The sequence below is a fragment of the Girardinichthys multiradiatus genome, chromosome 20 (genome assembly GCF_021462225.1).
Source record: "Girardinichthys multiradiatus isolate DD_20200921_A chromosome 20, DD_fGirMul_XY1, whole genome shotgun sequence".
In the NCBI taxonomy this organism is placed as follows: Eukaryota; Metazoa; Chordata; class Actinopteri; order Cyprinodontiformes; family Goodeidae; genus Girardinichthys; species Girardinichthys multiradiatus.
In genome coordinates, this window is record NC_061812.1 from 21,567,987 (window position 1) to 21,628,934 (window position 60,948).

The 60,948-nt window shown below is 38.6% G+C and overlaps 1 protein-coding gene across 4 annotated transcripts; it reads right to left on the reverse strand.

The window, feature by feature from the left end:
• Positions 1–5,699: 5,699 nt before the first annotated feature.
• LOC124856848 (SLIT-ROBO Rho GTPase-activating protein 3-like) lies at positions 5,700–60,710 on the reverse strand. Of its 4 annotated transcripts, none has more exons than XM_047347752.1 (22): positions 60,217–60,710; positions 47,527–47,722; positions 40,980–41,142; positions 39,323–39,385; positions 33,340–33,531; positions 32,897–33,025; positions 32,571–32,792; positions 32,046–32,147; positions 29,869–30,066; positions 29,668–29,752; positions 28,397–28,424; positions 23,192–23,222; positions 22,778–22,838; positions 22,108–22,185; positions 21,649–21,783; positions 21,439–21,544; positions 21,140–21,367; positions 16,864–16,937; positions 15,266–15,446; positions 11,227–11,373; positions 10,390–10,708; positions 5,700–9,553 (listed from the first exon to the last, which is right to left on the reverse strand). In XM_047347752.1, exons 1-22 carry the CDS (start codon positions 60,281–60,283, stop codon positions 9,089–9,091), a joined length of 3,270 nt encoding a protein of 1,089 aa, XP_047203708.1. In that variant the 5' UTR covers positions 60,284–60,710; the 3' UTR covers positions 5,700–9,088. The 4 variants fall into 4 exon arrangements, with proteins under 4 accessions (XP_047203708.1, XP_047203707.1, XP_047203706.1 ...); XM_047347751.1 differs by having other exon boundaries at positions 10,360–10,708; XM_047347750.1 differs by lacking the exon at positions 23,192–23,222 and adding an exon at positions 24,744–24,846.
• Positions 60,711–60,948: the final 238 nt, after the last annotated feature.

Below are 60,948 nucleotides of genomic sequence, written 5' to 3' on the forward strand. Positions count from 1 at the left end.
ACATCATTAATCTCAACATTTATTGTGAATAGAAACATCTTTTTAATGGATATCAGATCTTAGTCTTTTGAGAATACATAATAAAATCTAAAGGAAGCAACACTTCTGTTTATTGTTTCACAAGCATTTAAAATAATATGTTTAATCTTTTCAACAGTTCAGTTGTAATCCTTTGTTTGCTTATGACTTTAGATGTCTAATTTCCTTTTCTGAGAAATGCTGAGTTTTTTTCATGCTGCTTGTCTGATTATGAATAAAATAAGCCAAATTCAGGAAGAAATATTTGGGTGATATGTAAAGTTATTGCATTCTCTTTAGTTAAATTATGCATAGTATGTGGATGGAAAGTTTAATTTAAATTTAGATTTTATTTAATTTTTTACATAATTGTGTTTACTTTTAATTACATACCAACTTACTGTAATTTGATTTGATTTGTATTTTTTTATTTGCAGGGCCATGAAAAAATATTTGCGTCTTTCGAGGTTTGTTCTGTTTTTGCTTGACTTTTACACCTAAATGAGCTTAAGGTCATAAAACAGTGAGCCAGATATTCTCCATTAGTATTTTCTGGTAGTGAGGAGAATTCACGGTTCGACTAGTTGCGGCAAGTTTTCCCCAAAGGTTTCTCTCCTCTTCATAACATGTACCCCAATATATCTTTATCAGTAATGTTTTAATTGTAAATAAGTTTGAGTCAATTTATCCCATAATTTACAGTTAGAGTATAAGTTGAAACTGTAGCAACGTAAGTACAATTATCAAAGTACTTTTTAGGAAGGTGGCCCTAAGCTTATTCATTCCTTACTCATCCCTCTCTGCTGTGTTTCGGGTCCCCTTCAATAACCTTTTCCTTCAGAGGCTGTTATTTATTTACAAACAGTGGTTAAAAGATTGAGACTCATCCTAACCTGGCATGTCTAGCTGGTGTCTTTCCATATGGCCACCTGGGAATTCTCAAGAAACATCAAACAGACGACTAAACAAGGCATCTGTCTGACAAACTTCAGCTTTATACAATGTTGTCACCACTAAAACCAGACAGGTTTTTTGGTCATAGCTCCTCTCTTAGGCAGAAATTTGTGATTTACGTTGGTTAACATATTCCTTATTTAATCAACTCCCTGGTGTTTACATTTTTTAAAGGTAAGGAAAAAAATGGAAAAATGTTTTACTCAAATAATACAGTTCTCGGTTTTAAGCAGCCTGAGCTTAAATCAAAACCTTTAACTTTACAAACCAAACATGACTGACCCAATTAGAGAGCACATTGTGGATAGTCAGATTGTAGAGAAACTGTTGGGGTAACTAAACATTCAGTAACTGTGGGAAAAAAAAGACTTGACAAAACTAAATAACATGAATAGTAAGTAAGTATGTTTATAAAACTAAACAAAACAATGCATAATGAAAACCATTTCTAAATTCTATCATAATTTTCAATCAAAATGTACTTCTAAATCCTGCCTTGTTTTATGTATGCAGGAAGCTGATTGGCCCTGCCTAAAAAATTTAGTTTTACTGTAATGTATTATGAAGCATGTAATTTCAAACTGCAAAGAGAAATGTTGCATTTTATATCGTCTGTGCTCTGGGGGTAGTATATGACCTTTTATAGTATATATATATATATATATATAAATATATATATACATATATTTTACAGTCAGATGATTAAATGGGTCACCAAAAATCAATAACCAGAAAAAAATCAAAGTCTAAAGAATGATTACTTTATTCAACAGACTCATGGTCCACAAGAAAACAACAACACGACATATAACTAAAAGAAGAGAGAAAAAAAAATGATAAAAGACTTGCATAGACTTCCACAGAGCCGACTGGTAGCGCACTAAGAGATGGATCTAATCTTAAATCACATAATCATATGTGTAATCCTTCCTTCTGAGAGATGAAAATGTTTATAAAGGGAGTGAAACCATCTCCGCTCACTGCCAAACACTAGTTCACTACAATTTAAATATTTTACATTGCTAAAACAAAACCTTTCAGGAAGTTTAACTTTCACTATCTGTTACTATCTTTTCATGCACATGAGAACTGCAAAGGAAATATTAGTAACTAATTTTTGTTTTTCAGATCTTCCACAGAAAAATAATATATTAATTATTTGTGAATACCTACAGAGTTAATAGGCGACTGAAAGCAAGGCAAAAGAACTCAGAAAATGCATACCTACCAAGAACCTGTCATCCACCTAAATTAACCAACCTGGCAGGGTGAATGTTAGTCAGAGATGAAGCCAAGAGGCCCGTGGTAACTCTGGAGGAGCATCAGAGATGTACAGTCCACCTTGAACAAACCATCCCCATGGGGAAACATGACCCAAATCCAACTGAAAATCTTTGGTGACACATGCAAATTGATCTTCCCAGATGTTATCCATCCTATCTAAGCTTGAGATTTTAGTTCCCAGGTGTGCATATCTAGCACTGACCAACCGCAAAAGTCTTGCCGGTGTAACTGCATGAAAGGTAGTTCTGCAAGGATCTCTGGGTCGCAAATGCATGTCACTCTTTCAAGATTTTTTATTTCTATAGAAAAAAGAAAACTAGTTATCTTTAACTTTTACTTCACATCTATGTACTACTTTGTGTTGGTCTGTCATAGAATAATCTTAATAAAACATTATGGTTTGTGGTTGTAACATGACAAAATGTGAAAAGACTTCATAGGTATGAATACTTCTGCAAAGCACTGTATATTGCATGTAAATTATAACATATTACCAAAATCACTGCTCCAATGCATATGCACTTACACAATTCTCTTCAGAACCAGGTTTTACACTGTTTTGTAATATTAAAGTCTTCACCTTATATTGGCTTCAAAACTGCTGACCTTACTAATTATATCACAGCACTAATGAAAAGGCCATTTGAACATAGAGGCCTTAGCTGGAGAGTTGGATGCTGATGTAAAAGTACTCTGTCCCCTCTTCCCTGAGCCTTTTGGGCCTGTTTCCAGGTACTAATTGTATTACATTCTCACTTAAATCCCAATAAATAACCCTAAATTAATTAAAAGCTAAACCTGGGGGCTGGCCATGAAAAAACATAAACAAAAAAGAACTATTAAAGTGATCTTGGTAAGGTAACACCAGCCAGTTTTTGTTTTTGAAGAGGAAATCAAACATAAAATGGTTCATTGTGTTATGTTTACATAGCCACGCTGTTTCAGAGCACAGACTGTGGTGCTGCTGAAAGGTTTTCTACAATGCATTTCCAAAACAGTGACCAGAAAGGGGAGGTAAACAGCTGTAGATCAGAAAAGATAGTGTATCTTTTGGTGTAAAATCTAATCAGAGTATACCACTTGTGCAATTAGACCTGAGATTTTTTTTACTTGATTTTTGTTCAACATATAAACTTGGAACTTTACCTTTCATGTATAGATTTGACATAACATACCATAGGAAAATTGTCCTGTGTCATGTTTTAAAAATCTGAAAGTTAACTGTACTTGCCCTCTAAGAGGGGAAAAATAATGGTGAAGCAAAATAGGTGAAATAACTTTCTTTCTGCCTTATTTTCATTTTTTCTAATTAATCATGAGACCTTCTGGGGCTTTACTGCCTTGTTTGAAGGAAGAAGAAACATAAAAAGCAGGTGCAGGTGTCTACACAATGCAGTCTGGTTTCCAAAGGCACCACGGTACAGAAACTGCACTTCTAATGGTTATAAGTAACACTAGGATGAACTCAGATGATGGCTGCTGTTCGGTCTTGGTTTTGTTGGACCTTTCAGCAGCATTTGACACAGTTGATAATGGCATTCTAGTTAATTGTCTTCAATATTCTATGGGAGTAAGACTGCTCTGAATTGGTTTAAATCTAATTTAAATTATACCTTTTTCTCTGTCATAATTGACTGTAATTTCTCTAGTTTTGTAAAGCTCACCTGTTCCTCAAGGATCTTTCCTTGGTCCACTGCTATTTTCCATTTATACCTTAACATTTGGTCAAGTTATTCACAACTATAATATCTCTTTTCATTTCTATGAAGATGATTCTCAAATTTATTTCTCTATGAACCCATAGAGAACCCTGTCTTTGTGATATTAAGCTCTGGATGTCTAATAACTTTTTTACTGTTAAACAAAACAGCAGTGTTAGTTTTGGTCCCAAGGCCTAGAGAGACCCCATTATTCGGATTCTTCATTCTTCAGGTTCTGCACCCATGAGGCCAGGAACCTCTGGGTGGTTTTAGATTCTGACTTAAGCTTTTCAAAATATTCCGCTAATATTACTAAAACTGCCTTATATCAGATTAGGAACATATAATTTTCTAACATTATGGACAAAATGTTGTAAAATGTTATTTTGAGTATAAGAATTTTAATCTGAAGTGCATGAATAGTACATTTACATGTACTCGGTCCCACACATAAACAACTCAGAACTTCATAATGCAGTTCCACTGTTCTGTGGGCATCTGGACCAACTTACACCAGCTTTATTTCAAAATTTGTAATTCTTGTAATTGCCAAATTATTGGAATATTATATAATAAATGCCAACTCTTTTAAACAGAATGTCTGAACGTTTTATTGGTAAAACTAAAAAAATTGCAGTTTTAGTTTGTTGCTTGGCTTTATAATCAGACCCAGTTAAACAGCCACAAGTCTGTGAAGTTGTCTAAAGTCCAAAAAGCTGTGAAATTTCATTTTCGTATTAGTGTGCATTCAATCAGTAAGTCAAAAACCGAAATACTGATGTGTAAAATGTAAAAAATCAAGGTATGATGCAGCAAACCAAAGATAAACTTGTGTAATTTAAATAAAAATCAATGTAAAAAAATTTTGCATTAATTATCATAACTTTTTGTCTCATGTCCTTGGAAAATGGTAAAAGAAAAATTTCTAACTTTTCCAGATTTTTCAAGACTGTGTAGGATCCCTGTAAAATACACTCGACACAATTAAAACTTTTAAGATTATTCAATCACTTAATCATTGACAATGCCTCTATCCAGCAGGCATCTAAGGGTAACTTAATGTACTAAAATAAACCTCAACTAATTATGAACCAGTTCAATAGTTTTCCTTCGTTATAGTTAAAAGATACAAAATTATAAATTCCAGAAAATCCATGTGAGTTTGGAATGGCATCATTCTTTTAACGTAATGCTTGTGAAATCTGTATTGGCCGGCGGCTGGCACTAAAAACCCATTTAAATTAAACACATATGAACTGTGCTGTACTATTAGGGGATAATAAATTTATTTTTTAAAACAATATTAACACACAGTCAGTCAGTCAGTCATTTTCTACCGCTTATTCCATAGTGGGTCACAGGGTAGCTGGTGCCTATCTCCAGCAGTCTATGGGCGAGAGGCAGGGTACACCCTGGACAGGTCACCAGTCCATCACAGGGCAACACACAAACAACCATGCACACACTCATTCATACACCTAAGGGCAATTTAGAGCTACCAATTAACCTAACAGGCATGTCTTTGGACTGTGGGAGGAAGCCGGAGTACCCGGTGAGAACCCACACATGCACAGGGAGAACATGCAAACTCCATGCAGAAAGACCCCCGGTCGGGAATCGAACCCAGGACCTTCTTGCTGCAAGGCAACAGTGCTACCAACTGCACCACCGTGCACACACATAGAAACTTAATATAATATAATATTACAAATACCAAAGCTACAAGACAGACAAGAGCCTTTATTGATGTTTCTGAGACTTTTTCCGTTTATTGTTCAGCTAATATTTGTGCAATGATTGGAATTACAAAAAAATCTACGCATTACACATATATATATATACATATATCCTGTTCCTATGATACAATGTTATATTTACAAGCATTCTTTAGCAGTACAGGTAAATTAATTCCAATGTGTGTACCTTTTACGCTTTAAAGATATGTCAATCGACCCCTGGAGGAGGGAGTAACAGATGACAGATGTTACAAAGAGCAACCAACACCCACACAGGGTGCAGTGACCATGTACAACCTAGACAAGTTTGTCTCTAGAACAGCTTCAGATTGAAGACACAGAACCAACGAATGCAGCTCAGCTCCATGTACTGTTTATTAGTGCTTTAGTCAACTGAATTGTGCAAGTGTCATACTTGCTTTCAGAAGAAATACAGCTAATGATGTTGTAAAAAGAGATAGCAATATAGTTTAATTTAATAAAACAAATCTTTGACTTCATATGTTTTGTTACAGATATGATAATGAAAGCTAGAAAATTATGCCAGCTGTCCATGTCTTGTGTTTTATTGTAGCTTGGTCTATATTGCCACCATCTGGAATGTTCTGAAACTGATGAGAATGAAGCGAATGGAATGAAGCAGAAGGATGAGATGATACTGTCTTTTGTCTTTTTTTTATAAGACCTAAGAAGAAGCAGCTTTACAAACACACTTTGATGTCCATTGCAAAAGTATTACCCCTTGAACCTTTTTACAACATGTCACATTGCAACCACAAATTAGAGTATTTAAATAAAATATTATGTAATTAACCAACACACTGAAATGTGTGTATTTTTCTATTCAGTTCATTTTACCCTGGTATCCCTTAATAAAATCCTGTGCTATCAACAGCCTTCAAAACCAACAACTTAGAAAATATAATTTGTGTGTCATTTAAACTCTGTGAAAGCCTAATAAACAAACAGCAACAAGAAGACCAAGGTAACAGCAGATGGGTCACATACAAGGTTGTAGAGAAGTAAGATTAGGTTATAAAGCAATATCCAAAGCTTTGACTTGTTCAAGAAGCACTATTCAATCCATCATCTAGATATGCTAAGCCAAACAAGTAAAGCGTTAAGCCGAGAAGCCAAGAGGCCCATGGTAACTCTGGAGAGGTCAAAGAGTTCCAATCAGTCAACATAACAATCTGTTAGCCTTGCCCTCGACAAATCTGGCCTCAATGGAGTACAAGAAAAAGCCATTGTTGAAAAAAAGCTAAAAGGAGAATGCTGACGTCATGCAGCAGCACACTTTTTACGGAAGGAAAATTGGATGTTGTTGTCTGTGTATCATTTTTTAAGTTGTTGAGCAATGGAAGCCGACAATATGATGGCCACGTCATAACAAGACGGAGAAAGGTAAGAAAAAATGTGCATAAATCCTAACAATGGCCTTTAGTGTAGCAGAGACTGCTACGTCTGTAGAGAAGTCTGTGTGGATGCATAGTCGGAGCCAACAATGACCAGACAACAACATAAAAGTCGAATGAAAGGCGAAATGATCGTTCAGACTGCAGATACTTTGAAAACTGTCGGATATGTATGTGATTTAGTACAAAGGTTTAGTACAATTAAGATTTTTTTGACGGGAAAAAAAATGGAATTGAGTCATTCAGACTGACATGAAAAAGTCGATATGGGTCACAAAAAAAAAAAAAATTGGATTTGGGCTGCATTTGACTGAAGTGTGAACATAGCTTTAAAGAAGTAGTTCTCAGCTCTGGTCCTCAGGATCCACTGTCCTGCGTGAAGGTGTTTTCCTGCTGCCGCACACCTGACCGGGTGATTAGCAAACTTCTGCAGGACCTTATGGCATGCTGAGGACATAATGAAATCAATTGCAATCGGGTGGGCTGGAACAGAGATACATGTAAAACATGAAAAATAGTAGGCTCTGCCAACCAGGTTTAAGAACCACCATCTTAGAGGGTGAAAAGGACTTTAGCCTGACACCGAGGTTCATATTACAGCAAGACAATAACCCTAAACATGAAGCAAGAGTCACAATACAATGGTTTAGATGGGACAGAATGCACCATTCATCTTCTACATCCAAGTTCAATTTAGAATCTGTTGAAAAACCTGAAAATGTCTGTTTAAAGACTATATCCTACCAATCTGATTAAGCTCAGGGCATTTTGCCAAGATGAATGTGCAAAGCAGGAAGAGACATATCACAAAAGACTTGCAGCTATAACTGCAGCAATAGGTGGTTTGACAAAGCACTGACTCTGAGAAACTAGCAAATGTATGCAACACTTTTCAGATTTTTATTTGTACAAAATTTTGAAAAACATGTATAATTGTCCCTCCACTTCACAATAAAGAAAAACTTTGTGTTGGTCTATTACAACAATTCCCAATTAAATACAATGAAGTATGCGGTTGTAACTACAAAAAATGTGAAAAAGTATAAGGGGAACACTTTTGCAAACCACTGTATTTATCAAATATCAGGAAATCAAGAAATGGCTCAATGAGATAGATCACTGGTACTGATTTTGCTGATGCTGCCTGTAAAGTAAAGCAGAACCACAAACTTGGATCACAATGGGGCTTGGATCAATTTTTTCACATTTGTGCTTTAGTTGGCAATTCAGTGCCAGTCAAATCCCTGTGCTTCCATGAGTTTCACTAGGACCTGCAGCATTTCCCAGACTTTTAAAAAACTTAACATATTGGAATGTGTATCATATCCAAATACCATATGGTTTGAGGCTATTGTCAAAGCAAATATAACACAGTTCTAATTTCCACGGAGCCAACATTTAATGTTCACCAGAAGAAATGCAGATAGAGGCAGTGGATATGGTCCTTCAGCCATGTTGTCTTATATTGTTCCAGAGTGGGTAACCTCTCTCCATCAACATAAATGGCTCTGAAGGAAACATTCAAACACAAGACGGATCCCCAGCACAGTCTGAATGTCTACGTGGTAAGTGGTGAGGTATTCCTGTAAGTGTTTCGTTGTAATGGAGTTGGAAACCAGACACAAAGCACAAGCTTACAGCATCTGTGTAATCTAATATTGTTTCAGTGAGATGTTTCATATCTTAGCAAACAGAAATATTCTCCAGTGCGTTTCTTTATTCCAGTTTTGTATAAGTCTATTAAATAATTTCTATAGTTTTAATTCCTATCTCTGTGTAATACAATAACTGTTAAACAGAACAGTAACTTGCTCCCAGTAGGTGCGGGCAGAAACAGGAAGCACCCATCGTACCTTATACAATATTAGTGGTAAATATACAGACATACTGGGTGTCATTATTATTGAAGTAAAGACCTGTAGGGGTGTACTGATAAGATCAATTAGCATCCACATTGTTCCCGACAGCTGGCAGACTGGAGCTACATGTTACCCTGTTTGTCTGAGGATGAAGAGGATGTGGATGGGGATGGGGAGGGCGCTTTAGGAAAGACCCTTTCAGTGGGGGTAATGCCCGGGCTGCCCAGACCAGAAGAGCTGGAGCTGCTGGAGCGGTGTGGTCCCTGGCCAGGTCCGATCACTGGAGCCGGTCGCACTGGCCTGACAGGCGGGGGCCTTAAAGGTGCGCTTGGTCTGCGTGCAGACAGGGACGGTTTGAAAGTTATCATGGTCTCGGAGGAGGAGCTGCTGCTGCTACGTCGCTGGGCTGCGTCTGGATCCCTTATCAGCATGGTGTGCAGGGGACTGGCAGATATTTCCTGGGTGACACCAGGGTGTTTGAGGGGCTCCAGGGTGTCGAGGACAACATCGGGGGCATGTTTGGCTACATTCTGCCTCTCTAGCTCTCGCAATTCATGCAGGGCTGTATTCATGGTTTTTTCTATGTCCTAACAAAAAGAGAAACAATGTTTAGTTTCAGAAAATCAATAAATCACACTTGAAGTTACTATTTTCCTATCTTGTTTTGTTGTGAACTGCTAAAGGCAAAAGGCTAAGATGAAATTTAGAAAAATAACAGTGTATTATTTACTGAATTAAATGCAAACGAACATTTCAAAAAATTCTACTATTCAACATACAAAAATGTACAACAGCTCATTTTTGATCATGAATAATGTGAAATATTCTGATGCTCCAGCACACAACCTTCTCCATTGTACAACTGAACTAAATAATTTAATGTAGTATCTTGTACACAGTCAGATTTTTCAACTTATCCATCCACCTATTCATCCACATATACATCAATCAATCCATCCATCCACCCACCTACCCACCACCCAAGCCAAAGTCACGTTTTTAATGACTGAAATAAATGGTTTGTCATCATAAGCATGCCAGGCACATAACACTAACAGGTTAGGAGTTAAAAACCTGAACTGTTTGCCCTTGGGCCTAATTTATCACATGAATATTTCATAATTACCCTTAACCTTTCAACTTTCAGACGTTTTCCAGTCATTTCCACATCCCAAAAAAGTGTTTTTGAGCAACTTGATTGAAAATTACCTAAACAAATAAATAATGAGGCTTCTATTGACCAGAACAATTACACGTTCAATTAAACCTTTCTCAGTGGCTTTTAAGTATTACATGATCATACAGGACTACTAAACTTGTCTATTTTGTTCAGAGTGGTCCACTCCTCCCAAAACCAACAAAAAGGACAACAGAAGGCGTGAGTTGACTCAACTGCAATTCGATAACTTGTTGCAGCCCTCACCTCCGCGAGCGCCTCAGCCTCCAGAGCTTTGTGGTCCCCTAAACTTGCGTGTCGGGTCGTGCTCGGCGATGATTGCTGAGAGTGACTATCAACAAATGCTTTCCTGTTGGGGTGGTTGATGGAGCCAGAGCTGCCGAACGTGGTGAGGCGTCGCTTCTCTGGGCTGTCGGCGTGGGCCCTGCTGACGGCCATCTTGTGTGGGCTGCAGGGGCGAGGCATTACCCTGGGCAGGTGATTGGCAGCTCTGGTGGGGCTGAGGCTGCCTGCGCCGTTGTTCTTGTGGCGGGGAACTGCGGCTCCGTCTGATCGCACTCTTACCCTAATGGAATTGAATTTCAAGGGAAGAAATTAACGTAATTGCTTTAGATGGAACTTAATTTTCCTTGTATTATGATTCATTATAACGGGGGTTCCTATACATTTTTCATGTACAAATTCCAGTCTTTAACAAAGACCCAGCTTTGCAGCGTTCAGTCCTTTTTGTTTCTTTTAGCATATAAAATAGTTAAGTTCACTATGAAGTAATGGCAGAGACTTATAAAGAGCGGGCTAGAATTAAGTATGTTACCTAATTTATAAAAACTGCAAGGAAGGACGAATGCAAAGAAGGAAGGAAGGACATGGATGGAAGACCAAACCAAAGGACCCAAGGAGAGAAATAAGTAAAGGCACAAGGATGAGAAGAAGGAAAGAAAGGACTTGAGGGAGAGAGGATAGAAAAACAACATTTTCCAAACTCTTAGTTTGTCTTTTCCATACTTACCAAGTCACAGAAAATACTGAAAATAAATTCCAGACATTACAGAGAGTGGAGAAACCTTGTTTAAACAACCTCACCTTCCTAATGCAGGTCCAAAACGGCTCTCAGCAGCCTGTTCGCAAGGAGACTGACGTTCATTTCTTGATGAATTCCTGTCATCATAGTGAGGTCCACTGCTGGTCTCACTTTCTGTCCTCTGAACGTTGTCTGAGAATGCATCATCCCTGTTACAGACATAAAAATAGTACTTTCTGTTTCAGTGAAGTTTTCACAAGTCTTATTTAATTTTGAAAGACTTCTTCATCTTGGAACCCCTAAAGAACTCATAATAAACCCACATGAGCATTTAATTTCCAGCGTAAGTCTTTATTCCTAAAATACAAATGAACGGATGAGACTCAAAGCTTCATGTACACAACATAATTGAATTTGTGTTGTAATGTAGGTTTGATTAGGTTACATGCTGTGAGATAAAATTTGGTTTCTAGAAAAAAAAAAGAAAAGACAAATTGTGGAAGAAAAGATCCCTTTGAACACAGGCTTGTATAGTTAAACATTTTTCCTGGTGATTTCTTTTATGCGGCAAACAAAATTTGAAGAGAAATTAGAACTGCATGCCAGAGATGGGGTTTATGCAGGATTTGTTTTTTTCACAAAACAAAATATGCTATAGATGCTTGTCTGTACAAGTCCATCTCAATAAATTACAATAATCCCACAAAAAAGTTCATTTATTTCATTAATGGAGTTCAAAAGGTTAGACTCCAGAATTACACAAATTACCTAATTATATTTGATAAACAATTTGATAATTGTGGTTTAAAGCCAAAGGAAACCCCAAATTATGTTTTTCAGAAAATAAAAATATTAAACAAAACCAATAAAAAGATAATTTTAATACGGTAATGTTATGGCCTAAGCAAACAGTAAAGACTGCTAATCTGTCAGTTGCCCAGCCAACAGTCAGTGACACTCTCCACAAATAAGGTAAGCCACTAAAGATCATTGCTAACAGATCAGGCTGTTCACAGAGAGCTGTGCCTGAGGGTATAAATGGAAAGTTCAGTGGAGGGAAGAAGTAGTTTACTAAAGATGCATATGCACCTGGCATATCCATAGCCTAGAGAAGATCGTGAAGCAAAGCCCAATCAATAGTATCATGAAGATTTACAAGGTATGGACTGTGGCTAGAGTAAGTGCTTCAAAAACCACCACACAAAGACAGGGGCTACAACTGATGCATGTATTTTCTTAAGTCACTCCTTCTCCACAGACAACATCAATAGTATAAAATAAAAACAGACAGCATAGTCTCTGATGTGCTTTTTAATAACAGTATCTAAGTTCACATACCATTTAAGGTCTTCACTGATATTAATCCCTAGGAACTTAAAACTAAACAGAGATCAGAGAGAGGTTGCTAAGACTGCACCAATCAGAGAGTCCATTCATTTAATCTCTGTAGGCAATCTGATTCCCATTTGAGATAAGTGCCACCACAGCTGTGTTGTCAGCTAACTTGATGGTCAGATTTGCGAGGTGGACAGGCAAGCAGTTATGAGTGTAAAGGGCATAGAGGTGCGGACCGAGAACACAACCCTGTTGTGTCCCCGTGCTGAGCTTAGGGTTGTTGAGGAGTGGGACCCAAGTCTCAAAATCTGTGCGCGTTTACTGAGAAGTCCAGAATCCACCAACACAAATGACTGCTGAGGCCAAGGTCCTGCATTTTGTGACTAGCTTGCTCAGAATGATGGTAATAACAGCTGAGTTGCAATTCACAAAAAGTATCTTGACATATGTCCCATTTGTCCCCAGATATGTTAGTGTTTTACCTGGACTAAGGAGAAAAAGGAGTGGAGTGTTTCACAGTGTTCCAAAGTCCTCTTTACATATGAAAGTAAAGTTTGCATTTCATTTATAAATCAAGGTACCAGAAAAGTGGCAAAAGACAGAATCCAAGCTGCTTGAGGTTCCCAGCAGGACATGTTACATCTCTGCACTGCCAAACGTACCAATACCTGCTGTAATGACCATGTCCAATGTGCTTGACTGAATTAAACCTCTGTGGGGTATTGTCAACAGGAAGATAAAAGACATCAGAGCCAACAATGCAGAGGAACTAAAGGCTATTAAACCAACCTGGGCATCCTTAACACCTCAGCAAAGCTGCAGAATGTTCTTTTTTTGTTTTTTTTTACCGTGTCCTGTCCGGCAGAGTATCGCTCAGAATTGTTGTCTGAGTGCCAAGAAACTGCCCAACAGATTTACTTTCACAAGCAGAGCATCACAGCTAATGCTTTAAAGCTCTGCTTGATTTTTATAAAATAAACTTTATTATAAACTTCTTTGGGAATATTTCAATTGTTACGGATACGGAGACTGAAATGAAAAGGAAAAAAGAAGCTCAAAAAAGAGGGATGGGGCAAAAGGGAAAAAGGGGAGAAAAGGAGGAAAGAGTGGAGGAGAGAAAGAAGGATGAAGAGAATACATTATTACACCCTGCTTGCTTATACACCTGCAGCTGTTTTTTTTTTTTCTTAACAAAATAGGACACGGTAATTATGAATGTAAAATGTACTTAGTGAGAGGTGCAGCCCAATATAGAACATCTGTGTATCTGTCAACACCTGAAGCTTAACACCTGTGAGTATGGGTGTGGATTCGCTTTTGTATACAAGGTTTCTCCACATAAATATGCAATAGCGAGTGTGAGGACCCACAGACCTGCCTCATGGTCCCTGGACGGACACTGAGGAGATCCGAGCCACAGACATCCAAAGGTTCCCCAAGGCACAGTAACCCCAGGAGAACCACCGCCGGGATTACTGCAACCCCCCAGAGAAGAGCAGTGGAGAGTCCCAGGGGAACCACCCAGCAGCGACAGTGCAGAAGCCCCAGGAAGCCGCAGCAATGAGCCCTCAGGCCCCGCCGGCAGCCGTCCACGCCCGAGCAGATCCAGCCATGGACACAGCACCCCCCAAGCAGAGGCCCAACAGAGCCCAGGAGGCAAGCAGCCACCGGGAGTGAGCCAGCACACACCAAGCACCCGCCCCGGACACCGAGAAACACAAGTACACCAGCGGGCAGAGACTCCAACCACCGGCAGGTAGTGTGGCGGGGAGGAAATAGGCCTCCCATAATATGCGGGGCCTAAGCTGATCCAGGAAAGGGAGCTGTCCAAGACCCAATCTGTCACAAAAAAAAACAAGAAAAAAAGGCACACAGTCACAGTCACAATCACCCACTCCCACCCTCTTGCATACACATAAAATCACTCGCACCCAACGTAAAGACAAACAACAATGGACGTCATACACTCACTCACACTCCCCATGCATAGTCTATACTCCCAGGTCCAGATGTCGGTACACCTTAGGGGCAACCAGCCCCCGGACCCAGAAGGTGGTCCCCTTCCCAACAACCCCCATCCACCTCCAGAGACGGGGCTATGTACAAAAGAGGGGTCCACATGGCCCAAACCAGCCCGCCAACCGGAGCCGCCCCAGGATGGGTCCCAGAAAAGTGGCAAAACACAGAATCCAAGCTGCTTGAGGTTCCCAGCAGGACTTGTTACATCTCTGCACTGTCAAACGTACCAATACCTGCTGTAATGACCATGTCCAATGTGCTTGACTGAATTAAACCTCTGTGGGGTATTGTCAACAGGAAGATAAGAGACATCAGAGCCAACAATGCAGATGAACTAAAGGCTATTAAACCAACCTGGGCATCCTTAACACCTCAGCAAAGCAGCAGAATGTTCACCTCCATGCCATGTTGCACTGATGCAGTAATTCATGCAACAAGAGTAGATAATGTACAATAGACAATGTATAAATTCAATACATACATTGTATTGAACATTAATATACTTAACGTAGGCCAAAATATTAATATTAAATTATTGGTATAATACAAAATTAAAATTTTCTGAGAAACAGAATTTTGGATTTTTTTAAGCTCTAGGCCATAATCACCAAAATTTACAGAAATAAATGCTCAAATAATAATAACTATGTTTAATGTATCTATAAAATACAAGTTACGGTTTTTAAATTAATTTACTGAAACAAATTTTTAAAATCATTCCAATTAGAATTAATTAATCAAACTTACATGTCTTGCACTACAATGTACTGATGTGGGATCAGCCCGTCCACACCACTGTGCCGGCCCTCCCACCAGTCCTCAGATGCTCTCATGTACAGCAGCAGAGATGCTCCCTTCTTAAAGGAGAGCTCCCTGGCAGTTCGGCCCACATAGTCATACTTCGCGATGGCCTCAATCGGCTCAAACTCTGCAACAGCCACAACAAGAAGAAGTTCGATATATATACAGTGCCTTGCGAAAGTATTCGGCCCCCTTGAACTTTTCAACCTCTTGCCACATTTCAGGCTTCAAACATAAAGATATAAAATTCTAAATTTTTGTGAAGAATCAACAACAAGTGGGACACAATCGTTAAGTGGAATGAAATTTATTGTATGTGTCAAACGTTTTTAACAAATAAAAAACTGAAAAGTGGGGCGTGCAATATTATTCGGCCCCCTTGCGTTAATACTTTGTAGCGCCACCCTTGACTTGGCCATTCCAACACCTGGATACGTTTATTTGTGAACCATTCCATTGTAGATTTGGCTTTATGTTTGGATCATTGTCTTGTTGGAAGATAAGTCTCAGTCTCAGGTCTCTTGCAGACTCCAACAGGTTTTCTTCCAGAATGGTCCTGTATTTGGCCCCATCCATCTTCCCATTAATTTTTGACCATCTTCCCTGTCCCTGCTGACGAAAAGCAGGCCCTAACCATGATGCTGCCACCACCATGTTTGACAGTGGGGATGGTGTGTTCAGGGTGATGAGCTGTGCTGCTTTTACGCCAAACATATCGTTTTGCATTGTGGCCAAACAGTTGGATTTTGGTTTCATCTGACCAGAGCACCTTCTTCCACATGTTTGGTGTGTCTCCCAGGTGGCTTGTGGCAAACTTTAAACGAGACTTTTTATGGATATCTTCTTGCCACTCTTCCTTAAAGACCAGATTTGTGCAGTGTACGACTGATTGTTGTTCTATGGACAGACTCTCCCACTTCAGCTGTAGATCTCTGCAGTTCATCCAGAGTGATCATGGGTCTCTTGGCTGCATCTCTGATCAGTCTTCTCCTTGTTCAAGATGAGAGTTTAGAGGGACGGCCGGATCTTGGTAGATTTGCATGGGTCTGATACTCCTTCCATTTCAATATGATTGCTTGCACAGTGGAAATCTTTTTGTATCCAAATCCAGCGTTAAACTTCTCCACAACAGTATCTCGGACCTGCCTGGTGTGTTCCTTGGTCTTCATGATGCTCTCTGCACTTTGAACAGAACCCTGAGACTATCACAGAGCAGGTGCATTTATACGGAGACTTGATTACACACAGGTGGATTCTATTTATCATCATCAGTCATTTGGGACAACATTGGATCATTCAGAGATCCTCACTGAACTTCTGGAGTGAGTTTGTTGCACTGAAAGTAAAGGGGCTGAATAATATTGCACGCCCCACTTTTTTCTTTATGTTTGAAGCCTGAAATGTGGAAAAAGGTTGAAAAGTTCAAGGGGGCCAAATACTTTCGCAAGGCACTGTAAATATGAGACATATCTCATCATTTTCTCTGTAAGCTCGAAATGCCACAGCTGTGATCTTAAAAGTGCATCGATTGCGTTGTATCTGACCTTCATCACTTGTGTTCGGTCCAGTCCCGTTGTCTATCTCATCAAGAGCTCCAGGCTCACTGTGAGGACTTTCACTGCACAAACAAACAAACAAAAAAAGAAATGCAATGAATCAAAAAACAACAACAAAAAACTACACAAGTAGCACAAAAGTAAATAATAATAATCTTTGTACATTTTAAAAGAAGTTAAATGTCAGACTGTTCTAAACTTTTGAGGCATTAACAGTAACATCACAACCCAATTTGCTAATATGGTCTGAACTACAGTGAAATCTGATTTGCAGCTACAAACTACACTTGCAGGTGGACTGAAACGTGATTTGAACAAATGAGTCCAAGACTCGACGCTGTGTTCAATAACAATCCAGTTTCACTTTTCACAAAGTGCAACACATAAAGACATCATAAACAGAGCGACTATAGCACTAAATTAAATCAGAATACAACAGACTCTTCATTACTTCAGAGTCCTTACATCTTAGGTCCTTCAACATTTCATGTGTCATGAATGATTCAGTCTAACAGGTATTTTCATTCGGACCCGACATTAATTAAATAGTAATTTGCTGTAAAAGCCCAACAATAAATCCAGAGAAGCAACTGAATACACAGGTTAAATGATTACTTAACAGACAGCTGGTCATTGAAGGCCTATGATGTTTTCTTTAGAAAACGTTGGCAAACATGATGCAGGGTTTAGGTCACACAAAACAGACACCAGAGAAATTATGGCACAAATGTGAAACAACTACGGTTAACCTAAACTGAGCAAAGACAGAATTAATCAGAGAAGCCAAGAGGCCAGTGGTAACTCTGAGAGAGATGCAGCAAACGTTTGGAAGAGGACTAAGCAGATGTGACCAAGAATAAACGTTTATCCCTACAGACAAAACACTATGTATCAGGATGTGACATTTTGGACTTATTTTGTGGTTTTGTGTTTGTTTTTGCTAGATGTTTCTTGTTTGAGGTTTTGTATTTATGTTTATTGCTTTGTGTTTTCTGACAGTTCTGGTTTTCTTTTGCCTCCCAGTGTGTTCTCATCTCGTCATTAGTTTTCCTCTTTTAGTTATTAACTACTCAGTTTAGTCCCCTTTACATTCATTGTCCCTCTTAGCTTTGTTTCCTCTAGTTTATCTTTATTCTCCAGTCCCTCCTTTATAGGTTAGCTTTAGTTACTGTTTACTTTTATTCCTGTCCTCGTTTCCTCCGCTCCATTCTCAGTTTGTTCCTTTAGCGTTGGTTTAGGTTTGTTTACTTTGTAATCAGGGTTTCCTCCAGTTTCCCAGTTACCTTTTAGTTTTTGGCTATTCTAGATTTCTTATGCTTCTTTGGTGTTATTTTATCTTTGTCCTTAGTTTTGCGTAGGTATGTATCTCTTTATTGTTATTAGTCCTTTCCCTCTTGTTTTTGTCTTCATATTAGTTTCACCTGCTCCCTCTGTCTCCCTGCGTCCAGGTCACACCTGTTCTCTGTTTCTTTGATTATCTGCCCTTTGTTCCCCTCTCATATCTCTCTGTATATTAGTTGGTCTGTGTTCTTTGTTCCCTGCTGGTTCCTCTTCATTTACTACCCTCGTCCATGCTTTGAGTTCCGCATGTTCCTGCAGTGTGTTTTGTAAATTTTGGATCGCCACTCTAGTCAGTACCTGCGGTATTTGTACGCATAAAGCTCTGGATCTATCCGAAATGCTGCTGCCTAGCTCTTGTCTGCGCTTCGGTCCACCCCAAAACCATAATGTGACACTATGTGGTTTGGAAAAGTAGCCCTGCACATCGTCCTGAACACATCTCCATGGAGAAACATGGTGATGCCAGCGTCATACTGTGAGAATGCTTTTCTTTACCATGGAGCGGTATCTGAACAGTACAAGCTGGAGGACGTGTGACGGTAAGCTAATGCTACTAATGCTAGCTTGCTATAGTTTTCATATACACAATAAGCCCAGTGTACAACAATTTAACAATTGAAGATATTACTTATTAAAATATAATGTGACTAGTGACACCGCCCCCTACCCAATCATTTATTGACAGTCTTCTGACGTCGCGTTTTCAGCAGGGGTCGGTTCGGAACTGCAAGCAAGCAGGTACTAAAAATAGTAATGGTTCCACATAACCGTTCCTAATGGGAAAGCCTAAAAGGGGAGTAGAGCAGTGCAAAACTGCGCTGAGTAGTTACTAGTGTAAAAGAGGCATAAATGTGCAAAGTTGGTAGAGACATATTCCAAAAAATCTGCAGTTGTAGTTGAAGAGAAAGGTGGTTCTACAAAGTATCGATTCAGGAGACCTAATCGCATTTGAACATCAAACTTATCCATTTATCCTTTTCCCTCCACCTCACATTTATGTACTACTTTGTGTTGGCTATCACATGAAATCTCAACAAAATACATAGAACTTTGTGGTCCATAGTAATAAACTTTGAAAAAAATCAACAGCAGGAATACTTTTCTAAAGCACATGGTACAGAATGTCCGCTCACAAGAACAGTGATATGGTTATGGAGACCTATGTTACAATCTCCGCTTTCTCTGTTGACAGGAAGAACAACTAAAACAACTGAGCTGATCAGCTAGAAATAACAGAGCATAAGGTCTGTCTTTAAAATAACAGCAGATTTGAAATACAAATAAATTAAAATCAACCAGTCTGAGTCAGAAGTTAGAAATAAATATTGATGTTAAATCCCTAAATTGCAACAGTAGTGTGCATCAAGCTAAGAACGAAAATAAGCAACTACAAATGTGTAGCATTTTTTAAGACACTGGTTTGAGTGTGAGCTACAGGGGTTGGACGATGAAACTGAAACACCTGGTTTTAGACCACAATAATTTATTAGTATGGTGTAGGGCCTCCATTTGCGGCCAATACAGTGTCAATTTGTCTTGGGAATGACATATACAAGTCCTGCACATTGGTCAGAGGGATTTTAAGCCATTCTTCTTGCAGGATAGTGGCCAGATCACTACGTGATACTGGTGGAGGAAAACATTTCCTGACTCGCTCCTCCAAAACACCCCAAAGTGGCCCAATAATATTTAGATCTGGTGACTGTGCAGGCCATGGGAGATGTTCAACTTCACTTTCATGTTCATCAAACCCATCTTTCACCAGTCTTGCTGTGTGTATTGGTGCATTGTCATCCTGATACACGGCACCGCCTTCAGGATACAGTGTTTGAACCATTGGATGCAAAAGGTCCTCAAGAATGGTTCGGTAGTCCTTGGCAGTGACGCGCCCATCTAGCACAAGTATTGGGCCAAGGGAATGCCATGATATGGCAGCCCAAACCACCATCACTGATCCACCCCCATGCTTCACTCTGGGCATGCAACAGTCTGGGTGGTACGTTTCTTTGGGGCTTCTCCACACCGTAACTCTCCTGGATGTGGGGAAAACCGTAAAGGTGGACTCATCAGAGAACAATACATGTTTCACATTGTCCACAGCCCAAGATTTGCGCTCCTTGCACCATTGAAACCGACGTTTGGCATTGGCATGAGTGACCAAAGGTTTGGCTATAGCAGCCCGGCCGTGTATATTGACCCTGTGGAGCTCCCGACGGACAGTTCTGGTGGAAACAGGAGAGTTGAGGTGCACATTTAATTCTGCCGTGATTTGGGCAGCCGTGGTTTTATGTTTTTTGGATACAATCCGGGTTAGCACCCGAACTTCCCTTTCAGACAGCTTCCTCTTGCGTCCACAGTTAATCCTGTTGGATGTGGTTCGTCCTTCTTGGTGGTATGCTGACATTACCCTGGATACCGTGGCTCTTGATACATCACAAAGACTTGCTGTCTTGGTCACAGATGCACCAGCAAGACGTGCACCAACAATTTGTCCTCTTTTGAACTCTGGTATGTCACCCATAATGTTGTGTGCATTTCAATATTTTGAGCAAAACTGTGCTCTTACCCTGCTAATTGAACCGTCACACTCTGCTCTTACTGGTTCAATGTGCAATCAATGAAGACTGGCTACCAGGCTGGTCCAATTTAGCCATGAAACCTCCCACACTAAAATGACAGGTGTTTCAGTTTCATTGCCCAACCCCTGTATATAGTATATTTATAAGTAACTATAATCATGCGGTACTCTATCAGAGATCACCAGACAACAAAATCCAATATAAATTCAGGTTCTTTGAAAAAAAACATAAACATTATTGGTTCTTCTGTTTCTTTTTGGCAACTGTTTTGTTTATCTGGCTGCACTTTCTAAATAAAGTCTTGCATTGTTGAGAATCTAAAGTTTAAAGTTTGGGCTTCCTACCAGTACTCTTCCCCTCCCGCCATGCATTTTTCATAGATCGGTCCTTCCAACTCCCTCTGGCTCGGAAAGATGGCCTCGTGGTGGATGATGATCGTCTTAATAACCTCATTAACATGTGCTTGGCAGGCCACAGGGTCCTGGTCGTCTGGTATGGGCATCAGCGTGGGGCCGAAGCAGATAGCCAAGTTGTAGGGATCCATCATGTTCTCGTCACTGTACTGGGACAGACTTGAAGAGATCACAGCATTAAGTAATACAGTAACTCTACTGCACCTTTTAGCTGTTGTGAAAGGACTTACTGGTTAAGAAAAGCAAAAAGGTATCTCATGACAATGATCACAGGCCGCTGCAGAGTCACAATTATCTGCTGGAGATGATGAGCTCTTTCTGCACCAGAATCAAGTTCTGAAAAAAGATAAACAGATAAACCACATGCATATGGAACAATAATAATGACTACCTAAATATTTCAGCATTTCGCAGACAGTTTTTCCTGTAATGTGACTAACTGGTGGTGGAGATGAAGTCGAGGAAATGTTCTTTTGGGAACAGTGGGTTTTCCAGCCCTCGGAAGTAGAGCTTGAGGACACCTGCTACAGAGTTGATGTCATGATCCGTCTGATCGTCCACCAGTGGATCTTCTCCTGCAGATGCACCAAACTCTTAACTCTCTAATAACCCATTCATTGCAGCCACTTTCATCTGACAGGGCTCAGAGGCAATATTTTATGGACTTTGAATTAGAGCACCATAATGCAGCTATACTTGCTCATTTATTATTACTTCAGGATGGTAATCCTATGTTTTATGCATTACGTGGTTTACATGTCCATTACAGCGCTACAAGCGACATACAGCATATTTAATTGCACTTTAGAGTCCTGTGAGAATTACAGTGGCTTTTCAGGTGGTCAAAATGTAATTTAAAATCAATCAAGAGAAGGTAGAGAGGCAACCCAGGGACTAACCTCTTTCAAATGCATTCTTAATGTCATTGACTTCGACCTGAGATCCAGGAACCCGGAATATACCTTGTTGCTGAAGACCTGCAGATGGATAAAACCGTTAAGGTGAAATGAGGAAAAAAATCAATAGCAACGGCCTGTTAAAAATATCACATGTATTCTTAACCAACATAGCAACATGGCCAAATATACCTACTATAAAATGTGCAACATACTAAACATCACAATATAACAAAATCTGATATTTTCAAAGAGACATTGAAAGAGATCATTTTTTCATAATTCTTATCTGGAACAGACTTAGTACCTTGAACAAGAAGCAGGATTTTGGTCCCACAAATTAATTTATGAGGTCATTAAATTCCTCTTATGATAAAATAAAATGTAAATCATTACTGTGAAGCATAGTCTAAGAACATACTCAGGTTTACTACAGTGGAGGAGCTGCAGTTTAAATGGCTCTCTGACCTTTCTTATCTGAAGAAGGTCCACTTTTAAATTATGTGGTTTCTTTTCCACAACATGGTGAACACACTACAAGTGAATGCATGTTCCATTTCATAAAACGCCAAAAAAAAGGCTGAAAAACTGAATGATAGCATTTGCAAAAAGTTCACTATAACATACTCTTTATGACAGAGAGAACTGGAAAGGTTTGTGAATATAAACCTACCATACAGATTGATGTATCGAATGCAGCTCTCAACCACCACTGGTATAGGCTGCCCTGAATCCTGCACAAGGAAACACATCAGAATGACTGGAAATATGTAAACAGAAAGTAACAGGTGATAAATTAGTATGGAGAAATTCTAAAAAGGCATATTAATTCATGAAATTTAGGGGATATTGTAAATTATTAACAACTAAATAAAATATAGCAATATAAAATATAAAAAATAACTTCTGGATAATTCTATCAAACATACATATAATAGAATAAATTCCAACAAGCACATGTATCATCATACAGAATAATACTATTAAACAGCATTTTTAAGGGAACAGAAACAGAACAGAGGCTGAGAAATGTCAGTTAGCAATGAAACCCACAATGACGATCCCACCCTGTTCAAAGATGAAGTACCTGACTCCTGGCACGGACATTCCTCCTTCCCCTGGGTAGAGAGCCGTAAGGCATGGAGAGACAGAACAGGAGAAGGAACAACAACCACAAAAGATTAGAGAGAGAAAGAGAGATAGACTGTAACAGAGGCCTGGCCTGAGAGAGCAGCTGAAGCTTCAGCGCCTTGTGGGGTGAGAGACAGGAGGATAGGGCCTGAGGGAGGAGGGCTAGGTTGCAATCAAAGAGCATTGGCAGGATTCCTTCAAATTTTTCATTTCAAATTTTCATACTTTTTCCAGAAAAAATTTTGTAGAATTAAGTTATTGAGATGGACATCTGAGTACAAAGTAGTCTGCTTTTTTATTTCAACAAATCAAGAAACACAGTGATGAAACTGACCTCCAATTCAGCAGCGTGGTAAAGGGCTTATGTTGTTTATTTTGTTCACATTTAGGCAAACATAGTGCATGTAAAAAGTACAGTAATTACATAAATGTGGACTAGATTATCCCAGATTAAATACAGATAATCTTTATATCACAATTTATGAGTTGTCATTTCTCAAAAATAACAAAGTAGGAATTTCAGTGCTTTGTTTGGCATCTTAGCCGAACCCAAATGAAGAACCTTGGGCCCAGTTTAAAACCAAGAAGTTAGAGGACTTCAGAGGTAAAAACAGCAAATTGGCCCATTTATTTATATTTGAATGAGTATGTGTTGTTAGTGACGATTGAGACACAAGCTCAAGTTATGTTGTGGCAAGTCAAAGATAAATATTACCAAATATAAATCAATGAAACAATACCCTTTATTTTCTAGAAATTCAGATTTTTATTTTTATATAAAGAAATATGATGTAAAGTCTGAAAACGTAAGCTTTCTCTAGTTTTTGTTTTCTTTAATGTCCAGATTTTAAAAACTATACAATTACTTCCATATTTTTCCAGACTGAGCAGAATCCCTCCATTGGTTTGGAAAACATAAATCCTGTCAAAACAAAATGCTGAATTTAATTTAATTTAATTCTATTTTATGGGATCCAATCAGTTCTTTTTTTACCCTATTAAAATTGTTAATCTAAATATCAGCATTCTTTGTAAATATTTGCTATTATGCTTGAACTTTGAATACAATTTTTTTTTTTTTTGCTAAGAAAGAACCCAACAAAGTGGTCAAAAATGTGTGTTTTTTAATAAATTATGCAGCTGATTATGCAGTGACTTCAGCCTGATGCCACTGTTGTGGGCTGATGTAGGTGCCAAGAAAATGCGGCCATGTGTTTATTAGCATAGCCAACTGGTTCACATTAATTCAGTGTCAGCTTTTTAAGCCCAAAGCTAGCAAAGTATGTAAAATAACCTGTCTTCACATCACATTTTACCAGCTTTAACCATCCTGTCCAACTGGAAGATTGAAGACAAGGCGTTGAGCAAGAGGAAAGCGCATGAGCGAAACATTTGAATAAGAGTTTGAATAACAAGCAAGACCCCCTCTTCCCTGCATTCACCACCAAAGGGCAGCCAGTGAGACAGCTGAGCTCATGGAGAAACAAAAGGCACAGATGGGCTGATACCTGAATGAAGGCCTCCATATTGCCGTTAAACAGCTTACGATTATAAATGGAGCGAGGTCTACACTTCCGCATTCTCTGGGGTTTAGGGGGAAGAGTGGGGGGCCTGGAGAGATGGTGGGGATTATAATGTTGAATAATAATAATGATAATAATCTATATCATCATCATAAGAATAATAATCCTAATGATGATGTTGATGATGATGATGCATCAGAAAAAAGTACCAACATTTTTTCTAAAACATTTTTCATGTCAGATTTTTACCCCATCAAAATGCATCCAACCAAAACAGAGTTTTATTTATATTAACTGCGGTTTTACAATTAAAGGGATATAATCATTTATGATTCAGTTATGAAAATAAAATTACTCATTTAGCCCTTATACTAAACTGAATAGCATGGGAACTGGAGAGAATGTAGTTCAGTTAATAACGTTACAAATACTTATGTGAAGATAAAAATTATGACAACATTGTTGTTTCAGTGATTGCGTTTAATGGTTATTTTTGGAGTAGAATGCTTGCTTATAATGCCATTTCTATAAAAACTCTAACCAATATAGTGCTAAAGAATGTTAAATTACTGTAGATTTGGTTATATTAATAGACATGGTTTAATTAACATCTACAGTGGTTGAACAATTCAAGCCTTATAGTTAATAATATTGTGATGCAGAAAGTAAAAAGCAAATCTTAGCTGTTGCTAGTATTCATTGCTGAGAAGTATTTTCTCTGAAGTATGTTTGGAAGAACACTACACTAGCTGTCTAACATGGTGGTGGTAGCGTCATCCTCTAGGTTGTTTTGCTGGCAGTGCAACAATTAATAATGTACAAAGTTTATGAAATAATGGAAAAGTGGACTAATTCAAAATTAGTCAACATATTCTCATATCGCCACATTTTGCCCTGCTATGAAGCAAAGCAACCATTTGGTTCTTTGTTTTCTAACAAATCAATGTCTGGCAAAGTTTATCCAAATGTTTTCATATTTATGTTTGATCATGTGCTCAACAGCAGCAAATACTAAACAATTTCAGAAAACAAGTTATATATATATATATATATATCATCTATCAACAATGCTAGCTGCAATCAGTTTTCTTTCCTTGCATTTCTTTGGTGCAAACTGATATAAACATTACAGCCGCCTAATAGCGAGGCATGAGTATTTCCCCATTTGTTGGAATTTCAGCTATTCATTCTGTTTAAGCCGGTTTTAATAAAGGAGGAAATAAATATCAGCTTTAAAAAATGCCCTGTAGTTGGCCATTCATACAACCAGGAGATTTTTAACGGACACAAGAGGTTTGTGGTTAGTGTGAAACCTCATTTAATACATACCTTGTTGTTTTTTCAGAAAACCTACAGTAAATAAAAATCCTGTAACATTAATATTGCTTATTTGCTATTTATTCTTTTACATTTTATTTTTAATATGGAGTATAAAAGTGTTTACTTATTTTAATCATTCAAATCCGAAGAGAAAAACGTTTCAAAGAAATCAGAGCTTAACATTGCCATTATTTTTGTACAAATGATGAGTGCCTGCCAGCCTTTATCTTTAGTAAATGTGCCACCCTCTAAAAGCTTAAGTGTTCTGTTTGCTAAGGAACCAAAGTAAAAAAAACATGAGACTATGGTTTTACTAGTTGCTTGAGGTTTTCCTGTGTCTTCTTGTTTTTGTGTCATGCACAGATAAGATAAACTAACAGGATGTTTACAGTGGCCTAAAAATGTAGCACACACTCACAACAGTGACATTGTTATTTTTTATTTTAACATTTAATGAATATCAACATAAAGAAGCACATTCCCCAAAATGTGAAATAAATTTTATTTAAAGATAAAAATCTGAAACGTGTGCCCTGCATTTAACACCCCCAAGTAAAGACTCTGTATGACCAGCTTTGACTGTACTTATAGCTGCAAGTCTTTTGGGAGTATGTCTCTACTAGTTTAAACGTTTAGACACTTGACATTTTTACCCATTCTTCACATGAATTTTCAACTCCTGTCACATTCTAATTTCAGTTTAGGTCTGGACTTTGACTGGGCCATTCTCACACATAAATATGCTTTGATCTAAACTATTCTATTATAGCCTGGCTGGATGTTTGAGGTTGTTGTCCTGCTGGAAGCCGAACCTTGACTAAGTCTCAAGTGTTTTGCAGAGTCTAACAGATTTTCCTCCTGGATATCCCTCTTACTTAGCGCCATCCATTTCCCCTTCAACTGACCAGCCACCCTGGCACCTGGTGAACAAAACTATTCTCACAGCATGATGCGTTCACCCCCATATTTTACCATAGGGATGGTCTATTCTGGTTGACTTGCGGTGTTTTGTTCTACCCAAACATTTTACACGCAGTTCAGTTTAGTTTTTGAGCTCACCTGACCAGAACACCTTCTCCCACATGTTCGCTGTGTCCTCTATAGCTTATGGCTTTTGTCAGCAAAGGATTTTATTTATAAAATACACACTTGTGAAGACTGAAACTAATAGTTGCCTTCCAGCAGAGCTGTGGATCTCTGAAGCTCCCCCAGAATTAACATTTTCCTCTTGGCTGCTCCTTTGATTAACACTCTCCTTGACCTGCATCAGTTTTGATAGACAGTGCTCTGCAAGATGTTCAACAGATGTTCAAAGCATGGGATATTGTTTTTATGACCTACCCTGCTTTAAACATCTCTACAACTTTCTACAACAATTGGCAAAACTCAATTTTACTTAGGGGTATCAGAGTAAAGTGGGCTGAATGTAAATGCACAACAAACTTAACACATTTTTATTTGTGCAAAAATGTTGAAGAACATGTATCATTTTCTGTCATCTTTACAATTATGCACTAATTTGTGTTGGTCTATCACATAGAGTCACGATGAAACACGTTTGTTTTGTTTCAACATAAAGTGTAAGATAGTTTAAAAGGTAAGAATACCTTTGCATTGCACTGTATATGGATGCAAGGAATTAGCTCAGAAAAAGATGAATGAAGTGTGAAGTGCATTTGGACCACGAGTCTACAACCTTTCCCATCCATAGAGCCCTTTAGTCCAGCAACAAAAAACCTGTTTAGAGCCATAAAACAACTTATACATTTTTAATAAATATCTGCTTTAGGAAATAAATTGTCATTTTTAAACAACCCCAATTTAGTTTTTAATTTTAAGTTTTAAGTCAAAATGGAATCTAAAACAATGGATCTAAAAGCATATTACTGATACTTCTTTTGCCATTTTGTTGTGGAAATTCAAAGCAATTATTTCAACTAAAAGGTGAAAAAGTGAAAAAACCTTCATTTGTTAGTTTTAGCAAAATTTATTAGGAGCCATTGTGAATGGTTCAAAGAGCCGCTAACAGCTCCAGAGCCGCAGGCTGCAGAGTCCTGATTTAAACAATTATCTGCCATTTGAATATTTCTTAATTTTTCCCACACTAAACGTATTCATTCAAATGTTGTCCCTTTGCTTAGTCCAATAAGTGTTTTTTTAATTTAAACAAATAGCAGGTTGCTTAACAAATATATAAAAATGTCATGAAATCTTTTATTCCCACTGTGTGGTCTCAGTTCAGCCACACCTAGAGACACAGGAAGGATTTTACACATCAGCACCTACTTTATTCATCTTCTTGTCACTGAACATCTTACCTTGTTGTTCCATATTCAGCCCTCTCCCCTAAAAGCAGAGGAAGCAGAGGAAAAGAGGCCAAATTAGAATCAGCTAGTTCACAATCACAGCAGTTAGTGGTATGGTTGAGTGCAGGCTGATTATACAAGGCTGGCAGATGGAGAAGGAAAGGGGGTGTTATAAAGAAAAAAGGGGCATCTATTCAGCCAAACTGAATGGGGTGAGCGCCATAGCTGCATTTGACTTGCTGCCAGACAGCGGTCATTCAGCGGTTCCCCCCAGAAGGGGACGGCCTGTCTACTCTCTCCATCCGCAAAGTGGGAAATGTAACCAGGGGCAACTGGAGAGGGAGGCTAAGCGAGCTGATTTGCACAGTTGGGTGATTTCATGAATCTGTAGCACAGTGGCTTTAAGAACTCACAAAACATACAAATGTATTAGAATCTAATACATTTAGCATGACTTTATACTAAGTAGAAACATGATTACAATGAGTATTATTAATAAATGCACTGGTTTTGACAGGGAAACAGATGTAGCCACACACTCGCCTAAGGTCACCGAAGGGGGGCAGTGTAGCGAGAGGTATGCCGCCCAGCTGTAAACATGGCAGCATAATGGCTTTCTGCTGAAGATAGTTATGAGGACTACTACAGTGAGGATACCCCAAGGAGACAGACCAGAGGCAATTAAGAGAACATTAATTTTGTCTGGATACATGAGGGGGAGCAGCGTAAGCCTGGACAATTTAGACTGGTATTTTGAGTCATTTCTAGTAATTTCTGTTAATAGGTGAGAGGAAATCAGCATTTTTTATGTGTTTAGCATACAAAATGCTCAAAATGCTCTTTTCTGTGATGCGTCGATGATTTGAGAATTTATTTTAGTTTTATTTGAGTATTTATGGGTGCTTACATTAGCATGCGTCTATAAAAATGCTCAAACAGCATGTGGTCTCCTGGAGCAGTGGTGGCATTTACGGAATGCTCCTAATTTCTGTCCTTCTTGACTAGTAATCTAACAGAAATGGGCTGAGGATAATTATTGTGCTTTGTCGTTTATTATAATAAATAGAAGTGATTGTAAGCAAATTTATTGGATAACATAGTTGTTAGCCAGTGCATTATAGAGCGCAGCACTGCTTTTCTTCACTGCTTGTGTGTGTGTGTGTGTGTGTGTGTGTGTGTGTGAGAGAGAGATAATAAGGAAATGCAGAGCAGATGTTTACTGTATTTAAAAAAAAAAAAAAAACATCCATAACTCCAGTCCAAATTATTTTTACATTTCTCACCTTCTCCCAGTGTCTGCTTCAGTAGGTCGTGTTTAGCTTGCAGTTTTACAATAAGATTGCTGCCATTCAAGTACTCTTTGTATTTCTGCAATTCAAAAGGGGAACAAATATTATATAGTACCACAGATATATTTTTGACATTTTCTAAATAAACATTTCCCTGCGTATTTGTGTATTTTTTGCTTTTGTCTGCTAACTTACTGTGAAGTAGAAGCCCTCCGTCTCTTGCTGATTGGCTCGTCTTTTAGCTGTGTTTGCCTTGCTCATGTAGGAGTCAGATGAGGCCGATTTGACGGACTCTGTGGACTGGCTATGCTGGAAGGCTTCCGATACATCAAAGTCCTCCACACTGAGCATATCTTGAAGGGTTGTCATGGTGGCATCAAGAGTCTTCTTCACCTGTCACAAGACATCCAAGCATGTCATAATATACACAATTCCACATATTCTTTTATATGCATTTTTATGTGATAATAATCAGATTTTGGTGTACACCGAGTTCCGGGAGGCACTTTAACTTCAACATTGTAAAGCTGAGTAAACTGCAATATTTAGCCTGACCCATTGTGACGTTAAAGGATAACAATGGTCCCCCATGTGAGGTAGGAAGATACAAGATGTGCATTTCCATATTCGTGATACATTTAAACAGCATAGTGACCTTTAATTTTGTATTTTTGAGACACTTTAACATTGGTAATTGAATTAACAAAGTCAAAGGTGTTTCAGAGAGGTGGTTCCCAGTGGAAGAAGTGAAGAGAACAAAAATAAAAATAAATACATAAAACACCTATCTCTGTGCCCTGTGTCTAATTCTCATTGTCTCTCTCAGGGACAGAGTAATTGAAAGAGCTATGGCTGGGAATAACAGTGTGTACTATTTTTATTCTTTAAATGTCACAACTGGGTCAGTGCTCATCTGTTTAAATGTGTTTCGCTCCCAGATGAAACCAATAAAAAAGCTGCGGTTATCATTAACTCTTAATTTTCTTTGTGAATTGGTGCTATATGAACAACTAAACTGAATAGAACTGAATATATTTTGGACCAGACTACAGATAGTAGCTTAATATACAATTTAAAGCCGCCAGCAGCTATTTAGCCTAGGTTTACCTGTTTAATAAGTTAAGAAAAATCTGAAAATCTAAAGCGTCTTTCACGTGACTTTGTGAGCATGTTGTAATTTATAAACTCAGACTTTCATGTTACTTTTTCGCTAAACAGAACTTATTCTATGATCACTGTACAGAAAAAAAAAATCTCATAGTTTACCTAAACAGTCACGTACTTCTTTAACGATAAAATAAAATATTAATATAGAAAAGACCTGTGCTATTGTAACATTTAGTCTGAGTACATTTATGCAGTAGGGAAATAAATCTAGTTACGAAATATTTTTGTTCTACAAAATCACCGCTACCAGAATTGGCTGCACTCTAAAAAAATTCCTATTGCATAATTAAATCTGAAGATGCTTTTATTCAACTTTAACTTGCCTAAGAAAGGCCCATATCTCTTAGAAAGACAAAAGAACATGCAGTTCATGTTATTCAAGAAATGGCTACAAGAAAATATCTACTTGCCTAAACTTGCACATACCTACAGTTAGAGCAATTATTAAAAGCATTATGACCCCCGTTTATCTCCCAGCCCCCCACAACGGGAAGAATGGAAAGAAAGTTAAAAGATAACCTTTACAGCTTATTGTTAAAAGAAATGCAGACATTTTCTTAGTATGAGGTTATGCTGCTGCAACACTAGATTCATTTGTTTTGAAAAATGTTCGGAGATTTTCAACACGGGTGCCAATAAACACTGCAGGTGTTTTACTCATAGAATGTTTTGCTATCGTTCAGAGTGGATTGCAGGTTAATACATTTCAAGCATTTGCATTATAAGAGTCCTCTGTGACAAAGACTCCAAAGCAAAGAGCTAATGTAAAATACAAACAATAAATTATAAACAGGTAAAAAAAAAAAGAAAAATACCAAAAACATATATCTAGAGTTCAAGAGTTATTCTAAGTATCTGTCTGTTCACCTGAAAAATAAACCACAAGAAAGCTATCCTAAAGGGAGTGGTCTCTTTTGGTATTACAATGCACTCATCACTGGCCCTGGGGGAATCACTGAGGATTTGATGAGAATAAAAAAGCATGAGTCAAATGCTATGGCTTTTGAGGACTAAAGGATATGTTTTCATACAAACTCCTTTCGTAGTCTCATAAAATGTGATGGTGAAAAACTGTTTCTTTTTTGGCATAATACAATGGCTTAAAGCATTTGTTGCCCCTGTGCAAAACTCGGTAAAATTGGCTTTCTAATCCAGTCCTCCAGATGCAATCTTCAGTTGAGATTTGTGTGTACAGAAGCTCTCACCTCTTCATTTTCTATCTTCAGCGTGGCGAGGCGAGACTGCAGCTGGTGGTAACGCATCAAAAGCTCTGTCTGGACAGGCTGCTGTGCACTAACCTGACACACCTAGCAAAGAAAAAAAGGAATCTTTTATTTAACTTAGAGGGAGGGCTAAATGAAAACATGAACATCTATCTCTGACAACTCACCAGCCGCAGGCCAATTAGCCCCTTCACCAATTCTCACGTTAGTATTTTGTCCATTCGTACTGACATTTTAGCTTACTATTCTCTGTAGTCGTGGATTCAATTTAATTATGCCGATAAATGGAAATAGGAATTTTTAAAGGTCATGTATTTCCTTCAAATTATTTAGTAAAAAAGATTAATGGAGTCACTTTTTCTCAAAACTCCTAGGAGTAAAAAATTTGAATTTACTTTAAATCAGCAGTTCTCAAAGTGAATATGAAAAGTGCTTATAATGGGTATGAATCGAAAACTAGAAAGGTACAAAGTAGCGAAGGGGTCAAATGACCAGCACCAGACTCACCTCATCCCCCATATGTGGCTGATAGTCAAAGCGTGTTGGAGGACAGAAGATCTGACTGTGTGTGTCCATAAACCTTAGCTTGTCCCCTCTAATGTCCATGGCATCTACGGCTCCTTCGAGTAGATCCAAACCCTCATGGCGAGAGGTTTCCAGGCTGTATTCAGCAGACAGATAGGTCCTCATGGTGCGTGCCAAGCTTGCATGGTAGCCTAGGTCACAACACTGACCAAAAGGAAACCATTTAGTAAGTTTAAACAACTTAAAGGCCTAAGCAACAAACCAAAATCAAATTTAAGCATTTTTGGATCTGTCTGGTTTTCACTTACATCTAACATGTCTGACACATCGTGGATGTAATATTTGGCAACCAGGGCGTTGGTAGCTGCCAGATTGAGGAGATAGTCATTCCGGGCCTTTGTGCATTTCAGCTTATTTTCAAAGTACTTGGCCTGTCTCTGGGGAGGGAAAAGGAAGGAAGAGTCCCATCAATGCAGGATGTTAACTGTCATCTTAATGTGCTCAAAGAAAGCATTACCACATTACATTGATTTTATCTCAGTAATGCGTCAATATATGTGTTGAGTGCATGGCACAATGCAAAGACAGGAGTTTTTCTGGCAGCGTTATATTATTTCTGCATAAACACAATGATAACATGCAGGAATCTCATTTAAAATGCATTTGTGGAATTTGTTTGCATAATCTTTTCTGCCTATAATGTACAATATATGCATCCTTATCACATGTGTTCATGTCAGCAGAAACGAACCTTCTCCTTCATTTTCTCCATCTTCCTGACTGAACTTCTTCGCTGGGGACGTTCATCGTGACCGTGACGCAACAGGCCAGCACTGATGTCGTTCACCTTACCAATATGCTTCTCCTCCTGTTTCTCTGCCTCCTTCAACTTGTTCTCAGCACTCAGACTTTCACTGTGGTACATGTGGTACGTCTTCATAACCTAAGGAAATAAAAAAGGATGGTAATGAACAGTAAGAACAACTGTGAATTTTGAATTACGGAACGGATTCTACATTTTAAAAGCAGCCTTCAACACATCTATCACCATCTTTCTTATTTGGAGTCAGACAACTGTAGATCCTTTAATTATTTCAAGTTCAGTAACATGTTTTCTAAATGACAAAAAAATGGTTCCAAGTAAAATCATAAAACCTTGTGAACCAGAGGAAGTAATTGCTTGATGGTAGTCTTTTAAAAATCAGCACTGTTTAAACAGAAAGAGTCAAAATCACTCTGGGTTAAACTAAAGACTGCACAAACTGCTTCATTATAATGAGAAAAAAAATTTACGAATGTTTTGACAAAAAGTCAGAAACATTTAGAAACAATACTTTTGTAAACTATTAGAGGAAAAACTTAACAAAATCCCTATTTAATAAAAGAATATAAAGGTATATCTATTCACGGTTTAACACAGTCAAATGTCTTTATCTGATATTACCACTCTAGATTTGTCATAACAGGGACAGCTATATTTTGGAGATTTGTGTGCCAGCTCTTGTAGTAGCCTGTCAACATGGTAGATATGGACTCTTTTTAGCTTTCTGTGTGATTTACCAGGGCGGTCTAATATTTGAAGTCAACACACAGCTATTATGCCACCAAGTCACCTGGTGAGCGTTTTTTTCTAACCAATGTTTAAATAGACGTCCAGGCTAAATTTGCTATATATTGGGTCTAAACGTAAGAGCTGATTCAGTTTATTTTTAGACATTTAGAAGTCTAAATATAGACATGTTTTAGCCAAGACTGACAAGCATAAAAAAAGACCAGAGCAAGCTGAGCTTAAACTCAGGACCTACTGATTACAAACACATTGTATTTACAAGATGAGCTACACATTTACACCTTTATTTTGTGCAAAAACATGCAACTCCATGAATGTTCATGTGTATTGTCGTGGCTAACAACAATAACAAATGGAATTAAAATTTTATCCCCATCTGCCTTGGGGACACTCTAAAAGAGAGAAAGATTTTTGATAGAATAAGAAGAGCTGTCGACTAATCTGAAGTGATTCAACAACAGGTAGGAATGTATAATATACTGTAAATAGAAATAAATTTTTTTTAAACGCACCATTTTCATTTTTCTTCTGCTCATAAAATGGCTTTTCATTGATTTATCTACTGTGTATTTGCCCACACCCTTTGAGTTACTGTTAATGTCAACACACACTTTTAGAGTGGTCACAAAAATCTGTTCTGCAAGTGAACAGCCGCATAGATTTACGTTGCAGGTTTCATGTTTGAAGGGACTGGAGAGAAGACTGGAAGGTATGAGTTAGGTCTTTGTAATCAAAAGTTGCCTGACACTTTGATTAACTTAAAATAGTCATGTATGAATAAAAAAAAAATGCTTCACTTACATCTATCTTATGAGAATTGTTGGTTTTGTTAAAAACAATCATTTCTAAAGGATTTTTCCCCCACGGCATAAATGTACTCAAATTAAAAGTTGGAATTTTTTTTTATGCTGGTGAAACAAATTATGAATTTATTTCTCATATTTTCATACATTTTGCTTCCAGGAGTGCTTGTACACTGCACTGCATAATTTTCCAAATGTATTGATATATCTGTGAGTAAGTAGACAAGTAGAAAAGCAATAAAGAATTAAGCAAGTAAAGAAATGAATTACATAGGACATAAATCTGTATTATTTTAAATGTTAAAACTATTTCAAGTTCATGATATTCTGTTTTATTTAAAATATTAGATGGTTTTGGAAAAGGTTCCAAATTTCAAGCATTACATGTGCATTTTTACTATCTAATATCAAATAACTAGCTTCTATGTAAGTGACTAGCTTTAATTAAGCTCACTGGAACATCTGCTCAGGAAATTCTTTGGTGAGTTTACAACTTTAGACTTAATGCTTTTCTTTCTGGTTAGTATATGCAGATGTATCATTTCATGGTACTCCGCAGGTTACTCATTTTACAGACACATGATCATGACATGGTGAAGTACATGCGATACTGGTATCACTGTGGAGTATTTTCAGGTGACTCAGATGAAAGCAATGGGAATTGTATCATTTTCACCATCCTCATGAGTGTCACATTCTTATTGATATTTTGAAGCTGATCTGGGTGTGTTTGTCTAAGATCTTGTCTTGGTTAGATTGTAGTAATGCACACAATAAATATTCCAGTGATTTAAAGCAAGAACTAGATGTTAGGAATAGTGCTGCAACCAATCATTATTTTGCTAAATGATTTTTCTGCTGACTATTGTTTTTAATTAACTGATTAATAATCAGACAGCAAAGACGCTTAACAGAATTTGAACCAAGCCAAGCTAAAGCTATGCCACTTGAGGAGTTCTGAATAAAGCATATTTATAGACAAAGAAGATTTTTCATCTTAATTGTCAAAATGTATGTGTTTTGTACAGTTTTGGCTTAATTACTGCTGTGAATGGGTTATACTTTAAACAAATGGCATGGTTTAGAGTCTGTGTACTCCAGTTAATCAATTAATCACATTTAATCCAATTAACTGTTTTACCCTAGTTATGAACAAAATTGTTACAACTGTCAACCTATGTAACTGTTTAAGTATTAAGATTCAACAGTCCAATTAAGCAACATTTGCTTCCCTGTCACTGGCTCTCAGGTTCTGGTTACCTAGCAACCCTGACTGAAATGGACGAGGAGAGGACATGAGATCGATCAGGAGGAGAGAAGGGAGGTAACAAAGTGACACAGAGCAACCGTCTGTGCTGCAAATGAAACAAGTAACAATTCGACTGCAGAAAATAATTGGTGGACGATAGTCATCCTGATCCATCAGCCTCTAAAATGTCTTAACACAGCAGATTAAATGACTTAGACATGCACATTTAGCTCTGTTACTTTTATTGCTGCAAAGTTGAAAAGACTTTTGCTATTCACTGTGCTGTGTGTCGGAGTTGCAGACGGGCTTTTAATAATGCATGATAGAGAAAAGGGGAAGAGAGAAAAATCAATATTAGTTGAGAAGTAATGTTATTTGTGCAGTATAAAGTTACATGTGAGAAAATTTCCTATGCTGTTCATATCATGCGGCTTTTTTGCTCTTTGAAATTTTTTTTCCACATTTATGTATTTTAAACCACTTTTCACAAAAAGTACAGGTGTAGAAACCCCATTAATTTCTAATGCAACTACTATTATTTTTATACTCATTTTGCATATAAGAGTAAATATGTATGCAAATAATGAATGCTTTGAAAAATTCAAACATTCAATGAGACATTTTCTCTTTTTTTCTCCACTTCAGTCAAGGATATTATGTCATTAGCCATTTTACATGTTCCTGATAAACAAGCTTTGCCTAAAAAATTTTTTTATTACTTGATCACACATTGAATTTAACAAATAATATCAAAGGCTCGGGACAAAGGTTTTTCATCTTTAAATTAATTTTTTATTTTTTAGACATTCCTTTTGACAGCAACACAAAATAGCGTGTTACTGACTGGAGTTTTCCTTGTGAACTGGAAGAAAAATTAAACAAGAATTTACATAATACTTTACAAAACATTATAAATAATGTGCCGTGCAAATATATTCAGCCCCTTTTAATCAGATACCCCTCAATCCAATCTAATGCCGCTAACTGCCTGCAGAAGTCACCTAATTAGCAAGCTGAACCCACATGTGAGTAATTCAATCTTTGCATAAATGCAGCTGATGTGTGAAGGCCTCAGAGGTTTGCTAGAGAATGTTAGTAAACCAGCATCGTCATGAATACCAAGAAACACAGTAGACGGATTAGAGATAAAGTTGTGAAGATGTTTGAAGCAGTATTGCATCATAAAGGTATATCAACATCTTACAGAATACTGTGGTTGTGCGCACAATCCAACACAAATATGTGTGATGCATAGAGCACGTCCACGTTGGCAGAAATGACATAGTGTGACAATAAGAACAATAACATGATCATTTTGTTTGTTTCATAAAATGACAATATATAGACCTGTTTGGTATAAGAAAGGTAATCTTAAATGATTTCTGCTGTGATCTATTCTATTTATAAAATAAATTCGATATAATTATTAACTTGATCATGTATAGGGTTTGTTGAAGGGGCAGGGACCCCCTTTCAATATAACGACATGGGAAACACTACTATGGCACAACTGGAAACGTACCAGTTGTTGCCATGTGGAAATGTGGCCATCCAAATAACGTGGCAGGTGGAGCAAAAGGCACAGTTATCAAAGAAGCATAAGACGTATTGCAATTTGCCACCATACATGAGGGGGCAAAGCAAACATCTCGAAGAAGATGGTCTGATCAAAGACCAATTTCACTTTTGACCAAATGCTATTGTGGTGGAAAACTAACACTGCACATCACAATGAAAACATCATCCCCACTACAAAAGATGGTGGTGGCAGCATCATGCTTTAGATATGTTTGTTTTTTTTACATTTATAGTAATCCTGAAAGAAAACCTGTTAGAGGTTGCTGAAGGCTTGAGATCAGGGTGGAAGTTCAGTTGTCATTGGGACAATGACCCTCAACATACAGCCAAAGCTACAATAGAACTACTCAAATAAAAGCATGTTCATGTTTTAGAATGGCTTAGTCAAAGTCTAAGCTCAAAATCAATTTAAAATGTGTGGCCAAATATTAAAATCACTTCAGTCCATCCATCCATTTTTTTTTTGACATCCGCTTCTGCCATACAGGGTCGCAGAGAAGCTGGTCGCCGGTCCATCGCAAGGCAACAAAGAGACAAACCACCATGCACACACCCATTCACACATAAGTACAATTGAGAGAGACCAATCAACCTAACAGTCATGTTTTTGGACTGTGGGAGGAAGCTGGAGTACCTGGAGAGAACCTGCGCATGCACGGGAGAACGTGCAAACTCAATGCCTGGCTGCAAGGCAACTGTGCTACCAACTGCACCACTGTGCAGCCTCACTTTCAGTCCAATCTGACCGATTTTAAACAATCAAATTAAATGAATCCCACCAAAATGCACGGAGGCTTATGGTTGGAGCAAAGTGTGTAATCGTTCAAAATCTATGAATACTTTTGCAGGGCTCTGATGCATTTAAATTTTTTTTTTAATTGATCAAGGTTTTAAATTAACTTGCAGTTAAACCAGGATATCAATAAATGAACAGACCTCTGCACTCTGATGTTTGTTGGTCCAACATATTAGACAGCATGACTGCAAAACATCATTTTCTTCATCGCAAAAAAGGAGCAGTCTGACTGAGCCAATGTTTTCTGTCTGCACCACACCATCACATAAATATTGTGGTATAACAGAAATGTTTTTTGTATTTTTTAAACCGGATTACATGATATAGCAATTATTAACCAGTTTTCCAAAAACAGAGGTTTCACACACAATTCAACAGTAGTGATACTTTAAAAACTATTTGCTTTAAGCATTTCTGAGGCAGAGTGCTGACTGGTTGAACACAGTTCAAGGCAACACATTTTTTTCCTTGAAATCATGCAAGAATTGAATAGAGAACTAAAATGTTCTTTTTTCTTTTTCACAATGTCAGCAAAAGGAAGAAGATGCAGATAAAAGTCTGCTCTGTCGATAAGGCCTATCTGCAGAGTGCAGCGTCCAGACAGCTGCTTCACAGGTAATGAGCTGGGGTTTAAAAGAAGAAGCCTGGAGGCAGGACCAACGCAGCTGCAGGCTGCCAAGGCTAAGCACAGACACAGAAATGTCTGGCTAGGAAGAGGAGGGATGTAGTGTAACTTACCGTATAGAGTTCATTGGTGACTTTCACCAACTCTTCATGCATCTGGATCCCAGTGTCTTTACTCTGGAAAGGAGAGAAACAACAACAGAAACTTTAACACAGAAATAAAATAAAGTATGTATGCATAAGAATATTAAAATCAATGTTGTAATCATTGCATGAAACCCTTGAAAGCTGTGTGGCAGTTTTATTTCTATGTGAAGGATGTCAGTAAGTGCTGAAAAGCTGCCACTACTCTGCAGCTGAGAGGATCTAATACAGCGCCGAGGGAGAAAAGGCAGACAAAAATAGAACATTGCAGTCACTGCAGAACATTTCTTTTGACTGAGAGTCACTGCTTCAGCTCAGTTACAGGGAATAGGAGCGTATGATGAATTGGATATTTCCCACAATAGGGCGTTTAGCTAAAGAGGGGGAGAATGGTACCAGCTCTAGTGGAGTGTGACTCTGGAAATCCTGTTGAAAGGATAAAGAATGGCGCTTTGGCCAATCTATCCTGTTTTGTTGTCACCTCTAAGGGACAACTGCTCAAAACCACAACCTTGCATTTTTACATGGTTAAAGAATAAGACTTCTGCATATTTGGCCCATTTAGAGTTTGCTTAACAAATGCCAGAGTTAATTCATTTCTGCCACCACATGTGTAATTAATTACCATGAAGTCTGCACTGCAGCTGAACCAGGACACTCGAGTATAACAGGATTATTGTCTAAAAGAACTCTTAGCAAACTTTCTGTGAAAGATTTCCAGCAGACCGTCATTGGAAATCTCCTTTAAACTGACTTTACACTAACAATCTTCACCTAATCATTAGAGAAACCCTCTTTAGAGAACAAAATAATGCTTAAACATTGTTTAAAAGGTGTTACTAGGCATGGACACATTCAGGTTTTTAACAGTTCCAGCTTCAGCAGTTTGACAGAAACAAGCACCGATAACAAGAAAGAAAGAAAACATCTTGACCAAGCATTTGAAACAAAACATTCAGTAATAAACCATTTTATCAAGGCTCTATTTATTAAAAGCCTACATTTATCTTTGTAGTACAAAATAAAGAGCCATGCAGAAGCCTTGTTGTGTAGGCTGTATATGGGATGGGAAAAGCGTCAGTAGTGAGTACAGAGAACATTCAAATGTCTACAATTGGTACACCTCTGATTAGAACCTCTTTTGCCTTCAGAACTGCCTTATTCTTAACAGCACAGACACACTTTTACCTCAGTTACAAGAAAGACAAATTTGTCTGCTTGGAAGTATTTCGAAAACATTTGGTCATTCAAGGTGCTAAAACTAAAGGAGTGCGAACTATCAAAACGAGTAAATTAAGCTAATGTTCATTCTCTATTTTTGCACATGCCTATGTAGTAAAATCAAACTGTTTATTTTATAGATTATAACTGTAAAAATCAATGTCATAATATTTTATCAGATGTTTTAATTTTATATTTTTCTGTAAGAATTGTAAAACTGTAAAATTTACTAAATATTATTAAGTAAGAATGTCACCCAGTCATAAGTGTTACACAAACAGACTTTATAATTGTTATTATGTATGACTGTGCTTAAACCAAGCTACAAACAAGGTGCATTAGAAATGTAATTTGAGTCTCTTGAGTGACTGTGCATGTCCTGCAAGGGTCAGGGTTACATTCTGACCTTTTTGAAGAGTCTGGTGACATCCTCGCCCACGTGTGCCAAGCGGATAATGACGTTGTTGTTATAGATGTCGCTGAGAGTGGCGTGGTCTCGGCTCTCTCGCCGGGTCTGGTCCAACACCAAATACCAGCAGTTCACAGTGGAGATTAGATTTTGGTCTTTTCTGAAACATTGAGGGAAAAACACCTTGTTGGTACAGATATGTGGCTTCAAATAGTACCTATAACTACAAACAGCAATAAAAAGCCCAATATGTACCAAATGTTTCATATTTTATTGATCAAAGAGTTTGGGTTCTGAGAAACTGGCACATCTAACGCCTGTGCACTTAAAAACGTGAGACTTAATGAAGTTCTTTCCTCCTGAATAAACAATCCAGACCATCATTAGATACAAGCAGATTTAACCAGTTTTTACTGCTGAAGATGTCAGATGACATGCAGAGAGGAAACAGTGAAACAGGAAGCTCCACATACACACACAAACACAAACATGTGAGACATGCTGGTTTTCTGGATGCTCAATGAAGCATGTGAGTTCAATTATTTTCACACCCAGTAGTTAAAGGTAATAAATAGTTCATGTTTTTTATCTTCCCTGTGAGGATGTCCGAGTGATTTTCTACCCTCCAATGATTGGGATTAGGCTTAGGAATGCAGAATAATATCACTATTTCTTGCTCCGAATACATACTGTATTCTATGATTCAAATTAAATCTAAATTGTCCTGTAGGGATTAAAAAAGGAGAGATAAAGTTTAAGTGAATGACTTCCAGGCCTTTGTTCATCAGAAAAAAGTACTTTCAAGAAACTTTGTTGATGCTATGAAGGATGAGGTTGGTACTGAATAAGTGTTTTGTACAGCGCAATAGCCATCTGTTTTTTTTACAAATCTTTTTGTAAATTATGAATCTATGATAGCATCCCATTTACATAGTAGTTCCTCACATTAATCATTGCCTATTAGAGCAAATACAAATTCAATCCAATACAAAACATACAAAAACTGCACCACAATACAGAGATAGATATCATTAGAAGAAACAACAGATCATTTTACTGCATAGCAAGTAATGGAAAGACAGGACGGGTGCATAAAAAACCATAATGTGATGAAGTTATCTTGACTATTAATAAATGCCAACAAGTATCAAAAACTGAGAAGAATAATTTTTAATAATTTCTTTGTGTGAATATAAGCAACATACCAATATAATATCAGTATTAAACACTTTTATAGCAATTGAAAAAGTGATTACCAAAGAGCTATGAGCTCTTTGGTAATCACTTTTTCAATTACCAAAGAGCTATGAGCTGATTGACTATTAGATACACTAAAGTATGATACATCTCTCAGGTCTTGTGTTATGATCCATTGTTTCTCTTGGCATGACATTGGAGGAGCCCCCTGGCCTTTCAACCACCCTCTCAGCCACCCCTTGACGGTTGAGATAATAAATATATTAAATTTACTTTCTGAGTCACAACAGAAGACATTTAAAGTTACCTTTTCTATGTAAAACGGGTCTATACATTGTCCCTTTTTGAGACAAACATTGGTATGTTATTTTCACAACACTGTGTAATTTCTGTTCTGTTTTTTTTAAACCCCACACAAAGTTGAAAGGATAGCAGCATTCACTCTCCTGCAAGTAACAGCCATAACGCTCCAACTCCATATTCACATATAGCAAATAATAAAAAGTATGTCTCCTCTATTTGTTTGAGTTGGTTAGCAAACCCCAACCCTACCAGCTGTGTGCCGGAGTCACTTCTTTGATTATCTGAGGCTATACACAAAGAAACGACACCAACACACAGCTACTAATCTGTAAAAACTTTTAAATAAATAGAAAAACTACCAAGTCACTACCAATACAATTAAAATAAAACACTAAAAAGGAGGATGCATCAGCTAAAATAAAGAAAGGAAAGTAAGACCACACAGAGTAGACTACCTAGACATTTTAGATCTGGCAATCACCCTCTAACCTACCATGGGAATAAACCCACTACAAAGAGAAAGAACTTTCCAGCTAAGATCCTCAGCTAGATCCTGGACGAGCCCCCAAATTCTTACATCCCTAATGATGTCAACAGGGCATAACATAAAAAATAATGTCCTATAATAATCAACAAAGACAGAAAAAAGATATAATATCAATATTAAATGAAGCGATAAATCTAAATCTGAAAATCAATAGTTCAATCAACCAAAAAACAAAGCGCAGGAGAAAATGAGTTCAAAAAACTAACCCAAAACATAAGTACACCCTTTCTTCTAAAAGAAGTAACACAGAAGGTACCTTCCTTCTGACTGCACAATACTGTCACCAACAACAGTAAGTACCAGACCAGTTGTCACTAAGAAAGCAGTTCCTCCCCCAGCTTTATGATGATGAGCAAAATGGAGTGAGATCGGCCTATTTACCTGCAGACAATGCAGAATGCCTGTTACCAAGAAAATTTAGAGGAAAAAGCCAAAACCAAACCAAAAACACACCTCTGCATGTAATATCTCTACACACGATCTTTGAATCAAATTACTGGCTGAGCTAATCAAAATAGACTTACTGTCATTGAAGCAAATCAAAGCATTCAGGTAAGGCAAGATAAGGGAATCTTCATCAGTAAACACAAAGCATCTGCATAGCATGAAATTAAGTAACTTTTTACTGGGTCTCTGCTGTGAGATATGCATAACACTAGCATTTGCCCCATGTACAAAAACAAATCTGAGACAGCCTGGTACATATGCTACAGTATCCAATGCCTAGACCTATGATGCTGGGGCGGCTTTATTTTCTGTTTGAAGTTGCATATCTTCAAACACTATTAAATAAGACTTCAGTTTTCAGCTGATTCTGCCAACAATCTCAAATAATCATTGATAAATTTATTTGACTGTCATGTACCTCACTTTAACCTCAAATGTTCAGCTATCTTAAATGAGACTGATATCAGTTTTCTTGCTTATTATAGTTTATGTGCTATAATAAGGAAGAAACCTCATTGTAATTCTCACAGGGTACCCAGATGATGTTGGCTAGTCTCCAGTGTCTAAATCTGATCTGCTTTAGAAAACTTAAAAGTTTCTTTGACATGACAAATGGTTTACCACACACTGTGAGTCAGTGCATCCGTTTTTTTTGTTTTGTTTTTTTTTAACATTTCCTGCCACGGCATTCAGGCATACCATATAGAGCAGATAGTAGACTACATGTGCCAGGGCAGTTTTGCGCTACGAGAAGGGATATCAAGGGACTTCATTAATTCCAGACTCAATCCAGCATCAAAGTAGGCAGGCCACAGTAATGTTAAAGTAACCTGTCTTTGTATGACCTTCAACCATTTTGTCTAATTGGGTATTGGTGCGCGTGTGGGTGTGCGTGTGTGTGTGTGTGGGTGTGGGTGTGCGTGTATGTGTTGGGGTGGGGTGGGTGGGAATTTGAGGATAAGTGTAGAAAAAAGTGTGTTTGTGTTGAGTGGGTGTGTGCGAAAATTAGTTTGTCACCTTGAAGTGTACATTTGTAGGTGTGGTGGAAATGGTAGAAGGCCCGCAAACCACAGCACGAAGCAAAGGGCAGGTAGACCTGGCTCTGGAAGGCTGCAGCAGACCCAGGCAGCCCGACATAAAGCATCACCCCAGGGCAGCTATACACCCCGCACAGAAAAAGAGAAAAAGGTCACCAGCAAGGCACCGGAGCAGCAGCCCCCAGACCAAAGAGGCACAGAGCGAGTCGTAGGGCACTGAGCCACCCCCCGACCCAGCCACACCCCCATCCACAGCTGCACATGCCAAGCCCGGGAACCAGTTCCCCCAGTAGCCCAGGGGCCACACCAACCCTAGCAGCAAGGCCACCTGGCACCAAACAGGGGGGACCCCCTAGAGCCCCTAACACGCTGGGCAGGCTCACCGCAGCAGACGGACTCCAGAGGGTTCAAGATATGAGGGGCACATTGTATTTCATGTTGGGGGGTCAATCCTTGAGAGGTCTAGAGGGAGGGATGCCCACCAGAGCCCAGTGCAGCCCCCGCAGCCTTCAACCAGCTCTGTATTCTATATTATATTCTATATTATATTAATATTCTCTGTATTTTAGAATTGCGCCGCTCAAGGTGGCAGCAGGTTGGAGTAGCTCTGTTACTTTTGATTCTGATTTATTATTTTTTGGGAACTATTCCTCTTGTGGTGGATCCAGTTGATTTTTTTTGGATGACTGTCCACTCCAGTGTCGGATGCTGTGCAGCTTGGAGGATTTTTCTTAATAGTTTCTATTTTTGGACATTTGTTATTATGCATTGCCATGGCAACGGGGTTGTTTCTAACAACCGGGAGCAGCTGATTAATATCTCAAAAGCTCAAATAATACTTCAGCTACAACCCCAAATCCCTGATGAGTTGAAAAGGAGACGCGTGGATGCAGAGCAGGAGCTAAGAGAAGAGAGAGAAGGAAGAAGTTCAAACCATCTCTTCCGTCAATTATGATGGGCAATGTGAGATCGTTGGGAAACAAGTTGGATGAACTTCAAGCCCTACAAAGGACCCAGCCAGAGTACCGGGTATGCAGTATCATGTGTTTTACTGAGACATGGCTGCAGGATCCTATCCCCGATTCCAGCGTCTCTCTGCCGGGCTTTTTAACCATACGAGCAGACAGAGATTTAAAGAGGAGTGGCAAATGTAAAGGAGGTGGACTGGCAGTACTTGTGAACAACAGATGGTGTAATCCAGGACATGTAACTGTGAAGTGTCATCTCTGCAGTCCAGATATTGAACTGTTGGCAGTAAGTTTTTGTCCATATTATTTACCCAGAGAGTTCACCAGTGTTATTTTGGCAACAGTTTACGTTCCGCCTGCTACACTTCCAACGTTTCAACAGTTTGTCAGCTGCTCTACCAGAGAAAAGGTAGGACCCACAGCTGTCCAGTAACACCTCACATTTTTTATCTTCCAACTCAGTCCTAGACCCTTCTGCTTCTACATGTTTGCCTTCAACCATATCAGAAGATGCTGATACTTCCTTTGCTTCCCCCTTTCCACCTGTGTGTCTCAAGAAGTCAGGTGAAGAGACAACTGGAGAGACTGAATAGGAATAAGGCTGCAGGTCCAGATCATGTCAGCCCTAGAATCCTGGAGGCCTGTGCAGAGCAGCTCTGTGGGATTCAGCAGCAACTCTTCAACCTTAGCCTGGCCCAGAAGAAGGTTCCGGTGTTGTGGAAGACCTCCTGTCTTGTTCCGGTACCAAAGAAAACTCACCCATCAGTCCTCAATGACTATAGACCTGTTGCCCTAACATCTCACATCATGAAGGTCCTAGAGAGACTCCTGTTGGCCCACCTGAGTAAGCAAACAGTAAACCATCAGGACCCCCTTCAGTTTTCCTATCGCTGTGGAGTTGGAGTTGAAGATGCCATCATACACCTGCTTCAACAAACCCACTGTCATCTGGACAAATCCAGTAGCACTGTGAGGATCATGTTCTTTGATTTCTCCAGTGCATTTAATACAATCCAACCTGATTTGCTTTGTCAGAAACTCCAGAAGACTCAGGTGGAGGCCTCAACAATCTCCTGGATCAAAGACTACCTGACAAACAGACCAGTTTGTGAGACTGAAGGGTTGTGAGTCTAACCAGGTAGTCAGCAGCACAGGAGCACCACAGGGGACTGTACTCTCACCATTCCTTTTCACTCTGTACACCTCAGACTTCCAGTACAAGACAGACTCCTGTCATGGATCAGAGATGGTCAAGAAGCTGAGTATAGGAAGGAGGCTATTTTACAGTTTTAATGAGAGGGGACAGCATTTGATTATGACCTTATCAAATGCTGATCTAAAATATTTTAACTGATCGGACCACAGCTTGGTAATTTCGCAGTGCACAGAGATTCTTAAAAAAAGTTCTGGATTTATTAAACATTCACTCTATTTGAAAATAGATACCAATTTTTAATTATTGAGTTGCTGTCAGTATGTGACTTTATCTGGTAAAGTCTAATTAAGCTATTACTTTGGGGCCCGTATATGAAGAGAAGTTATTCTAAACTGTATCTATATATAAGCATCATCTCCAGCATTCTGTAAGGTAACTTTAGTGCATTACCAATGATCACCAATACGCTAAAAGCTACACTAAACTAGAAAAAATGAGTAATGTAAACTTTTCTTTCAACTTCATCAGATTTCTAAACAAAAATCTGTTTCTCAGTGTTTCTCAGTGTGACATGAAAATATGTTTATTTACCCAGGATTGTATTGTAAAGATGTTTAAAAATGTAAACGAAAAAGCAGCCAGAGAGAATAAAAGGAAGGGGTGGATGGCTAGATAAAGAGTCTGACCTAGTTGGAAGGAACATAGTAGCCTGGGGCCACAAGGCTTCTTGGCCCTGGATTCATTTCAGGTCATTTCCTTCGCTTTTATCCCTCCTCCCTCTTTGCTTTGTATACCCCCTCTGTTTTCCTCTGTGTCTGCAGTGGCAATGATCAGTATGGCACATATGCAGCATTTGAATATAATCCGTTTCTCTCCTTAAAAGACTAACTTGAAGTGCTGGTGCTCTCTGGAACTGCGGATCTTGGAGGAGTAGCGCTCAGCCAGCTTATCTAACCCTCGGGAGTACTCTAGCTGGAGTTCGGCCTTTCGGCGGAAGAACTCTTGCAGGTCCTGCAGCAGCTGTAGACGGGACTCAGACTGCTGCTCCAGACATCGGAACTGCTCCACCAGCTGGTTACGAATCTCTGCAAGGCGAGAAAAAGAGAATTAGAAAATAAACAGAGCATAAATGACTGTCACTTTGAGCCCCCCCCCCCCCCCATAAAAAAAGAGGATTAACAAGGCATGTGAGGATACACTTAGCTCAAAACAAAAGTAACACCACAAAACAGCACAAAGTTATCATAACTGGAGAGAACCAACATGTCAAAAATCATTTGTCTGCCAGCTTTGCAAGTGTTTGTGGGGGTAGTGGGAAGGAGAGAGAGCAGGAGTGTCTGCTTGTTGGGGTTGCACACGTGCATACAGTATGAGATGCATGTCTGATGATTGCAGCAGACAGCACGGAAAATTTAAAATAGGTCAGTTTCTCAAACTGCATTGTGCTGTGCGAGCCTTCAGAGGACTTTGGCTGAAATACACAAACTGCAAGCATTTGTTTTATTACATGATTGCAGCAGTTTCTCTGTGTTTGAGGTTTGAACACTAAATTATGCAGTCTTAGAGTGGGAAAAATGCAGTTTTAGACAAACTTTTTGAAGCACAGTTGGTGTTTTTTTTATCAACATGTTTTAAATATATACAACAGGAAAATATGGTGATACCCATTGTAACACATGGTATACATTTTTGTAAATCTCATTGGCTTTTATCCAGAGTTCAGCAGACAACCAGGCCTTATCTTCTACTGATAAGGACAGGTTTAGAGTTTTATCAACGTAACAGCTTATAAAAACCTCCTGACTGCCTCCTGAATAGCCTGTATTGGTATTTTAGTGGGCAATTTCTAGTCAACTCTGGTATTCCATGTAATAAAGCCTACAGTAAAGCAAAACTAGTACAACTAGTAGCATTGCTGTGACACTAAGAAAAGACCACAAATCCTATTCCAACACATACCTATAATGTTTATAGAAATACAGTAATAAATACAGTGACTAAGTAGCTGCTAAATATGAACTTTATATTGTAATATGTTCTATCACAACATGTTTAATTTATAACTACACTGTGCTTAAAATGACTCTGTGAAAAGGAACTTCGGTAAACAATAGCATTAATCCAATTAAATGTTGGCAACATGACAAAGCTCCCCCACCACCAGAAGGTTAAACTCACATCTGTACCATTACACAAGCAGAAGCAAACAACATATTAAATTTTCATCAGCAGAAAAGAAAATAACATTCATCCATCGTCTATACTGGCTTATGTGTTCAGGGTCGCTGGTGCCTATCTTCAGCGGTCATTGGGCAAGGGGCTGCAAACACCCTGGACAGGTCGCCAGTCCATCACAGGGCAACATATAAACAAACGGTACAAACAATTATGCACGCACACAGTTTAGAATAACCAGTTCATGTAACCATCATGGGAGAACATGCAATCCCAAACACAAAGGTCCCAGATAGGGATTTATATTTGGAAACTTATTTCTACAAGGTAGTAGTGCTAGCCAACAAATACAATTTAATTATCAATACAGTCAAATAATAAGACCTCTAAAAATAATAATAATAAAAAGCACACTGCTGAAACTGAAGAACCACTTGTTCCTGTTTACATACAAGCCAGTGCACTGTAGACCAGCTACCTAATACAAGAAATTAGGAAAGCAGCAGTTTAAAACTTCTTCCAGCTGTTGCCTTAAAATTTGAGTGAGTGTGTTCAGAAGCACGACATTGAAATTGTCATCTCAATATGTTCTCAAAACTGAAATTTCAAAGAACTACTTTAGTGCAATATTTGGTGGGCTATTAACCAGGTGTCACATTTCATTCCAATGAGTTGGACATTCCCTGTCCTTGATGATCAAACCTGATGTAAATTGTAGTTACTGAGATGCTAAATCTCACAAATGAGGACTTTTAGCAACCGATAGATATTCATCATCTAGCCTTATATTATACTAAACTTCACTGTGAAGAATACTAGCTCAGACAAGGACTGCATGATATAAGGAAGAAATGTGAATGCAATGTTATTGTCCAATTAAAATGCCACAATATCCAAGTCTATTTGGTTTCATAAATTGTAATTTAGTGCTGTCAGCTCGACTGAAGTAAACTGAAGTTTAAGCTATTTAATAGGGGCCACAGATATGAAGTTGTGTGATAAAGCTTGGCATCCAGTTACATCAAAGTTTAAGTCTCTTATTTTCATTCTGAATATTCAGTGTAACAACACACAAGATAAGAAAGAATTACAAGCACCATGAGGATAAATGACTAGTTAACTGTCAAAACACGCATGCTGATCAAACCTAAACTGGATTGTTCTACAATCAACAGTGATTATTTATAACCCATCCATTCCACCACTGATAAAAAAAAAAAATTCTCATGTTCCCAAAAGATGATGCACAGCCACTTTGGTTAGTTTAGCATTAATTAGGCTAAACTACGCCGGAGCTCACAAGGGTAGATTCTGCACACATAACTACTCGTACTCATACTCATACTCGTCATCTTCTGCATAACTACACAAGGCATTTTAACAAAGTTCCTTTGTGTAGAAGGTAATGAGACCATCTGACCAACAAGATTTCAAAAGATCCCACTATGACAAACTGTTACAAGCATTCATATGATTACTGCATTGACAAGACGTCTATGTAAATGTATGAATGGAAAAGATTGCCCTGAAGAAGAGACGTCTTCTGTTAAGATTCTTCATGCCATTTTCTGAATGCAGAGGGAAGGATCTCAAAAATTCCTCCTCCACTGTCTGTGAGGGAAATTGTGAATGAGAGAGCAAAGACTGAGACAAACAAAGTAAATATGTAATCCCTTGATATGCAGAGAGGAGGAGATGTACCTCTTTTGGTCCCCACAGTTGCCTAGTTGCATGGTTACATGCCTCTTGAGGCATTTCAGTGGGAGCAGGCCAGTTCTCTGCTCCAACAGTCGCAGCAGTCAGTCTGTTTAGCATAATGGCCAAGGACAAGGTCAACATATTCTGCTTTAGAATATACAACAAACAGCTTTTGATGATGAATGAGGCAATGATCAAGATCAAACCCTCTAGGGCTGTGATGTACTCTTAAACTGAAATAGACCACTGAACAACACAATTTGTTTCCCTTTATGGTTTAAGTGAATATTAATTCCACAATTCCAGCAGGTAAACAGTATAAAGACCAAAATAAAACGCATTTCATTAATTTAGAAGGAAAACTGGATGCACTTATGATATTTGCATTTCCTCTCCTGTGAGATAGTTATTTTTAGATCCTAAAGTGTTACTAGCAGTAGAGTACTAAATTCAATAAATGATTCAAACCTTCGCAGGGTAATGCATAATTACAAGGAGGCTTGCAAGGACTTCAAGACATAGGACCCAGAAGTTTTTTTTCCTCTCTCTTAGCTGAGCGTAATAAAAAGTCGAGCAGCATGTCACACCAGTTTCTTTGCCTGGGAACACTATGTATGCTCCACACCCAAAGGCTGGTGGAAATTCACAAATGGGATTTTAGACATTTGATGCTGTTTCTTCCCGTATGCAGAGTGGTCGAACTACACTGACATTTACTGCTAAATGGACCTCTTTAAGAATATGTAATTTAATAAAAATTGGCCACATGAATGGATCATTTGCCCACATGGAGAAATCATTTGGCAGGTAGTGATAGCCTTGATAAGTGTAAAGGGTGTTGTTTGAAAATATCCCAAATTATGACTTTCTGGATTCTGATATGTAAAACAATTGCATTGTAATATATTTTTATATCACATGGGAGCAACTCAACACAATAAGACATCTAGACGTGGTAATAACACACTACTGAAGTTAAAACCAAGCATCAAAATAGGGGAAAAAGGGGGATTTGGCAAGTTTTATTGTGCTATGGTTGTTGTAACAAGATGGCCTGGTGTGAGTATTTCAGAAACTGTTATCTACTGGGATTTTCACACACAACGTTCTCTCTGATTACTGAAAATGCTCCAAGAAAGAAAAAAATATCCAATGAGTGGCAGTTGTATTGTTGATGTGAGAGTTAAATGGCCAGACTGGTTTGAGATAGCTTAATAACACTTGTTTCAACTGAGGTATGGAAAAAAGACCATCTCTGATGGGCTACAGCAGCAGAAGACCACACCGGGTGCAAGCTCAGAACAGGAATCCAAGCTAACAATTTACACAGGATTACCAAAAATGGACAGGAACAGATTTAAAAAAATGTTGTCTTGATTTCAAATCCAACATTCAGATGTTGGGGGCAGAATTTGGTGACCATGAAAGCAGTGATCTATTCTGCATTGTATTCAATGGCTCAGGCTGGTGCGGGTTGTGGAATGGTGGAGGATAACATCTTGACAAACTTAAGCACAGTTCTGAATCCAAAAGGCCAACCCAGTACTAGTGTACCTAATAAGCTGGTTGATTAGTGCAAATATACAACAAAGCCCCCAATAATTTTACTTTAAACTGAGAAATATTGTTCTCTGGTTAACTGATTATGTGGCATACAATATGCAAATTGACAGCCAGCAGTTATGAAATCACCTCAGTGTCAAGCTAGCAGCACCTACACCATATTATCAGATATGGTTACAGCTTGAAAGGGTTATATGTTAAAAATATCTGTCCTTTCTCAAATGTTAGAAGGCCTTGACCTACTATTTGTTTTACTCTGCAGGGTCAAAAAGAAATGTTCACTGAAAACGTTTGACAGCAGCAGGGCTTGTGGTGGTTAAGCTCCAATCTCTGGAAGATAGTCAAATGAAATAAAGGAAAGCACTGATCACTGTTTCATCCCAGCTCTGCCAGCGAGGCGTAGGCTTCATAACAGCACCAGATATGACATGGAGATGGGCTTCTGTCACCACGGTTGCTAATTCATTATAGCCGAGCACAGTTATTAGTAAGCGCACCCAGTAACAGTGACTGAGACTGTTGTTAGCCATGCGTGACTTGACACGACGGACATAATTTGGTGCAAATCTAGGTTGTGTAGAGCGCTCATCTTCTGAATCCAGCAATGACTATAGTATGCATTTATACTCGGTTTGGTTGAGTTCACATAGCTTGCTTTCTCACTCCTCAAAAATGCTTTTAACAGACTGCATCACTCTTGGTGTAATCACACATAAAAATCCAATAGTTATAGGCCTAATTCCAAGTGGTTTTCTTCTTGGAGACTTTGTCTGTCACCAAAGCAACAAAAAAGAGTCTTAAGCATTGGTGTTACCAAGACACAAACACAAAGATATTTATGTCACTGTCATGATGCAACCATGACATTTCAGGCCAGCATCTATCAAAGCATTTTTTTCCTTTATGATGAATTCTGGTAGAAGGGTTTTTCTGCTAGCTCTCCGTGGAATGCACATTTCTGGAGAAAAATCACATTAATACAGGTCCTTCTCAAAATATTAGCATATTGTGATAAAGTTCATTATTTTCCATAATGTCATGATGAAAATTTAACATTCATATATTTTAGATTCATTGCACACTAACTGAAATATTTCAGGTCTTTTATTGTCTTAATACGGATGATTGTGGCATACAGCTCATGAAAACCCAAAATTCCTATCTCACAAAATTAGCATATTTCATCCGACCAATAAAAGAAAAGTGTTTTTAATACAAAAAACGTTAACCTTCAAATAATCATGTACAGTTATGCACTCAATACTTGGTCGGGAATCCTTTTGCAGAAATGACTGCTTCAATGCGGCGTGGCATGGAGGCAATCAGCTTGTGGCACTGCTGAGGTCTTATGGAGGCCCAGGATGCTTCGATAGCGGCCTTTAGCTCATCCAGAGTGTTGGGTCTTGAGTCTCTCAACGTTCTCTTCACAATATCCCACAGATTCTCTATGGGGTTCAGGTCAGGAGAGTTGGCAGGCCAATTGAGCACAGTGATACCATGGTCAGTAAACCATTTACCAGTGGTTTTGGCACTGTGAGCAGGTGCCAGGTCGTGCTGAAAAATGAAATCTTCATCTCCATAAAGCTTTTCAGCAGATGGAAGCATGAAGTGCTCCAAAATCTCCTGATAGCTAGCTGCATTGACCCTGCCCTTGATAAAACACAGTGGACCAACACCAGCAGCTGACACGGCACCCCAGACCATCACTGACTGTGGGTACTTGACACTGGACTAAAGGCATTTTGGCATTTCCTTCTCCCCAGTCTTCCTCCAGACTCTGGCACCTTGATTTCCGAATGACATGCAGAATTTGCTTTCATCCGAAAAAAATACTTTGGACCACTGAGCAACAGTCCAGTGCTGCTTCTCTGTAGCCCAGGTCAGGCGCTTCTGCCGCTGTTTCTGGTTCAAAAGTGGCTTGACCTGGGGAATGCGGCACCTGTAGCCCATTTCCTGCACACGCCTGTGCACGGTGGCTCTGGATGTTTCTACTCCAGACTCAGTCCACTGCTTCCGCAGGTCCCCCAAGGTCTGGAATCGGCCCTTCTCCACAATCTTCCTCAGGGTCCGGTCACCTCTTCTCGTTGTGCAGTGTTTTCTGCCACAGTTTTTCCTTCCCGCAGACTTCCCACTGAGGTGCCTTGATACAGCACTCTGGGAACAGCCTATTCGTTCAGAAATTTCTTTCTGTGTCTTACCCTCGTGCTTGAGGGTGTCAATAGTGACCTTCTGGACAGCAGTCAGGTCGGCAGTCTTACCCATGATTGGGGTTTTGAGTGATGAACCAGGCTGGGAGTTTTAAAGGCCTCAGGAATCTTTTGCAGGTGTTTAGAGTTAACTCGTTGATTCAAATGATTAGGTTCATAGCTCGTTTAGAGACCCTTTTAATGATATGCTAATTTTGTGAGATAGGAATTTTGGGTTTTCATGAGCTGTATGCCAAAATCATCCGTATTAAGACAATAAAAGACCTGAAATATTTCAGTTAGTGTGCAATGAATCTAAAATATATGAATGTTAAATTTTCATCATTACATTATGGAAAATAATGAACTTTATCACAATATGCTAATATTTTGAGAAGGACCTGTATAACAGTTACTGATAAGAGTGACCAACAAGTCTTTCCATTTTTCATACCCTCGTTAACATCGTGGATTGGCATTGTGGAAGGACTTTTTATTAGAACTCTGAATGCTTGAAAAGATCTGTGAGGCATGAAAACTGAATGCAATAGTATCAAAACAGCATGATGGATAATAGATCTATTTGTATATCAGTGAGAGAGATAAAATAGAATGATCTCTAACAATTAAAGACACTAAACTGGCCAATAAGTGTACATAGTTGATGATTAATCACAAAATTATCACATAAGGTAGTATTTTCTCAAATTTTTTACTGCTGAAACTAAAAATGTTACTGTACAAGAGGCCAAAGTCAGTGCATGAATAAAGTCCTCGTAGCACCAAACCAGTCCAAGCCTCGTTAGCAAATGAGCTTAAGATGTCAGCTTAAAAGCTTTTCATGAAACTGAGATGAGAGATTGAGCTGTGATGGCTCTCTCAAAGCTGCAGAGATGAGTGCAGACTGATCTTTGTGTGAGTGTGTAAGTGAAGACAGTGTGGGCACAAAAAAGTGACAAAGAGAAATGTCACCATACCTCCGACTACAAATGCTCAACATGCTCTTCATTCTTGACACGTGTTGACAATCCTTTGTCATTTCAGCTGTGCAGTGGTTAGCTCTCTCATCTAAGCCTGGCTTCATACCAACTATATGTTCTGTGCTTTGAGTGTGCAGTTGAGACATTCCGGCTCCGATGTGACCAAGCTAGAGTATTGAAACATCTCAGTCTTATCATATTGATCTTATTCACAACAAATCCTTTATCACAGTCTCAGTGTGTAGGCAAAATAGCAAAGACACTAAAATGTTGCTTATCTGTTATGATAACTGGATGTCTAAATCCAATTTATTTATAAAGCACATTTAAAAAACAGCAAGTTTGCCCAAAGTGCTGTACAAAAATAAGATAAATAAAAGAGTAAACAACAAGATAAAAAAACAGAAATTAAAACACCCAGAGACAATAAAAAGAGCATGTCAACTCACACTGGGCCAAATGTTTGAAAAAGGATGTGTTTGTAAAGGAGTCTTAGAAACAGGAAGAAACCAAGAAACCAAGGAAGATGCCTGTCTAACATTTAAGGCCAATGTATTACAAAGTTTGGGAGTTACAACAAAACAATCCCTATCTCCTCTAAGTTTCCACCTGGTTTTTGGGATAACTAAAAGCAGCTGATCGACTGATCTCAGGGTTCCTGAAGGAAGATAAGGCTGGGCTGAGATGGACAGAAACTTTTCTATATCAGCACTCAACATACTGTCACTCAAATCGTAATGAAGCCAACCCAGAGCTGTACTTTCAATCCCAACCCAACGTTCCAAACGAGAGTTAAGAATAGTGTGGTCCACAGGATCACATGCTGCAGAAGATCTAAAAGTACAAGAATTACAGAGCTTCCAGAGTTGTTTTCTAAGACAATTTATTTAAAAACACTTAATAGTGCTGTTTTAGTGCAATGTAAATGTTTAAAAACAGACTGAAAAATATCCACAATGTCATTAGTGCCCAAAAAGCTATTCAATTTGGTAAAAACTATTTTCTCCAATATTTTTGAATGGAATAGGAGTTTCGAGATTGGTCTAAAGCTTGGGCAAACTGAGGGGTCAATGACAGGTTTGTATGTAATCAAAGGGTTTACAATTGCATGTTTAAAAACATCAAAGACTATACTGGAAGTAATTCTGCTATTTATAATAGCAAGGACTGAGGTTTCAATTTAGAGAAAACCCTCTTTAAAGAGAAAGGTATGACATCAGCAGGAGAACCTGATGGTTTCATTCGACTAACCACCTGTTTAGCCAAATAAAAATGGACAGGTCATGTGTAGAAAGTGCTATTGCTGTCTTGGTGTTAACAAAGAAACAAAGGAAATTATTACAAATACTGTGGAGGCTGTCCAACAGAACTGATACTCTTACATGATCACGGGCCTTATAATAATTTAAAGCAATGATTTGAGAAAAATATCTTTTTTTCTCATTTTTACAGTGTTCTGGTAACATTTCTAACATTCTTTTAATATTTCAAAAGAAATATTGTGACTGGTCTTCAATGCATGTGACTGGTCTCAAATCATAAGTGGGCACCTTTAATGTTGGTTCGTGCCAACTACAGATTAAACAAAATGCAACAGGCTTCCTACATGTATTTTAGAAGTGGTGTGATGGGATCTCACGGCACAAGATCTCACAATATTAAAATGCGACGATATGTCTTGTCTTTTTTCTACGTTTGACACCATGTTATATCTATGTAGCTTGTTTTTCATCCTTTTAATTTTAAGTTCAGATCAAAAATTTCCAAAATGGAAGAACAACATTTTATTACAAAATTAACCGGCTGGGTTTATGTGACCTGAAAATAGTGAAGATTAGGGTTATGCACAAGATATTGTAAATTAACAGCTGCCGCAGTATCACTGTATGCAATATGCATTTCATGAAGATCTGTCTAAACTGCAAAAAATGTTAGCTAATTACTCGTATTCGTACTCGTCGTCTTACACTTATCCGGGACTGGGTCGCGGGGGCAGCAGACTCAACAGAGACACCCAGACGTCCCTCTCCCCAGACACCTCCTCCAGCTCCTCCGGGGGAGCCCAAGGCATTCCCAGGCCAACCGAGAGACATAGTCCCTCCAGCGTGTCCTGGGCCGTCCCCTGGGCCTCTTCCCGGTGGGATGTGCCTGGAACACCTCCCGAGGAAGGCATCCAGGAGGCATCCGGTATAGATGCCCGAGCCACCTCAACTGGCTCCTCTCAATGTGGAGGAGCAGCGGCTCTACTCCGAGCCCCTCCCGGATGGCCGAGCTCCTCACCCTATCTCTAAGGGAGTGCCCGGCCACTCCCATAGCTAATTAATTAAGTGTTATGTATTCAGAGTCTCTATGTCCGTAATATATTTGAAGACACTTGTTCTTTAATGCTTCATAAAAGCTTTTAGAAGGTAAAGATGTGGTAAGGTGGTTAGTCATTAGGATTCTACAACTACGTTTTTCCGATGCCAAAACAGCAGACAAAAGGCAGAAACAACTTTCTCAAAAAAACCTTTTTGTTGAGATGGAAAAAAAAATTTTTTCTAGTAGCGGGATACACTACTCATTTTTGGGGGTCTATGTTTGCTGTAAAACTAAAGAAGAAAGACATCAACCATTTTTAATGACTTGTTCTCTTCATTCACCTGTCACCCCTCCATCACATGGCAACACAGGGACACATAGAACAAACAACCATGCACCCACTCACCCACACCTATAGGAACATTTAGAGTCAAATTTACCTAATATGTATATTATCGGACAGTGGGAGCAAACTAGAGTTATTAGAGAGAACACTCCACAAGCATGGAGATATCAAGCAAAATCCATCCAGAAAGACCCCAGGCCAGGGTTCAATCTCAAGATCTGCCTACTGCAAGGCTACAGTGCTAACTATTATTCCACAATGCAGCCTCAAACTGGTAATAAGAATAGCATAAATGCATATAACTATAGCTCAGAGTTTGCACCAGATCATTTCGCCCCTTCACCAAATCAAGCCCCCATTTCGTACCCATGTGTGCCTCGTCATCCCTTCGTCCTTCTACGTCAAACATTTCAAACAATCCATTTCATATCCATCATACCCGAATCTGCGTTCTTCATTGCAATTATTATTTTCATGAGTTATAGAAAAATTTACATGAAAATAATTTAGTTTTCATTATCCTGGTTCTCCTTTGTGCCAGTTGGCTCTAAATTAAAACAAAATAACTCTCAAAACCTTGTGCTGGTACATATTATTTACATGGGTCTTATAACATCATTTGCTCATGGTAGACTATGAGTAGAATGTTGAAATTTAGATTTAATCATTGGTTGCAGCACAGATGCACAGTTTGAATTAAATGCAGTAAGAAACATGACAATATAATAAAACATTTCCCATTTTCAATTTGGATAATTGCCCATTTTAAATTTGGACAATTGCCCATTTTAAATTTGGATAATATTTTTAAAACATTTTAACAGAACTCCTGAAACTTCACAGAACTTCAGATGAATGATGGCGACAAATCCTTCATTTAACTTTCGATTCTTCACGCACACAAAATAATCAACAGGAAGGTCCTGCATGAAAAGAAGAAAGTTTTTACATAGAAACCAGTAAAAAAGTGCATTCATTTTCAACCAAGCTTGAAACACTCTCCAAATGCTGTCATGCAAGTCAAATAGAAAAGGGTATGAGTTCAACATTGCAAATTTTTTGCAAATTATTCTGGTAAAGATATTATGTAAATTAGCAGGACTGTGAATAAAGCAATGAGTGGCATTTAATCGTCATTCTCCTTTAGTTCCGTTTACTTGCAGAACCCGTTCACACAAGTACACAACTGAGACGTCGTCCTCATTAATACCTGTGTCTATCTTTCTTTCTCAAAACAAAATGTCTGACATAAAGTGGACCTACTAACATGACAACTATTCTCTCTCTGATGTTTTACACATTTCTTACTCAAATCAAACTTTGCTTTATTGTGCAACAAAGCATCAATGTCTGATACCAAACTACACAAAACCCATCTAACACTGAGTTAACTAATATTTCGTTTCAACTTGTTGGTTGGTTTGGTTTGTAAACAAAGTAATCAGTTAGTGTTAAAAAAAAAACTAACTGGCTTCATGGCTTCAGACAGACTGAACTGACACCTTACAGCAGCAGGAAATGTAAGACTAACATTAAAACCACAACAATAAGAGGAGCAGCATGATGAGAAAACAAGCCTGCCAATTCACATCCTGCAATGTCTGCTCTGTTCCTGACTTTCTTCTCACTCTCTCCGGTTGGTTCATCCAGTCACATATTTAGTGTCAGACAGTGAAATCCTTTCATGGTCCATAATTCATTCAGACAGCATATATAATTCATGGACTTTCTGAACTGTTGGTTGTGTGACCTTCTCAAGCATTCCCTCTTATTTCTTCTCATATCACACAGTGTCCTGAAGTGGCAGGAAAATACTAACTGGAAAACGGATGATCACCATCTCTTGGAGTATGTTTAACTTTTTCATGCCAAAGAAGCTTCTGTATGGGGGGTGAAACATTTTAGGAGATGCTTTTTATCTAAAAACATACCAGATTAATTGATCTTGCAGTAGGATCATTAGGAATAATTGTCAAAACTTGCCCAGAGAAAATAAATTATAAAGCCTAGTTTTCTTTCATGGCCACACATGCAAGGCTAGGCATGTTTTAGCAGAGACTGGAGCATAGAGTCCTCTGCAGAACAAGAATAGATGCTCGCTTTAATTTTGTAAGTAAATCCAAGTAAAAGAACCTCAATCTAAATAAGTTCGAGTAAAATATTATATCAGAGAAAATATCTGGTAGGCAAGCAGGGAAAATAACTTATCTAATGTGATCTGTCCCACCCCACAACACTGCACACTTAAGAGCCACATCCTGCTTGTAGTAAAGTTATGCAAGGGTGTCCTCCCACAATAACAATAGGATCAGGGTCTGCATGGCACCCACCTTTCACTTGGGTCTCATATTCGGAAATAATCTCTTTGTCCTTCTTGACTTTGGCCTGAGATGACATTTTGCGAAGAGCGGCTTGTGCAGTCCTCGGGCAGGAATCGAGGGTGTCGGTTGCCACAATGCGGCGATCAGCCCCTCCGCAGTCCTCTCCAGGCAGCTGAGCAGCGAATCAGATACGAATCATACCCACATCGACGCAACTTTCGGGGGTTAAACGCACTTCAGGTCCTCCTGGCTGCGGTGCTGCTGCGCTGCATTCAGGGCGACGTCTTTCTCAAAGTGCTTTATGATCTCCGACCCTGAACACTCCTCCTCCTCCTTACCAGCAGTCCTCAGTACATCATAACCAGTTAATGCCTAATGTACATTTCGTGCAAATCCAAGTTAGTAGTAGTGATAGAAGGTCCTTCACCAAAGCATTGTCCAGTTTGTCCCTTTTTTCTTTTGTTGGCCTCTCCTTTTCTGTGCGAGTTCAATGCCGCTGCAGATTTGACTGACTGGATTTGAAAGTCAGTAGGAGACTCCTCCCCCAGCCGCCCCCCTCAATTTTCTTTCCTGGATGATTTAAGGTTCTTCTGTGTGAACTGAAATGAAAAACTGTCTCAATAACAGATTGGATGTTGTCTGCAGTCCAACATGAAAGGGACACAGGCAATGATTTTGTGGGCAATCCTGAGAATGAAATCTGTAGGCTTGCCAATGCCACAAAAGCTGCTAACAGTTTCA

Bases quoted from the DNA above. Each gene is read 5' to 3' on its own strand.
- LOC124856848 (XM_047347749.1), bottom strand. From the start codon at position 60,283: ATGTCATCTCAGGCCAAAGTCAAGAAGGACAAAGAGATTATTTCCGAA. The intron at 28,425-29,667 runs GTGAGAAATGTA...CTCTGCTTTTAG, and splicing joins GAAGCAGACACTGGGAGAAG to GGGAGAGGGCTGAATATGGA. The intron at 21,784-22,107 runs GTTAGTCCCTGG...GTGCATCTGCAG, and splicing joins TAAGAATGCATTTGAAAGAG to GAGAAGATCCACTGGTGGAC.